The 68,911-nt window shown below is 59.3% G+C and overlaps 2 protein-coding genes across 3 annotated transcripts in view; both read right to left on the bottom strand.

The window, feature by feature from the left end:
- Positions 1–232, bottom strand: part of BDKRB1 (bradykinin receptor B1) — a 1,069-nt gene extending 837 nt beyond the window's left edge. The window contains exon 1 of the mRNA XM_028508280.2: positions 1–232. This exon is cut by the window's left edge and continues 837 nt beyond it. Coding sequence (XP_028364081.1) covers positions 1–228 — 228 coding nt within the window. The 5' untranslated portion in view covers positions 229–232.
- Positions 233–16,382: 16,150 nt separating this feature from the next.
- BDKRB2 (bradykinin receptor B2) lies at positions 16,383–42,152 on the bottom strand. 2 transcript variants are annotated; one of them, XM_028507595.2, is made up of 4 exons: positions 41,744–42,152; positions 25,415–25,500; positions 22,053–22,168; positions 16,383–19,083 (listed from the first exon to the last, which is right to left on the bottom strand). In XM_028507595.2, the coding sequence occupies exons 3-4, from the start codon at positions 22,124–22,126 to the stop codon at positions 17,973–17,975; spliced, it is 1,185 nt and encodes a 394-aa protein (XP_028363396.1). In that variant the 5' UTR covers positions 22,127–22,168; positions 25,415–25,500; positions 41,744–42,152; the 3' UTR covers positions 16,383–17,972. The 2 variants fall into 2 exon arrangements, with proteins under 2 accessions (XP_028363396.1, XP_035869658.1); XM_036013765.1 differs by having other exon boundaries at positions 16,383–19,088; positions 22,058–22,168.
- Positions 42,153–68,911: the final 26,759 nt, after the last annotated feature.

Raw genomic sequence — 68,911 nt, 5'->3', positions numbered from 1 at the left:
GTAGATCTCTGCCGCGCTCAGACGCCGCCGCCGCGGGGGCAGGAGGAAGACGGACAGCACCAAAAGGTTTCCCAGCAGGCCGCAGAGGCAGACGGCCACAATGAACGTCGGCAACGCGCGGTGCAGCAGGTCCCAGGCTTCCCGAGCTCCGTCGCAGGACGTGGCGTTGGGAGGCGCCGGCCGGCTCTGGTTGGAGGGCGGGAAGTCCAGGAGGCTCTGGGGTGCCATCCGCAGGGACCTGCAACGAACGGCATGCAGCGAACTGACTCGGGGGGACCCCAAGCACAAGTGCAGCTCACGGGCTCCACCCCGCTGGCCCGGGGTTTGGAAAATACAGTCTCATGGCCACGGCCATGGCCGCACCCACTCATTGGCATGCTGTCCTCAGCTGTTTGTGTGTCACGGCAACGGGGCTGAGTGGTTGCGACAGGGGACTGTGAGGACTGCGAAACCAAGGACATTTACCGTCTGCTCCCGTAGAGGAAAAGTTTGCCAACTTCTCCTGGAGGGAAAGGACCAGGGCTTTGAAACCGAGACCAAATCCTGGCCCCCTCCCCCCGCCTTGGCGTGGGCCACTTAGACCCACTGGCTTTTATTTTTCTGTTTGAAAATCGAAGCTAATTGGATCCTGCTTGGCATGGTTGCCTGGCACAGAGCAAGCCCTCCACAGAAGGTGGGGATCACCCTTACTAATAACCGTGGTATTGTTACTAACTGTCTAACTAACGCTTAAGGAGCACCTGCTTTGTGCCGGCCCTTTGCTGGGTGCTGGAGGTGTGGGCAGCAGGGCAGGGCAGTCCCCGGCCTAAAGGTGCCCACTGTCCAGACAGGGGTGCAGACTGGAAAGAGGCGGCAACGACAGGCCTCCTGAGCTGCTATGTGAGCAGGGGCGAGGCGAGAGGGGCCCAGACTCTGGATCGAGGCTGAAGGCAGTCAGCACCAGCACGACTTTTTGTTGGGTGTTGGTTGCGAGAGAGAAGATTTTTGGCCAGAGCCCCTGGAGATACCAAGTGCATCAGCAGAAATGGAGATGATACGGGGGTGGGAGGATGCAGAGGTTTCTTTTTTTTTCTTTTTTTGAGTGGGGAGAGATCAGGAGTTCATGTGGACACATCAAGGCCGAGCCATCTGTTGGACACGTAGTGGGCATGTCCAGTGGGCGCCTGGATAAGCCAGACAGGGAAATTTTCAGAGACCAGGTCGAGATAATGGTGCACCGCTGGGAGCTGGAACCTCACGGAGGGTCTGTGAAGCCACGGGACTGGATGAGACCGCCAGCGGGTGGTTTAACGAGAAGGGACCTAAGTCCTGCCCTTGTGTTTCTCGAAGTCACGGATGCACGGGCAACTGGCACAGAACGTTTACTGATGTGTGTGCCACTAGGGGGGCGGCGGCAATCTCCCTGACCACCAGAAACCCCTCACTGACCACCAGCAAAACCCAGGCACGAGCCGCTCCTGCAGATGCTAGTAGTTTTGGGAGAGGGCACCCTAAGGCGGCAACTGTACCCGCAGAGCCACAGAAGAAGCTGTTGTGAGTCGCTCCGTGAAGCATGACCGTTCACCTCGACCACTCGACTGCTCCTTAAGTTAGTTCAGCTTCAACTCAGCGTGTGCACATGAGACCACGGAAACGCTGACCGGGCACACGTGCGCACGTGTGAGAACCACACGCACCCTGAACTGCACCAGGTTCGCACCTGTGTCCTCACAGTCTTCGAATTATGAAAATCAGTCAGTCCCGACCTTGATCCGATTCTCTCATCCGGTGCTTGGAATCAAAGCAAGATTTCCGAAGCTCACTCTGGCGAATGGCGTTCTAAAGTCGGTGAAAATTGTTCCCACTGGACATGAAGTTGCTGTATTTTGTGATGATCATACACAGACGTTTTGGTGGGCACAGTGTTGTGGTAACAACACTGTTCTTACTAAAATTAGAGACAGATAGGCCCTGGCTGGTGTGGCTCAGTGGGTTGAGCACTGGCCTGAGAACCAAAGGGTCACCAATTCGCTTCCCAGTCAGGGCCCCTGCCTGGGTTGCAGGCCGGGTCCTCAGTAGGGGGTGCTCGAGAGGCAACCACACATTGATGTTTCTCTCCCTCTCTTTCTTACTTCTTTCCCCTCTCTAAAAGTAAATAAATAAAATCTTTTTAAAAAGTTTAAAGTCAGAGACGGATGGAACAAACACAAACGGACTTTGAACAGGTTTCCATAATTCGTAGTTGCACATAAATAAGTTTTGATTTCTACCAACTGAAACGCAGGTTGTAGTTGCCAGATTTACAAAATTTTGGAACAGTTACTGAACCACAAAGCTCTTGTGATGAAGCTGATGGCGAGTTTGAAAAAACACAGCTTCAACATCTGTTTTCTTTCTCGGCTGCCCGTCACCAGGTTTTAGGGGACACTAGTGTAAGGGCCCTAAAATGTTGTTAAATTGTTTGTTAAAGCAGACCTCTAAGTAGGTGGGTTTTGATCCAACTCAATTATAAATCTTCAATCAAGTTATTCAATAAATGGAGTACCAAGACATCAGCTTTTAAAGCTTTTAGCAGATTACAGTGATTGAAAACAAAGCTTTTATGTGGAAAATAATGAAGCTTTTTTTTTTTTGCTAAAAGAGCAAGGGACAAAAATGAGCAAATTAAGTGATGAGAGCTCAAATAGCACATAAGATTTAATTTTAAAATTCTGTAATAAAATTCTATGGTGAGCTTTGGAATATCTCAACTTGTAGAAAGAGTTTTTTTCAGGTGGATAAATTCATATTGTATCCAGAAAAAAAGGTGAACTTGAGAAAGTCAGTGGTCTGTAGCATCTACATTGAATAAAGCATTCAAAAATTAGACATAGCTAATGTTTATTTAAAGAGCTTAATCTGATAAATATATTTGCGAAGACAGGAACTCTGAACCAAGGCACAAGGGCAGTGCCAGTGAAAACATCTGGGCTGAAACATTTGCGTAACCCCATATTCAAAGCACTGGACTTGGGAATTTCTTGTCCGAACTTGCTCAGAGCCTATCAGGTGCCTCAGCACTTGCGGAGGGGACAGTTCTTTCTTTTTTTTTTTTTTTAAGATTTTATGTATTTATTTTTAGAGAGGGAAGGGAGGGAGAGAGAGAGGGAGAGAGAAACATCAATGTGTGGTTGCTGGGGCTCATGGCCTGCAACCCAGGCATGTACCCTGACTGGGAATCGAACCTGCGATGCTTTGGTTCGCAGCCCGCGCTCAATCCACTGAGCTACGCCAGCCAGGGCTACATTTCTTAATTAAATATACTCTGGTCCAAGAAAAGAATCAATCAAAGGCATTCATTTAAATTTATCAACTGTAAAATTGGAAGAAAAGGATTTCAGCAATTATACAGAACAATTGAAAATAATAAAATCGCGCCGAAAGAGGAAGACCCTCTTCAGGGAAAGGCCAGTGCCGTACCGGAGTCCGGTGCAAGCCCGAGAAACTAATTATGGTTCCTGGACACGTCCCAGGCACAGTCCCCTCGCTGCTGTCATTTCCAACGTCCAGTTAATTAACAGAGAGAACAGGTTTTATTTTGCTTTAATGTATGTGGGGAGATGTGCATACACACACACACACACACACACACACACATACTTATATATATATATTTGATGTATATATTTTTAAAGACATTTTTTTTGAAACAAGATTTTGATTGAAACTACTTTGTGACTCTATTCAATAATACAGCCAACTCGTTGTGGTAAGGCGCCGGTCTGTGGGACTGGACGGGGCAGCCACAGGGAACACACGTGCCCATGCACACGCACACCTGCCTTCTCAGGTGTGCGAAGCGGGCCGCCGCAGCCCCCTCGTTCTGCACGCGGTTGTACGAGCCGCTTCTTGAGGCTGCCACTGGGCTCCGTGTCACTCCTTCCTGCGCCGCCCTCGGGGCCAAGGGCGGCCCCGGCGACCTCTGTGTCTGCCCCGACCTTCCGCCATGCTGAGGCTGCGGGGCGAGGCCCTGGCGCCCAGATCTGACCCCAGGCCGCACCTGTGACGCGCTGAGGGCCCCGCCCTGTGCTGGGCTTTCCGTAACTGAGCCCGACAGCGTGCCTGGGAGGAAGGGCGAGGCCTTTGCGCCCATTGTGCAGAGGAGCAAACTGAGGCGAAGACAAAGAAACGACTCGGCCGAGTTTGCGTGACAACAGCTCTGTCTCCTGGCCCCGTTCAGGGTCCACTGTCTCTCTCGTACGCCCTGCTGTGACTACAGAGAGAATGGGCCTGGAGGCAGGGGACCCCGGCTTCGGTCCTGGGGGTCACCAAACTGTGCGATGCTGGGCAGGTCCGGGACTTCTCTGAGGCTCGGCCTCCTCAGCGGCGAGGTGGGAATGGTGGCGGCTGTTGCAAAGCGTGGCTGTGAGGCTTGGATGGGCTCATGTGCATACGGCCCCTTGCAGGTTGTAAGCCGTCAAATCCAAGGCTCAGTGACGGTAGCGGCCACCTCATCCATAGTGACCCTGGCTACGGGAGTCGTAACAGTGATGACCAAGTGTCCCGGCCCCTCTGAGCAGGAGCGAGGTCTCCTCCACGTGGACCACCTACGAGGGTGGCAAGTGCCCTGAGCCCCCTCCCCTGCTCTCCCCGACCACGGAACAGGTCAGGGATGCCCTGGGACCCGGCGCATGAGGGCACGGAGGTACCGGATTCCGGAAGGCTGGGCTCCAGAGGGCCTGGTGCCCGGGACTGTCCTTTGTCTCCAGCCTCGGGGCTGTGACCACCAGGAGTTTAAGGAGGAGCCACCTGAAAGGGCGGAGAACTCATGGTGGAGGCTGAGCAAGCCCACGGCTGTGGTCGACCTCGCTTCTCTCCCTCCCCTTCCCCAGGTATCCCTGAACACACGGGGAGGGGACCCACGTCCCCTCTGAAGTATGCCTGCCCGGGCAGGCAAGGATGGCTCTTGGTGGACAGTGGAAGGGGCCTGGCTCTGTGTCCTCCTCCTAAGAGACCCCAGGGTCAGTGAGAGGCAGGAGCTGCCCAGGTACCTCCAGACCAAAGGGCGGGCCTTGGGGCACGGGGCTGAAGGGTTGGCTGGATCACGGTCCCAGAGATGTCTACATCCTGGTCCCTGGGCCAGTAAATATGTTGTTGCTTTACCTGGCAACAGGGTCTTTGCAGGTGCTCGGAAGCTAAGGATCTCGAGACGGGGAGTTGAGTTTATTAAGAAGATGAGCTTACCCTGGCTGGCGTAGCTCAGTGGATTGAACTCGGGCTGCAAACCAAAGTGTCACAGGTTCGATTCCCAGTCAGGGTACATGCCTGGGTTGCAGGCCATGACCCCCAGCAACCGCACATTGATGTTTCTCTCTCTCTATCTCCCTCCCTTCTCTCTCTAAAAATAAATAAATAAAATCTTTAAAAAAAAAGAAGATGAGCTTAAAGTACTCCGAAGTGAAAGTGACTTCATTTATGAGGGAGAGAGGAAGGCGGGAGGGCCAGAGTGGCAGAGAGATCACAGGATACTGCACAGCTGGCTTTGAAGACGGAGGAAGGGGCCGGGAGCTAAGGACCCCGGGCAGCCTGGAGAAGCTGGGAAGAGCAAGGAGCGGCTCTTCCCTGATCCTCAGAAGGAGCGCAGCCCTGCCGACACCTTGCTTTTAGCCCAAAGTGACTGATTTTGAACTTCTGACCTGCAGGGCTGTAATGATAATGACTTTGTGTTGTTTTCAGCCACTAAGTTCCTGCTCAGGGCAAAGCTCGCCCCTGCCTTGGGGACCAGGGACGGCCGCCTGTGCCAGCAGATGCCTGGCTTCAGCCCTAGTGCCATCATCAGTTCAGCAGACGCTGCCCCCTGTGGCCCCCCACCCCTGCCCCCCAGGACCCCACCGAGTCCCTGGCCACTGAGGTCACAGCGTGTCTGCTCCAGCGGTCTCATTTGCAAACACAGTTTCTGCCTATGTTTAGGTAAAGTTAGCCAGAGAGAAGAGATCTTCCTTCGCTGGTTCTTAGTTTTAGCTCTGATATTTGCCTGGCACATAGTAGGTGTTCAGTAAACAGCAGCTATTACTATTATGGGTAATGTTTGATCCTATTTGAAAACCTTAGGGGTGACATTGGGCAAGTCTACTAGGGATGACCCTTCTGGAATCTCCATGAGCTATTTTGTGAGTTCTGCACATTTTAAGCATGGGCACGTGGCCCTTGGAAGGCAGCTGGACTTTCTTCCAGTTGATTCCCAGGTCCACAGTGGGGTGACGGTCAGAGGCCTTTGGGGGACAGTCACAGATGGTGAAGAATGTCCACCCAGCCACACAGTAACACGCCACTTTCAAGCCTCACATGATAACCCCACCAATGACCGATTATCAGCCTTACGAAATCTTGTCAGCGATCCCGGGCAGACCAACCTGATTTTTATTCCCCGCAATTTGTCAGCGGTGACTGCGGCGTCCGGAGGGGCTGAGCTCGGGCCCGGTGGGCTCCGTGTGACCCGGAGAGAGACTGCTGCAGCAGCCCCCACAAACCATTCCCAACCTCCCCGCAGCCCCCCACCCCCAGCCTTCTGGGACGGCAACCAACACCCAGAGTAGGCACAGGGCACACATTTCTTCCACTGACTCAGAATTACGTTAAACACACACACACACACACACTCACAGAAAGCTGTGTTTCTTTAACACTTAGAATTACCTTTAAAAAACCACACACACACACACACAATTCTGACAATATGTAGTTATAAAAGGAAGATTAGTTTCTCTCTTGCCTAGAGGCACGGCCCCCCCCCCCCCCCCTTACAGTTCAGTCCTCGCAGGAGAAGAGAAAGGCGGTCACTTACTTAAAGTCAGGAAGAAAACGAAAGCCAGGCCAGCCACAGACAGCGAGCACTCCCTCCAGGGGTGCTTTCTCCTCTGGGAAGCGTTTGGAAACGGGGTGGCCTTCCCTTATGTAACCTCTGCTCCGATGATGTCATTGGAGGGCCTGCCGAGAAAATGAGTCTTCCAGGCGGGGGAGCGCGATGTGGTGTGGGGAGGAAAGCTGTTTTGTGCTTCGGAGCTGGCAGGGGGTGGCTCCCTCCACACCTCGCTAACAGGCGGGGAGGCCCACGATGAGGTCCCCCCAAGAAGGGCCCATCGGCCAACGTGCCCTTAGAACGCATTTGGCACAGGGACCGCGCATGGTGCCAGGTGGCCACCACACGAATGCGGGGGTGGGGGGGTCACTTGGTAAGACATAAAAGTGTCTGGCCACAGTGCTGTGTGCCTGCAATAGTATATGCCCACTGTAATGGAAACACAAGTGGAAAACTCTTACGGAAGGCCAAACACGAGTCAAAACCCAAACCACACCTGTCTGGGCCTCTCCGAGTCCCCCCGAGCCTTGGGCGTCGGCGGACACTGAGTGGTGATGACTTGGCCCCTTCGCAGCCGGGTCCTCAGCAGCTTTCTTGGGAGCTGACTCCAGCGCCCCCCTCTGAGCTCCGGGCGTGCAGGATGCGCTGCCAAGAACCCATCAGTGCGGACCCTGCGGAACGAGCGGGGAGCCAGGAAAAGCCTGACGCATGCTCTGTGCAGAGCTGAGTAAAATCAGACGCGCTGTTTCCTAACCCCCCTGGCAGCGCCGAGCTCCCTGCCTGAGCTGAGCGTGCACACACCAGCAGGCGCCCCCACTGGGCCTGCTCTCCAGACAGCGGGAAATGTCTGGCTTGCTCTGAGAGGCAGGCCTCAGGTCCTTGCCCGTCTTCGTGTCTTCCTTCCATCTTCGCTTCTAAAGAGTAAGACGCTTCAAGCTGCCTCCCTAGGGGCAGGACAGCGCGTCCCCCAAATCTCAGCCCCTTGGCACCCCGCCCCCACCACCCTGGTCCTGCCTCTCGGCGTCTCCACAAACCCAGTGAACGTGGCCAGAGCAGAAAGTGTCCCCTTTGTCCTCAGAAGCTGGCCTTTTCGAGGTGTTTCCCTTTTGTGACCCCCCTGTGGGGGGGGGGCAAACTGTGCTTTTGAATTTTTCTAGCAGTTTCTTCCTGTGGATGGACACCTTACACGTGTGGAAGCAGGGGGAAAAATAAAAAGAACGCTTTGAGGATCAGTAGCAGCTGTGTGATTTGGAGAGGAAACCGGAATTTACCTGTGCGGAAGGCCCCTGCCAACCGGGAGTGACCCGGGACTTTCTTTTTCTTTTTAAAGATTTTATTTATTTATTTTTAGAGAGGGAAGGGAGGGAGATAGAGAGAAAAAGATGAGAGAGAGAGAGAGAGACATCAATGTGCGGTTGCTGGGGGCCGTGGCCTGCAACTCAGGCATGTGCCCTGACTGGGAATCGAACCTGCGACACTGGTTCGCAGCCCGTGCTCAGTCCACGGAGCTACGCCAGCCAGGGCAACCTGGGACTTTCGTAGAGGTACAGACGTTAGGCCAGTGCCCGCCATCGCTCCAGGGTGGATTTTAACTGGAGAAAGTTTCCAAACCCCAGGATTTCCTAATCAGTACTGCAGACGGGGGGTCTGGCCAGGCAGCCTCCCTGCTCTTGCAGAAAGGGGCTGGCTCTCCCCCTTCGGAGAGGGGTGTTTAGGCTGGACGGTTTCTGGGAAGTGCTGTTCCCCGGGCGGTGTCTTCCTGCCCGAGCACGTGTTCTCCACGGAGACGGCCCAGAGGTCTGGGCTCTGCTGCTCGGGGAGGACTGCCTGTGAGGAGAGGCGGGCTGAGGCAGGGCCATGTGGCCGGGACTGTCTGTCTGTGCCCCACGTGCCACGGAGGAGGGCTGGGTGAGCTGGCCTTGAGGAAATGACTCAGTGGCAGCATGGCCAGGGCCCCCGGGGCCCTGCCCAGGGTGGGGTGGAAGGTAACGGAGATGATTAACGCACAGAGGCTGCCCCTGCTGCTCACCGGGATGGGAAGTGAGAAGCAGACCTTGGTCTGGGGGGAGACAGGGTCTCCCTCTGCCTATGGGCCCCGGGGGCCTGGGAGCCTGCATTCTGGGGACGGAGAGCAAGGTGAAGGAGCCCCAAGTCTGTAAGGGACAATGGGTCCCGGTGGTATAGAGAAGGCGGGCGTGGCTGAGAGTCACCGAAGTCCCCTGGGCCCTGGGACATGGGGGAACGCATGTGAGGAGGACACAGCAGCACAGAGATGGTCCTCAGGCTGGCGGGGCACCCGGGGGCCACCTCACAGAAACACAGGCCGGCCCGGCCAGCTGGGCGGGGCAGGCCCGCCTTCCCTGGGTGGTTCTGCATGCCGGGGCAGGGGGACCCTGGCACCAGCCCCACTTCCCGGGGACGGCTGGCCCCAGACCCTGCTTGATGCATGTTCAGGGGAAGGTGAGCTGGGGTTTGAAGAACTTGGGGACACACGGTCACTGTCCCCACCGTGACATACGGGGTCACTTTTCATTTTGCTAATTGCTACTTCATCTGGGCTCCATTCTGGGCACGTCCAGCAAGTTCTTCAAGGCGGTAGATGCTAGTATCCCTCCAGCACGTCCTGCCAATAGCATCCGTGCGCTGAGCACCTTCAAGTGCGTCACTAGTCCTTACAGCACGTGACGGCCCTGCCGGTGCCACCTCCACCTGTGGGTGGAGGAAAGAAAGGCAAAGCGGGCCGTTTCTCTCCAGGACTGAAGACGAAGTTTGAGTTCAGTCCCGGTTGACGCCCCCCTTCCTCCCCAGTTCATGCCCCCCTTCCTCCCCGAGGTCCTAGACCCGCAGCCACAGGTAAGCCTGCCACAGAGCGCGGCAGCCTGATCTCCTTGCTCCCTGATGTCTTTCCATCAGTCTGTCCTCGTGCTAGATTGGCCTTCCAGAAGCACTGGGATTTGTCACTTCACAGGACAGAGGCCCAACCCCCTTGGAATCACAGACCTGGCTGCGCTGTGACGCTTGGAGCCGTTCTCCACCCTGGGCCCCCGGTTCCGGCGGACAGGGGCGGCTCCCGGGCTGCTAAGACATCCAGACTCACCTTCCTAGGGGCGTTTGCTGGAAACAACCTCCCCGCTCCTCTCTGCCACTTGATACCCACCCATCAGTAAGCCCCGCTGTGGCCCCTGCCCCTCTGTGAGCACAGGTCTGAGCGTCCGTCTCTCTCTTCTGCAGATGCGGGCGGAGCCCCGGCGTGGTGCCAGGTGAGTGCGGGTGCCGGGGGCGGAGAAGAAGGCTCGGAGCCCAGCCCGGAGCTGCTCACACTCTGGTGGCCAGGCAGGTGAGCCACGGACATTTGCAGCAGCCAGGTGTGCCCACGCCACCCTGGAAGACCACACACAAGGGGCCAGGATGGTGGCGGCAAGAGTAAGGCGCCAGGATGTGAGGGGGACAAAAACGAAATCCTAAATGTAGGTTCAGCAAAGCCCCAGCACCTGCACCCCCACAGGGCATGTCCTGGGTGTCGGGCGGCTGCGGGCCTGGCCCTGGCCGGCGACGATGACCATTTAGACCAAGAGAAGGCCCTGGTGCCGGCCACTGGGCAGGAAGAGCTCTGCTGGGCCAGGCGTTTCACAGACCAGGAGGGTCCCTGAAAATCCACCCAAAACTCCGTCTCCACGTTGGCCTCACTTCGGGAGCTGAAGGCTTCCTCGCCCGGGCCTTGGGGCTCACCAGACCCTCCTCTTACGCAAGCCGTGAGCTCACGGGGCACCGGGCCAGGGCAGGCGTGCCCCCAAAGGCCCTCGGTGTGGTGCAGGATGGAGCAACAGTTTCAGCCCAAAGCGAGGCCTTCTCGAGAGTGTGGGTACAGACAGGGGAGCTGGCCCACCTGTGAGGCACCCCGGGAGAGAGCTGGGGGGGGCAGGCAGTCCTGGGGATGCTCCCACCCCCAGTGTTTCCACCTGGGAACGGGCCCCGCCCCCTTCGAGAGCTGTTGTGAAGGTCAGATAAGCGCGCGGAGAGAGATGCTCACAGGAGGGGGTGAGTGTGTGGGTGCTGGTGTAGCTTTCCCCAGCTCTGTGCGCTTCCTCTGTGGCATCTGGCGAAAGGCGCCCCAGAGGAAACACCTCTTCTGTCGTTTTCCAGCCTAGAGGCTGCTGAACTGGCCCGTGTGGACAGCAAAAAACGGGGGCAAGGACTACAGTGATTTTTCCTTAGAAACCGGTAGTTCTCAGTGGAGTCGATGCCGTGAGCATCCTGCTCAGCAAGTTACAGAACAGAGCGGGGCAGGGGGGGGTGGCCTGAATGATATAAAAGACCCCCCTTTTTCTCCAGGGGTTCCTCCCCACCTACTGGGTTTGTTTGGCCCGCCGCCTGAGGAAAGATGTCTCTTAATACCAGAGATCAGTGAAAAGGAAAGGAATTTATTGTTTATTTGAAATAACACAAACTAAAGTTCTCCACAAATGCACACAGTCCTCCCGGCACCCTCCACGTGGCAAAAGGGAGCACTTCCAAAGCCTCGTGGTCCTGACTCTCACCCAAGCCGCATAGTCCCAACCAAGACACCAAAGCCACGTGGCCCTAAACAGACACAGGGTCCCAAGAAGAGAGACACCCAATGGCTGCCTCGCCTCCGTTTAAATCCCAGCACCAATCTTCCTCTGCAGCCCCATTTCTGGCTCCTCCTACAATTGGCCACAGCTGCTCGCATTCCAGGCAGGTGTGGCCCTGTGGTATGGAGCCAACTATCTCCAAGCTCTTCTGGACCCCATCACAACTCCCTATTTGGGACTCCCCCTTGGCTGCACCCTGTTACAAACACATGTCACGTTGGTCCCCAAGAGAGGTTGTCTTCCATGAGCTGCAAAACTCTGGGCACAGGGGATCCGAAGATGCCAAAGGCAACTTTCGCCTTTTGTTAAAGACTCCAAAGCCAGAATCTCGTGCTCTGGTCTGGAAGTCGCGGTGGGCAGGTCTGGGCCACAGGGCCACCTTGCCAGGGGTTCGACCCCAGCTCCCTCATGGGTGAGCTGGGTGAACTTGGGCCATTGTCTGTAGCCCCCCGTGGAGCCTCAGTGTCCTGGCCTTCACAGAGCTGGGGATCACAGGCAGTGACGGGGAGAGGCAGCCGGCCCGGGGTCAGCCACCCGCAGCATCAGCTCTGGTGTAACTGCTGGGCTGTCGCACAGGGCGGTGGGGCGCCAGCACAGGAGGGGCCACACGGCTGTCCTCTGTCCTGGCCAGGACTGGAGAGAGGAAACTGGTGCACGCTGCTGGCCCACTGAGTGTGCTGTGCGGGGTGGCTCAGCCTGGAGGGCAGCGTCCAGAGGGGCTGAGGAGCCCCGTCTCGGGCGTTTCTCCAGGTGGCTGATAAACAACTTTCCCACCCACGTGGGCGCGGCGGCTGGGCTGTCTGCAAGCCAGGAGCTGGGCCCTGTGGTCTCTCTTCTCACCCCCACCTAAGACTCCCCGAATCAGCCTGACTTTGGGGCCTGGGGGTGGGGGGAGAGAGGAACAGGGCAGCCGGTCCCAAGTCACTGGAGACAGGGTGTGCCGACCAGCACCCGCAGGCCTGTGCACACTCTGAGCACCGGGCTGGCCCCCAACACGCTGTGTGACCCTGGGAAAGGCCTACTGTCCTCCTGTTGAGAAATTCCCCAAGGTCTGTAAGGTGGACACTCTATTCCTTCTGGGAAGCCGTCCATCACAGGCTGGCCCTGTGGCCGTCCGGGACCTGAGGAGCTCAGCAACTCACTCTTCCACCCTTGGCGGGAAAGGAGTGCTCGGGCCGTGAGGGGCAGCCTCCAAGGGAGCCTGCCCTTGGGACGAGTGAAACACCGCATCGGCCTCAGAGCGCCGCAGGTGCGGCGGCTTAAAACAAGGGGCATTTATTCTCCCCCGGTTCGGGAGGCAGAAGTCCAAACTCGCCCGCGGTGTCGGCCGGTGGGTCCCTCTCGGCGGCTCTGGGGGACACTCTGCCCACCCATACCTCTCCTCCGGCGTCTGGTGGCTCTGGGCAGTCCCTAGGGTCCCTCGGCCTGTAGAAGTGTCATTCCAGTCTGCCCGCTGTGTCCCTGTGCGCCCTCCCCTTCTCCAATAAGGACCCCGGTCACTGGACGGAGGGTCCACCCTGATCCAGCATGACTGCGTCTTCATTAGGTCCGCAAAGACCTGGTTCCCAAATAAGGACACACCCTGAGGTTCTGTGTGGGTGTGACTGTGGGGGGAGGGGAACAGTATCCCACCCACGAGAACACCTTCATCTCACTTTATCTTCACAACACCTGGGTCCTCATTTCATAGACAAAACACCTGGAGCCGAGAGAAGCCGATGGACCTTGTCCAAATCCCTGCCGCCAGGGAGTGGCAGAGCCGGGATGTAAAACGGGACCCTGGTCTCAGCCTGGGCGGCCCTGGCACCTTGGTATTGCCCTTGAGAGTGAACAAAGCCCCCTCTCCAGAGACACGAGCTCTGGGTGGGATGGGCACCCTTGTGGTGTGCTCTGCCCATTTTACAGAGGAGGAAACTGAGGCCAGAGGCCAGGGACGGGGAGTGGAAATGAGTCGCGTGGTTGGCCAAGGTCGCACAGTGAGGAAGTGGCATGGCAGAGACTCAAGGCCTGGCCTCCACAGTGTCCCCTACTGTTAAATATCGTGTCTCAGTGTGAGCTAGACGACAGAAGCCAGACGCATAGGGTGTGTGATTCCGTCTACGTGAAATGCCCAGCACAGGCGGATCTGGGGACAGAAGAGGCGGTGGGGAGGGAGGGGTGAGAGGGATTGCTGATGGCCAGGGGGTTCTCCATGGGGCGATGCAGGAGTTCTGGGATGGTAGGGGCGGCTGCACGTGAGTATCCCCTGCGTGGGAGGGGCGCTTCGGGCATGATACCTGCATCCCCACAGCACGTCTCAGCGTCAGGTGCCGGCCCCCGGGTCTGGGGCGGCGGCTGGGCAGGGAGCGAGTGCTCCCGAGGCTCAGAGGATGCAAAGGCTGCTTATTGGGATGGAAACCGCTGGGGCCCAGGCCCAGAAGCTCTTCGTGCAGAAAGGCCCCGGAGGGCTTTCTCCACAACGCAATTGGCGTCCCTCCGTTGAGGCGCAAACTCACGGAGAGCAGCCGGCCTCCAGGGCACCCCTCTGCCTCCGCCGCTTCCATCTCTGGGCCTCAGCTGCCGTCTCAGTGCTTGGGAGGGTCCCGTCTAAGTGAGCTCAGCAAAGGGTGAGACGTGGCGATGGGCCCCTTCAACCTCAGCCCAAACCACAAACCATTAACCTTTCAACCGTGGCTCTTGCTACACCATGACCCCCCAGCTCACCCCCGACACCCACATCCTCCCGGGGTTGGCCAGAGGTCACAGCTGTGCGAGCCTCTGCAATAGGCTCAGGGATTGAGCAACAAGGAAACAATGAGGCTCATCGCTGGGGCGGGGAGTGGAGACTTCCCCTCCCGAACCACAGAGATTGCACCCGAGTGGCTTTCTGCATGGACAGTAGCTGTCATCACTGGCCAGCTCCTGTCGGGTCATGTACATTCAGCCTGTGCCTCTGCACCAGACCCTCGCTGGCTCCGGCCAGGGCAGACTTGGGAGCTGGGCCCATTTCTGGGTTCCAAGCCCACCAGTGGCCCACCTGGGCTCCTCCCCATTGCACCAGCTTCCTAGGGCTAAGGAGGGTCAGGGGTTGGGCGGCGGGTCGTGTTGCCTGGCTGCGGTTGGGGTTGATTGCAGGGAGGGTCTCCTACCTGTTTCCACCTGCTGAGAGCCCAGCTCGGATGCCCAGCCAAGACGACTTCCCCAGAACCGCAGGCCCCTTGAGCTATGCTCCTGTCTGTGAACAAAGCCCCTCGGATGAGCGAGCCCCTCGGGGCACGTGTGGGCAGCTTCCTCCAAGCCCGAGGCCGCGGGGGTGGGGGTGCGGGCTGGCGGGAAATGAGGGCACCAGAAGGGGCCTGGACGCTCTGCTGGGCTCTGTGCAGACCCTCGTGTCCCACGGGGCTGGGGGGCGGGGCATGGGCCAGGGGGCAGAGAGAGGGAGAGACACGAGGCAGGGCTTGGTGCGTGACCGCTCCCGCAAGCCAATGCTTAAGGATGTGGAACTTTTTTTAAAAAAAGATTCTATTTATTTATTTTTCCAGAGAAAGGAAGGCAGGGAGACAGAGAGGGAGAGAAGCATCGATGTGAGAGGCACATGGACCAGTTCCCTCCCACACGTGCCCCAGCTGGGAGCCGGACCTGCAACCCAGACCCCTGCCCTGACCGGGAATTGAACCGGCGACCTTTCGCTTTAGGGAACGACACTGACCCACTGAGCCACGCTGGTCAGAGCTGGATTTGGGACTTCATGTTCAGCGGAGTGGGACACTGGAAAGGGGTGTCCTGTTAGAGGGTGCCACGGGCACTCTCACCGTCGTCTTCATCTTCATCACCACCATCCTCACCATCACCATCACTGTCACCACCATCCTCACCATCACCATCGCAACAGCTCACACGTGCTGGGTGCCAGCTGCGTACCAGGCACTGTGCCAAACGCTTCCACACACCAGTTCTGTTGGTAGTTCTTCGAGGTAGGTGCCGTCCCCCCCCCCCATTTTACAGATGTGACTGTGGACCCAGAAAGGATGCATGAGGTCCCTGAGACCAGGGAGCAGTGAGAGGCCGAGCCAGAACCAGGACTGGAATCCATTCCGGTTCCCAGCGTGGTCCACCCGACGCCAGAGCCGTAGCCCCTGACCACCGCACGCTGCACGTCTCTCCGCGACAGCGTGTGCACTCTCTGACGGCGGCGTCGCCTGAAGAGTGGAGACGAAGTACCAGGAGACAGTGTGGCTGACAGCACAGGTGGGGAGACCGGTGAGAGAGGTGGTTAGGCACCACAGAGGAAGAAGATGATTCAGGAAACGGGTGAAATCCAAGAGCTGCCGACCCATTTGGTGGAGGAGGTAAAGGAGCTGGGGCGCTCTTCAGTGGGCCCCAGCTCTCCAGCATGGACAGACGGACAGACGGACAGATGTGTAGATGGGCAGTGCCATTCCCGTAGACACAGAACGCAAGTTTTGTTTAATGAATGAGGGAATGGATGAATATATGGGTAATAAAGGGGACCCCAATTGGATAGTGAGTTCCCCGTCACTGGGAGTATGCAAGTAGTGGTTAGACAACTGTTTTAATCTGGACCTTGGAGAGGACGCTGCTGATGTGGCAGAGAGGTCAGATGAAAAGCACTCCATAAATATATATTATACGTGCCAATGGTGGAATTGCCACCATTCGATGATTCTGGGGTCTCCCGGGGCCTCCTGAGCCCCTGGGGGGAGGTTGGCGCTGAGTTGCCAATGGAGGAGTGTAGGATGGGGGAGGTGTTCAAATCCTATTTCATTTTCTTCAATTCCTACTTGAGTCTCTTTCAGAGTGTGCGTTGTAATACGTGTGAGTAAGTATACGTATGTGGCCCGTGTCGTTAAAATCCTTTTACTCAGAAGGGCACGCAGCCAGCCGCAGAGGCTTGGACACCACTGGGCCTCAGGGCAGAGCCCTGCGGGGGGTTTGGGAAGTCCCACGGCTCCCGACCGCCGCTGGCAGCGTCAGGAGGCGGCTCGGGGCTCTGGGAGCCGGAACAAAAGGAGGAGCTGTGCAGACACCCCTCCATTCACGTTGCTGCTCAGAAAGCAGAAAGCACACGGTTTGCCCTGGCGACCAGTCTCTTGTCGTCTGTGCTGTGCGCCTGCCTTACAAAGCAGCGGTGGCTCTCTGGGGCGCTTGCAGGGCAGGTGTCCTTCACTGAGGCGCCTGCACCACCCCAGGCAGCTCCCCTCCTGCAGAACGACCCCGGCTCCTCAGACCACGTGTGGTCTCAGGGACTGCTGGGAGCCCAGGGCCCTGAGGCGGCCCTGCTCCCAGGAGACCCTCAGACCAACCACACCCACTGAGGAGCGAGGGCCACACAAGTTGCAAAGTGGCCTTTCTGTTCCACTCCCAACATGTGCGTCATTTAGCTTCCTTCTAACACTGTATGGCCCCTCCTTCCTCCTCCCCGTTTTCTTCTTCCAGCTCCAAGGGCATGTGTTTACTGGGCGGAGGGTGTGGCTGGCAGGGGCCAGGGTGGGGCGGGGAGCTGGAATGGGGAGGGAATCATTCCTAACCCTCTTGCTTTAAAATCTGGAGCTGAATTGGTCAGGATTTGTGGGCGCTTTGCCTGACGCCCAGACCCTCCTGGTCCTCCAGGTTCTGTCCCCCAAGACCCTGTTCCGTGTGCATAACAACACCTCACATTCACGTAGCACCATTGGATTTTCAAAGTACGTCTATGCCAGTCCCCTCCTTTAAGCCTCACAGCCTCACTCAAAAGAGGGGGAAACCGAGGCAGCGGTCAGAGGAGCTGGGGCATCAGGCACCTCGCCCCTCTGCCCTGCGTGGCACCCAGGGTTTGCTCGACTGTGCTGCAGGGAAGACTTCCAGGGGCCACTAGAGCTTGCAAGCTCCTTCCAGACAGAGCCTGCCCTTTCTCTTTCCAGCCTCTTGCCCTCCGTGCTCAACGCTGTGTAGGTGCACAGCAGGTGCTGGATTAGTGCCTATTGGGTCCTTCCTGGGCATAGACCCCCTTGTCTGTGGGCAAGGGGAGTGACAGAGTCCTGATCTCCTGGTTCTCACCAGGGATCCTCAGAGATTCACCTTCATTCATCTGTGGCATCAGCCTCTGCAGTCCCGGCCCAGTGGCAGCACTTGGCCAGGCACGGCGTGCACCGAGCCCCGCACCAAGGCTAGGGGCCACTTCTCCTGGAGTCCTGAGCTGTTATGCTGGGGCAGGCAGGGGTGGGGGGGACACCACGTGGGAGGAAAGCTCAGGCACTCCTGTCCCTATCCCCAGGTCCCGTCCACTCCTGGGAAGAAGCAGGCCCGGCCCCGGTGTGGCAGCAAATAAGAATAATGCTGTCACGCTGATGGAGCCCTTGCCTCTTCGTGGGGTCGCCCCATCCACACATCTGTGCTCGCGGCAACCGGGGCCGGGCAGGAACCGTGCTCCTGGGTTTGCCGCAGACGCCGACCTGTTGCCCACGGTCCCACGCGGGATGACTTCCGTTCCTAGCTAGGCACACCCTGCGGAGCGACCTTCCACGAGCCCTCACACACATCCACGGCGGCCCAGGCGCCTCCGCTCACTGGCTGCTGCCCACCCACACCGGCAGTTTGTGGATCTGCCGATCCACCGAGATGGAGGTCCGCATGGTGCCCATGGAGCTCTCGGTCAGGGTGGGTGGCGCCGCGCAGCCCCCCGCCCGGCAGAGGCGCTGGTACACCTCTCGGGTCTTCTTGCGGAAGCGCTTGCCCACGATGGCGTACACCAGTGGGTTGAGGCAGCTGTTGCTGTAGGCCACGTAGGAGGCGATCTGCGTGAAGACGTCGACCACGTGCTCATCCCGGCAGCCCGAGAGGACGCCCAGCCGCAGCAGCGTGTCCAGGAAGGTGCTGATCTGGAAGGGCAGCCAGCACAGCACGAACAGCAGCAGCACGGCCAGGACCAGCACCGTGGCCTTCCTCTCCGTCTGGATCTCCTTGAACTTCTGCATCTCGTTGTTGCGCAGCACCTGCATGATCTGCACCGTGCAGAAGGTGATGACGCTCAGGGGCAGGAGGAAGCCCACGATGTTCAGGAGCATGTTGGTGAACACCACCCAGGTGCGTGACGGGTAGGTGATGATGCAGGCGGTGACGTTGTGGCCCTCGGCTCTGTAGTCCTTCATGGTCCGGAAGGCCAGGACGGGCGAGCTCAGGAGCAGCGTGCACGCCCAGATCACCAGGCTGTAGAGCTTGGCCCAGCGCACACCGCGCAGGCGGCCCGCGGACATGGTCTTCACCAGGGCCAGGTACCGGTCGATGCTCACCAGCATCAGGAAGCAGATGCTGCTGTACAGGTTCATGTAGGTCATGGTGTTCACCACGCGGCACAGGGCCTCCCCAAAGAGCCAGTCGAAGTTGTTGGCGATGGTGATGGCCCAGAAGGGCAGCCCGCAGGCCAAGATCAGGTCGGCCACGGCCAGGTTGCCCAGGTAGATCTCCGCCACGGTGCACCTGCTCTTGTGCAGGCAGAAGACGCTGAGCACAAAGACATTCTCGAGCGCTGCCAGCACGAACAGCACCCAGAGGAAGGGGGCCTGGATGGCGTTGAGCCAGCCCCACCAGTCGGAGTGGACGCAGCCATGGCTGTCCACATGGGTCCCGTTGAGAGCAGACTGAAGGACTCCCGAGGTGAGGTTGAGCATTGCAGCGCTGAAAGTGGAGAAGAGACTGTTATACCTCGAGGCCTCAGAGGGAGGAGAGACGGCTGCTGTGGAAGGAGAGGGGCACCCAGCGTGCAGCTTCCGGGAGGCGAGGCCAGGGGTGGACCTGGGGCCCTTTCTGTGGCTGCCGCGCTCCGAGAGGCAGCTCAGGCTCATCGGACCCCCCGGGGCCGCGGGGAGGCAGCTCTGCCCCTCGGGCTGGCAGGGACAGCCCACGCTCCTCATTTCCCAGCTCCACTGGGGTGTCTCCCTGGCCAGAACCCATCGCCAGCAGTAATGACCGTGAGTTCTGGAAGCTTCCGGGAAGGGGTGATGTGTGGCACACACTCCTTCCTTATTGCGTGGACCCTTTTCCAAAAGGAGCTGGCCGCCTTTTAGCCTCTCCTGGCCTGGCTCTAGGTGATGAGGTGATTAATCTATGAGACTGGAAACGTGATACCAGGCCAGAGAGGAAGATTCCACTTGCCTCAGAGACCACGGCCCATCCCCCCCGGGCCTTCCTCCTGCTGGCAGCGGGCAGCGCCGTAGTGTCGGACCCTCCCTGGGCAAAGCGTTCACAGTGGTCAGAGGTTATGTAACACAGAGGGAGGGCGGGGGTTTTGGAGCCAGACCATCCTCCTGGGTTCAAATCCTGGCTCATGCCTTAGCTGTGTGACCTTGGGTGAGTTAATCAACCCCTCTGAACCTCGATGACCTACCTTGTAACACAGGACTAATAAAACCTACCACTCGGGGTTGCACAGAGGAGCTCAGTTAGTTATCTCGTTCTGAGAAACTATCGAAACAGCCGATGCCAGCGCCACTGTTCGCATCGACATCTGGATCAACGACTTCACCCCGACCGCGGAGGCTCCTGTCCCACTCTTGGGTGAGACTCGGGCCGCAGGGCAGCTCGCTTTCCAGAAGTGCTGCTGTTGAGCCCAATTCACCTCCCCTTTCAGCAAAACAGTCTGGGTTCGCCTAACCCACCGTGCGTTCCAGCCCCAGCTGTGCGGTTCTGGCAAACCGCTCGACCTCTCTGAGCTTCCATTCTGTTCTCTTCGCTTTGCACGGCTGTTGCAAGACTCGAATGAAAGAGTGGGCATGAAGACATCGAAGAGCTGAAAACACAGCCCAGAGGGCCGGCCTAGTAGCCGTTTCCCTGGCGCCCCGTGGGGTGGGGGAGGGGAGGGGCAGGCAGAGGGGCTTTTCCTGGGTGGTGATGGTTGTGCAGGCTCCGCGGGAGGAATTGAGCAACGAATCCTGGGAAGAACTTGCTGGTTGCCCCGGGATTTCTCGGGAAAAGCCCCTGTGGTTCCGGGAGCAGCTGCCCAGCTTCGGGGGGCCAGGCTGGAGACTTGTGGTTAAATGTTCATCGGTGCACGTATCCTTCCAAGGCGTCCTGGTCCGTGCCAAGCCCCGCCCTGGCTGTGGGGACCCAGAGGGGAATACCAGTGTCCCTCCCCCCACCCCGGGGCCCTGCATGTGACGAGTGCCAAGGGGCAGGACGAGGGGCTGGCAGAGGGCAGAAGGTGGGAGGTGACTCCGGAGCCAGGTCTGGAAGGATGAGGAGCCAGGGAGGAGAGAGGACACACCAGGCAGTGGTGCACCTGCCGGGAGGCCACGGGCGTGCTCCAGAGGGTGGACTAGACGTTTGAGGTGGGGAGGGGCCGGAGATGGGGCCGACAATGGGGATGAGACAGCCGTCACGGCGGGGGGTGGGGCTCAGAACTCGAGGTGCTGCCCTGAGGGCTCCAAGAAGCCAGGGTGGGACGGAAGACATGCTCTGGGAAGAGTCTTCTGGCGGCTCCAATATGCTCCACATGTGTGGCTACGCCTCGCTTCCGAGGGTGGAGATTAATTCCTCTTTCCCTGAACTCGGTGACTTGCTTCCCAGCCGTGGTGGCGGAGGCAGGGACAGCGCGTGACATCCGAGATGAGGGCACAGAGTGCAGTGCGGCGTCCTCCTCGGGCTCTTGGGCCGCTGACCCGGGGGCCGCCCGGCACCACGGCGTGAGGACACTCACAGCCCTGTGGGTCCGGCTGAGGCTCGAGGCATCACGGGGCATGGACAAGCCGTGCCCCCGGCCCTCGGTTCCTGAGCCACGCAAACCGGGCAGACTTGGCCAGGCCGCCCCGGACGGTCCCCGTGCCCCCACCCTGGGCCCCGTTTCTGTGGCCCCAGACACCTGTGTCCTCGGTGCTCCAGGCCGGGGCTGGTCCCTCACGGTTGGGCTCTCCAGGGACTGGAGCTTCACGCCAGAGGCCACCTATTAACTTTCCAGCAAGATAGCTCCTTGCCCACAAGGGGCACCTGGCCCGGAGCTGACCCTGAGACGCCACAGGAGGGCCCGAAGGTGGCCCGAGGAGGGTGTGACTGGGGGTCAGCTGCAGGGCCCAAGCTCCGTGGCCCCGGCTGAGATGGCCGCCTGGTGACTTCCTTCGTCTGGGCCCCGCACCTGCCACGGGACCCGGAGGCCAGGCCGGGCCCCTCTCCCCTGTGTCTGGGCAACACCGCCCCCACTTGGGGCCGACCCTCCCTTTCTCTTGCGTCTCCTCGGGATAAGTTCCCCCATTCTCTCTTTTAGAGTGTCCGGCCTTGTTTAAGACGTCAGCCACGTTCTGAGGACATCTTGTCTCTATGGTGACCTGGCACATCTCGGTGACTCCTTGGGCGTTGACCTCAGAGTTGCACTGTCTTCATGTCCAAGTTCATCCAGGATGGTGCGCCTATGACTGCCAGTGATGTGGCCTCTCCCGGCGGCCCCTTCCCCAAAGCCCACAGAACCGCCTCTGCCCCACGGGCCTGCGGGGGTTTGAACACTGGCCTCTCCAGGCCTTAAGAGGTATCGTCTTTGGATTTCACACTGCTGTTGCTGCGACCGCTGTCCAGGAGATGAGGGTCCCCTCTCCCTCTCTTTCTCCGGGTGGGAGGCCCGCCTCCACCCACAAACGTCCGTGCAGGACTCTCCGACTCACCTGGGGGGGACCGTGGTGGGCACCGGCTCTTCATAAACAGACAGGAATGTGGGTCTCTTCCAGACAGACCACATCTGGATGCAGAGCGGATGTGAGTGAGGCCTCACCGGTGCTGGCTGGAAGAGGAAAGACGGTTAGAAGGCAGCCGGGGACCCCGAAACACGTGCTCCCCACCAGGCAAGGCCGGCGGGGCCCTTCGCTCCAGACCTCTGCCCTGTGCCGGGTGCCGGGGTGTGATGCTGAGGACCGGCCCGGCGTGTGCCGCCAGGAGCTCCTGGTTCACTGCGGAAGCCAGGCACGACTCAGATGGTCAGGGAATGACACGGGACAACCGGTATCAGTGAAGTAAGAGGAAAGGTCCCGTGACAGCACGTAGCATGGGGTCCTGGCACGGCCCGGGGCAGGGGACACGTGGGCGTTTATTGCGAGACCCGAGGGTGAGCGGGAGCCGACGGGGCGAAGGACTGCGGTGGAGAGGAGGACGTCTGGGCGGCAGGAGCTGCAGGAGCAAGAGCCCCAAGGTGGGAAGGAGCTGGGGGTACGTGTGTGTCGGGTTCTGGCGTCTGTGGGGCGGGGGGCCGGGATCGTGGTGGGTGGGGAGGTGGACGGGAGCAGAGCGGAAGCAGGGAGGCCTGTTAGCAGGTGCTGAGCATTAGTCTAGGCTCGGGACGATGGAGCCCGAGGGGCGTGCGTCCCGGGGGTGTTCAGAGCCTACAGCTGCGTGCCTGGGCAAGGCTGGAAATGGAGGGGCTGGGGATGAGCGAGAGGGCATGCCCAGGACACCCCACTCCTCTCCCCTCCCCCCCCCCCAAGGGAAGAAGGGGGCGGGCTGACTAGGAGAAGCAGGATCCCATGCTGAGGCTCGAACCTGTGAAGTCTGAGGTGCTTTTAGTGACTGGCAGGTGTGGCTGGGACAGCCGTGGGGCCCAGCGCGGGTGTGCAGCCCGGGGGAGGAGGGGCCGGGGCTAGAGGACAGGCTGGCCAGGAGGTGAGGGAGAGGAGGTAGACTCAGGACCTCTCAGAGCTTACAAGCCAATGAGGGGGATGGGGCAGATGAGCCTTGGCAGCCACCATGGTTGCTGATGCCACGTGCTCTCAGGTCGGAGCCGGGCCCTCACCTGCTGCATCCCAGGTCCAGTGGGGCGTCCAGGGACAAAGCCCATTTCTGCTCGACCTCACCTTTCCCTGCACCCCCACCCAGGGAGGTCGGCGCCAGCTGTACGCTCGCCTCGAAGGGGAAGTGAGACACAGAGGGGTGTGGTGACTCGTCCCAGAGTCGTTGCCAACACACCTGGCGGTGGGGCTCCACCCCCTTCTGCTGCCAGACCTGGAGTCTCTCCAGGACCCCAAGGCCCCTCTCGCTCCTGGCCGGGGTGGCGTGAAAACCCGGGTGCACGCGTGCGTGTGGGCGTGCACACGGGTGGATCCCGGATCTGCCTGCCCCTGCCTCCAGCTACCCCTCGGCTGGAGGAGTCTGCAAACGCAGCACCGGTTTTCTAGGCCTCCTGTGCTCACTCGGCTGTGGGAGGTGGAGCTAAGGCAGTGGACACGGGCTTAGGAGACTTGAACACCTTGGAAAAGGGAAAGCCCGGGTTGCTAAACAGGACACGAAGGGGACTCGAGTTCCACGAATTCTCAGCGGAGGTTTAGGGGAGCCCTCAGTCAGGGCTGAGGCCAAGATTTGCAACTTGCCCAGGACGCCACGAGCTGCAAAGCCCGGCGGATCCTTCAAGGAGGGGGCTCCAGGGGAGGGGAGGAAGCCCTGCCTGTCCCTTGGGAAGAAAACCCAACAGGGGTCACGTGCTCCAACGAGGCGTTTCTCAGCAACAGTTACGGAGTGTTTTTGGGCACTGAGATTCCGTGACAAAGAGAGGAGACAAGCTTTCTCAGCCAGGGACAGCTGTCCAGGTACCTCGGGGCCTCCAAGCCCGGCCACCTGGCCGGGAGCCCAGGTTTCCTGCCTGCGTCTGCCTGGCTGGGTGTCCCCGGATCTGGCCGAATCAGCCCAGCAGGGTCCTGACTGCTTGCCGAAGGCTGTGAACATCGCTCGCGTGTTCAAAACAAAGCCGAGGGCTTTCGGCTCTCCAGATGCCCGGAGACCCGTGGGGGTTGAAGGGTCCCGGAGAAGCGGGAGTCTGAGGTGATTCTAGTCGTTTCTCTGTCTCTTCTCTGGAGACCTGCAGTGTGCTGGGGCAGGACCTTCGCCTCACTCCAGGTCACTCTCCCTGCAGTCCCCCTCCAGGGCCACCACGGGTGGGCTCTCTGCCATCCGGCACCCCATGGGGTTTTGAGCAGGAGGCCGAGGGAGGGAGGGGAGGGGAGGGAGGAGGGGGTTTTGCCTCTCAGCTCCCTCCCCGTGAGCCTCCAGGGCTGGCTGTCCTCTCGCTGGCTCAGGCCACGAGTGGGGAGGGAGGGAAGGAGGGACGGCGGGCGGGACCTTTGCTCTGCCCTGCAAACAGACCCTCCAGCAACCTTCTCTTCACGTTGCCCAGTTTGAACGCACCCCGTTTCCTTCTGGGGCCCTGACGAATATACCCCGGGCTTGTGAAATCAGGTGTCAGAGGATTATTCGAAGGACTTTTTGGGGAGCAGGCCCACTGGCCCAGGGGCGGCGGTAGTGGCCAGGAGTGCGCCTCTGTGTGTGTGTGGTCTTGAGTCTGTCCCTTCACTCCCCTGGGGGCTGGCCCCCTGCCCGCCACAGACTCTGATCCTCGAGCCGGGGTGGGGGCAGGGGAGGTGACGCTGACCCCTCCTTCTCCAAACCGACGATGCTTTGGAAGGAACACCCAGCGTTCTGAGTCACTGGTACACTGTCCCCCTTGGAATTCTGTCCGAGAAGACTTGCTTTCAAAATATTCCCTTTCTTTGACTCATATAAACATTGGGTCTTGGAGCTGTCAGGGGAAAATTCCCCTTTAGCCTGAGAGGGAGTTTGTTTTGGTTTCCCAAGAATCCGTGACTGGGGGGCTCAGAGTCTTCGGCCCCCACGGAGCACCCAGCAGCACCTTCTCCAGGGCCGCGTTTTGCCTTGTCCAGGGCACCCGGCCTCGGAGCCCGTCCAGCCCGGCGCTTGGTGGCTGCTTGGGGGAGGCGGAGCGCTGTGCGCTGGACGGTGAGTAGCCCCCCGTGTGGTAGCTCCTCCAGGCACGCTGCTGAGCTAACTGGGGTGGCCCCTGGGTCCCCAACACCTCTCTGGTATTTGTCATTTCCCAGCAACAAGAGCAGGTCCCCGTCTGGGCGGGACCCCAGGTCCAGCCAGACTCCATCGTGGTGTTTATAGTCAACGCTAAATGTAAGAGCCCCTTGCATTCATTTTTCACAGGTGTTTTTTAAATGACAAACGATGCACATTTTCGACTTACGTTGGGGGTGTGATGTCACAGCTGAGACTTCCGCCGGGACGGGAGAAATCGTCGCGGAGCTGACACGGGGACAGCAGAGACCGCGCCTGTGGAAGAAGGGCAGAGTGTGGGAGACGCGGCCCCCAGGATCCCAGGGGGCTCACAGGTGGGAGGCAGGCCGGGAAGCAAGACCCTCTCCATCCGGCTCCTAGGAAAGCCACCCCGGCCTCCGGGGGCCACTGGGAGGCGCAGTTGGCCGGCCTGTGTCAGAGGCACCAGGTACCCGGTGACCCTGTCCCAGCACATGCGCTGCTCTTCCCGCCCCACCCGGGCCCCCCCGCCTGCTTCAGCCACACCTTGGGCGTGAGGTTCAGGGGGAGTCCCTACCACGTGGCCTGGCCACCCACTCACACACTCAGCTGAGGTTCTCGGGCAGCGTCCCCATGGCTGGGCGGACAGATGAGTGTGTCTGCGAACGCCCGGTCCTATTCTGGGGCCCCGGGGCGGGTGTGCCCCTGGTGCCGTGTGCAGCCCTCTTTCAGGGACGTGTGTGGCTGGGTGAGTGTGTCTGTCTGCCCCCGTCCTATTCAGGCTTCTCAGAGCGGTTTTGGGGGGCCTGCCGCATTCGTCTGCCCACCCTCAGGCGGCGCGGCGCATCCCAGCCTCTCGGACCTCCCAGCCAGCCGGAGTCAAGGCCAGAGCCAGAAAGCACCCAGGTCTCCTGAATCACAGCCCAACCCTTTCCCAGCATCTCCCCAGAGAAAAAGTTTTCCTCTACCACCTGACCAGCATGGGCCTGAGTCAGGACGCTCTTTATAGACGGTCACCAAGGCCGACTGCAGGCCAACACAAACACCGGGGTCGGGGCAGGGACGGGGGTCTCAGGGAGTGCGGCCCTCAGCCCACGGTTCCCAAGGGGCCCTCTTCTCCTCCTCCCGAGAGAAGGACCGAAGCTGTCTGGGGCGAGGAGGGTGTTCTGGGAAGGGGAGCGCGGTTCCAGGAACTCCCAGTGAGGGGTGAGTCAGAGGATCCAGCTCACCCCCAGACGCACGTGCGGGCCCTGCCAGCCTTCGGACACCGGACAAGCCTGGAGTGTTTGGAGACATTTACACGGTGGCGGGGGGGGGGGACCCTCGAGGAGCGGAGCCCCCACCCACCCACTTGCCCCCTCTCCCGCGGAGGTCAGAGAGCAGCTTCCCGCCTCCGCTGGCCCTCAGGTACCCCGGGCTCACGTTCGTCTTTCTCCTGTTCAGCACTTTGTGCTTCTTGTCGGGGCACGGGGTTTCGTAGTTTTAATGAATGAGCGATTTCCTGACACCCTGACACCGCTCCTTCCCCTTACAGAAAAAAAATCTCGCCTTGTGTTTCCAAAGGTAACGTAACCGCAGTGAAGCGCATGGAAACCCTCGCCTCGCCCAGCGCCGGCGCTGCACTCAGCCCCTCTCACTCCGCCCGAGCCAGCCCGTCCGCCCCTGCACCGCTGCGTGGGCTGCGGCTGCGCGCGGAGGCGCCCGTGCTGCTCCGCGGTCGTCACACGGCGCCTGTACGAACCGTGGTGCGTGTGTTCGCTGTTCACGAGGCCACCCTTTACTCCAGTCCCTCCGTGCGGGGCGCCTCTCCACAGTGGGCCCACCACACCGCTCGGTGCCCCTGCCCCCAGGGCAGTGTCCTACGTCCCCCTGCCTACCACCCCCCCCCACCTCTTTCGCTGGGGCTCCGCCCTCTGCCTGGGGGGCCCTTCCCCCTTCCGCCTGCTGAAATCCAGACCCACTCCATGACGAGCCCTTCCACGGGGCCTCCCCTAGGGGGCCTGCCACAGCCACAGAGGGTGGTTTTCACGTGTCGGCTTGGCTGAGCTGCACCCCCCGCTTCCCCCCCAACCCCTTATCTGACATGGAACCAGCTGCTGCTGCGGAGGCATTCTGTAGACGTGACTCAAGTCCACGGTCAGTTACTCTAAATACGGCAGCTGAGCCTCCGTTGCCCAGGTGGGCCTGATGCAACCGGCTCCAGGTTTTAAAGAGCAGAACCCCGGTTTCCCAGAAGAATTGTTTCTGTTCACACCGAAGGGCTCTGGCCTGCCCTTCCCGGATGGCCTTTCTAACGAATTTCGGATTTTGGACTTGCGGGGCCAGTCCTACCACCCGCTTCCTCCTCATACACACACCTCTTAGCACATGTCTCCTGCCAGCCATTTGGCTCTGGTTGAACTGCTTCGGGCAGCGGAGGCCTCCCTCTCCTGTCCCCCTCCTCCTCCTCCTCCTTGACGTTTCTTTAGGGGCATGTCTATTAGAGTTGCTTGTGTTGCCCCTTCCTTTCTCTGTCGAGTGCCTGGTACCTAGTAGGTGCTCAGTCAATGATTGTTGACTGACTGATAGAGGGCAGGGTGAGCCCTATCTCTCTTTTTGTCCCCAGCAGACACAGTTGAGGGGTGGAGGCAAAGGACACACTCTGGGTGGGGCACTGTGACGCCCTCCAGACCCCACAGGGTGGCTGGTGCCTGTTGTTCCCGTGCTGCAGGTCAGGAGGCAGAGGCTTAGCAAATTGAGCTGACATGCTTCAAGCTCACACAGTCAGCCAGAGGCAGGGCCAGGATTCAAACGCACATCTGCCCAGGGCCAAACCCCAGGCCATGTCTTTCTCACCAGGCCACCTTCTACCCGGTGAAGGGCAGCCCCGCAGCGTAGCTAGGGGACTAAGTGGGCTTGCAAGCCTGGCTACCCCAGGAGGGGGTGCTGTGACCTCGTCCCTCTAGGGAAGCAGCTCAGTGCTGGTGAGCGGCTCAGACTAGGGCTCAGCCGGCTGCCTGGGGGAGGCGGGGGAGGAGTGTAGGGCGGGGAAGTGGGCGGCCCCTGGGCCTTAGTCTCTGGGCGCTTTGGTGATGCGGGTTTCCCGGGCTGGAGACCTCAGTGTCCCGACCTCGGCGGCCACCCTCAGTGTGGGGGCTGAGCCGAGTGTGGCAGGCGGCCTGCAGTGGAACACCCACAGTGCGAGAGTGTGAATGCGTGTGTGTTCGTGCGTGAATGTGGGAGCGCAGGGGCTGGCTGCCTGGGGACGTCCCCCAGAGTCAGGGCCACAGGGACCCCAGGGCGCGTGCCTGAGATCCGAACAGGTCAGAGCCCGAGCTCCAGCACCGACTAGCTATGCATAGCACCGGCCAGGAGGGCGAACCCCCCAGGGCCTCAGTCTTTGCACCTGTCACGCACCTCTGCACCCCCAGGGTGGCTGTGAGGGCGCAAGGTAGTGACTGGGACTTGCCCGACCAGCTTCAAATCCTCCCTACAGATTGGCTCTCCTGCCTCTCTGCCCCTTGTTGGGTTCCCACACACGAGTTTATTGGGGGAAAGAGTGCAGCTTTAAAAGAAAATGTTCAAGCCCTGGCTGGCGTAGCTCAGTGGATTGAGTGCGGGCTGCGAACCAAAGTGTCACAGGTTCGATTCCCAGTCAGGGCACATGCCTGGGTTGCAGGCCATGACCCCCAGCAACCACACATTGATGTTTCTCTCTCTCTCTCCCTCCCTTCCCTCTCTAAAAATAAATAAATAAAATCTTTAAGAAAAAAAAGAAAATGTTCAACCCACCCTTATTGTCTCTTTTCCAGAGGGGGAACTGAGGCCCAGAGAGGCGATGAGATGTCTCTGAAGCCCCACAGTGAGTAAATGCCAGTCTGCAAGGAGAGAGAGGCCTTGCCTGTCCCCCGTGGCAGGAGACTTCGAGGGGTCTGGCCCAGGTCCCAGGTGACCAGGCGTGTGGGGACTCTCGTGGGTCTGGGGTTGCTGGGGACAGAGCTTCAGGGCTGTCTTCATTGAAGTGGGGGATTCTTGTATCAGCCGTGTCCCCCTTTCTTCTTCCTTCTACCCCCAAAACCGTTCCTGGGTTAACCTGCTGGGCTCCTGGCGTGGGGGTGTGGGAGAGGCTCTTGGACACGGTTGTATCAGAAGTTACGCCAGTGGGTACAGCGCAGAGGCCCGGGGATGGGGGGCATGCTCCCCCAGTCACGGCTGGTCAGTGGTAGAGCTCACACTGGAGCCCAGGTCCCGGAATCCTGGGGCCCGGCCTCCTATGTTATATCGTCGCACGGCCGTCCCCGTCCCATGCAGAAGACAGAGCTGTCTGTCGGCCCATATTGTCTGACCATAGATGTGGCTGAAACCCAGAGCCTGGGCCCCCACCCGTGCCAGGGGGGTGGGCTCGGCGGGGCATTCGCCAGCCCCTTCAGAGCAGCTGCCCGGACGGGTGAGAGAGAAGTCCTCTCTCCACTCTTCTGGGCATTCCAGGGTCTCGGCCCTGAGTGTGTGAATAATTTACAACGGGAAGAAATAGAAATTCTTGCAAGAGAGCAAAAGCCCAAACCACGGGTCCAGAGGGAGTGTGTTTTCCAGAAAAGAGATGGTTCCGGACCCTCAGGCTTGCGGGGGCCGGGGGGGGGGGCAGCGCCTGCCACAGGCACTCCAGCTCCCTGGAGGTCCTGGTGGCCAGGGGGGAGCCTGGAGGGGGGCCCGGGGGGGCACTGGCCCTGCTGGGGTGGGAGGAGAGGGCAGCTGGCCAGGGGCCTCCGCCAAGCTGGCTGTTGGCCCGGCTCCTTTGCCAGATGCAAGTGTGTGCTGTGACCTTTGTCACCAGCCTGGTTGACAAAACAGAGGGTGGAAGACACAGTAAACAGAGACTCTGAGCCAGCTGCAGGGAAAGAAACAATCCTTGGGCACAAAAATATTTGGGACCTTAAGACTCCTTACAGGATGCTCTAACCTCTGAAGGGACCTCCACCACCTCCCGTTCACCTGTGGGAGTGGTCTTCCTGCCTATCCATCCGTCTGTCTGTCCGTCCAATAAATTTATGTTCCCTGTGGCCATGCTCAGTGTGAGACAGAGCAGGAAAGAGCGCACCCATGATGGGCAGGACCAAAAGAATCAGGACATCAAGCCACACCCTTACGCCATCGTACGAGACACATCTCAAATGTCACCACCTCCAAGAAGCCTTCCCTGACCTCTCAGCCAGCAGAGATCCCTCCCTTGTCTAAGACTCTGCAGCAAAGGGGTGGAAGGAGTATTTTCTAGGCATCAGGGCCCTGGGTTCTGCTCCTGTGTCCATCACTGGGTACCAGGCGTGGCTTTGAATAAAACGCCTTGGCACTTCCGGGCCTTCATTTCCTCCTCGGGGGAAGGAGCAGCTGTCATAGCTGATTCTGCAGACCTTTGCACAGCCACGTCGCTAAAGAGAAAATAAGCTGCCGCGGTAAAGCAGTGAGCTCCCCATCCTGAGAAGCATGCAAGCAGAGGCAATGGGATCGGCCCACTGTGTTTCCAGGGGCTCATCTCCTCTCTCGCTGGCATCCAAAGACGCTGGAGGAGATATGGGCGTGATGACTCAGCCTTGGCTGTGGTTCCCCTTCCCTGGGAGTGGCACGTCCGGGAATCTCCCTGCCTCCCTGCCCCGCTCCCCGGAGGCTCCAAGAATCCCAGGTCCCGGCCCCTCCCTGCCAGGCCTGCCCAAGCCAAAGCCACAGTCAAGTCAAAGCAGCCATGGACCTCTGCCCTTTGCCCAATTCCGCTGCGGGAGGGGGAGCCTGTTGGGATTCGGGGAGCGGAACTTCCAAATTCCAGAGCTCCGGTTCTGCCAAAGCTACACCTTTTCTAGGCAGGAAGCATGTTTCTCAGAGCGGATCTGCAGGGGAACGGGCCCGGCCCCTCCCAGACTGGAGCAGCAGGCGGGGCGGGAAGAGTCAGCCTGGTCCCCGGCCCTGTGTGCGCGCTGTGCCTGGGCTCGGGAGCCCGCAAAGCTGGACCTGTCTTGATTTGTCTAGTTGGGTGATGGGGCCAGCAACTTAGCCTCTTGGTGACAGGGGGATAACCTTCTCTGTGAGGAAAGGGGAGATGGGAGTGGGGCGGGGAAGAGGTGGAGAGATGGGGAGGAGGAGGAGGGTGGGAGAAGATTCCAGAGAGAGTAGAGCGATTGAACTGAGCTGTCTGCAGGGTCAGAAAGAGATGTATCCGAGGTCGCAGCTCACAAATGGGGACCTGTGTGGTCACCCCAAAGCCACCAGACAGACTAAAGAACCAGGGAAGAGCCAGGTTGACTGTGGTCAATCGTCCGAGGCAGACCCTGCTGGAAAGGCCCGGAGTTTGGGGCTGAGGAAGGGCTCAGGCCCCCTCCTCCACCACAGCCGAGGGGCTACCTTCCCAGAGCCCGGGGGGGCTCCTCCTCACCTTCGAGGTCTGCCCCTCCCGGGGGGCTCCCGGAGAGGTGGCCTACTGGCCCAAAGGCGGTCTGAGGCGAGGGCTGCTGGGAGGGCAGGGAGGCGACAGGCGGGCCTGGCTTGACCCCCTGCTCCCGGCTTCTCTCCGAAACCCTGCTTCCCGCCCCGCAAGGTGTGGACAGGTACGGCGTGCCTCCTTGGGGTAGCCGTGAGGATGGGGTGACTTGGTGTTCTCAGGTGCCTGGCCCGTGGGCCAGCCAGCACCTGCGGCTGCTCGCGGCAGCTGCCCTCAGTCTTGCTACTGTCATCGTAGCAGTAGCTACGGTGTCATCGTAGTCACTATTATTACGCTGCCCTGGGCCACGGACGCAGCATGTGCCTTTGAGCAGGTGGCTTTCCCTCTGGGGGCCTCCGTTTCCTTATCTGTAGGGAAGGGAGCGGGGCAGGTGGCCACACAGATGATTTGGGAATGTCCCTCCAGCTCAGACAGCCCGTGACTGGCAGCTCTCTGAACCCACCGGTCTGGTGGCAGGGTGGGCCTCACCGTCACGCACGCGCACGCACGAGCACACACAGACACACGTGTCTACTGCATGTCGGGGGATTTGCAGACCCCATCTCCTCCCTCGATCCCCACGCAGCACTGTAAGAGGTTACCCCGCGTGTGACCCCATGCAGTTTGGGGAGAAAAGCAAAGGTCAGGCCCCTCACCGCCAGGAGCCCAGCCGGCTGTGCAGCGCAGGGGGCTGGGGTCGGTCTCAGTCTGCCCTGAGGGTGCCCACCCCCCAGGCCGCCTTCTCCGTGCGGGGTGCGGGGGGGAGGGGCTGGCGAACAGGAGAGCGCGCCCACCTCAGCCACAGAGCCCTCCCAGGAACCGAGTCTGCGGCCCTGCTGGCACAGGGGCTTTGGCCAGGCCGGGGCCCTGAGGCCTCTGGGGCTGCAGGGCCCCCGGGACCCCCGGGTTGGTGTTTCTGGCGCTAAAGCAGGCGGAACGCTCCCATTTCCTGAGCCGGGATAGAGGAGAATTTCCAACAGGCACGAGGTTGCCTGGTCTCCTCGCATTTCACGGTTTGGGGACCACGGACAAAAGCCTCCGCGGTGCCCCGCTCGGCCCACAGTGACTCAGCACCAGGCAGAGGCCCTCCCAGACGGCTCCCACCCCATGCCCTGGCTCTGCACCCCGGCGCAGGAGACTCGGGCCACGGCGTCTGTGCCCCCTGCCGGGCCCCTTCCCTGCTCTGAGCCTCAGTTTCCTTATCCGTGAGAGGGGAGGGGTGGTCTGCAGGCGCTGGGTCCACATCAGAGGTTGTCACTGTGAGTGACACCTGTGGCTGCGGAGATGCCGGCTCCCGCCTCCAGCCTCCCGCCTCCAGCCACCGGGCCCTGACTCCTGCAGGGACCCACGGGCGAGACGACAGGACAGCAGGACGGCAGTGTGGTTTGCACGCGTGTGTGGGCCAGGCGCAGACTGAGAGGAGACAGGAGGGTGGCAGCCAGACGTCCTCTCGGACAGGGTCGCACGGGGGAGGGCGGAGGGGCTCCCCAACCTGTCTCCGGATAATTCTGTTTTTTTTCTGGATAATTTGATGAAGCAAAGCAAGAAGCTAAAAAATGCCATTTCCTTTTTGCTTGGTGTTTATGAGAATAATTAACAGGATGGGAAAGTGCAGAGAACTCTCTATCGTATTTTAGACAAGGGGAGTAAGAAGAGCAGAATGTTTAGGACTAAGGCACTGTTTAAATGGGTGGAAAAAGAATCTGCCAGGAGAGAGAGAAGACTTCTGCTCTCTTGTCAAGTGGGAAAAAGCCGGGCGCATATGGTACAGAAAATTCTGGAAGGCAATTCTCACTCTTGGTGGCTGCCCGCGAGCCTGGAACCCGGGCTGTTTTCGAGTTTTCTCCGCTGTCTGGAGGAGTCTCCCAGTTTTTGTGTGGGCAACACACGTGACTTTTGTGATGGAAATGTTTCCATAAGCCAAGTGTTTTCCTTGTTTTTGTTTTTTTTTGTAAAATAGGGAATGAATTATGGCTTAGCTTATGCAAGAAAGATCATCAGCCAACTCCTGCTCCAAGGAAGAACTTGCTTACATGAAAGACTGGTAAATAATTGCCCAATCATGTTTTCATCTCAAAGGCAACATTCAAATATTTACAAACTGTTTCTTCGATGATTCTCCCCTCTCCCTGGCCCCACCCTGGTCCTGACCAGGTGGAGGGAGTGCGCTTCTCACCCCCTGGGGGAGAGCAGCCGGCCCGGCGAGCGGCTGCAGAGGGAAACGGTGGGGAGGTGGGCTTCCCTGCGGGGCGGCAGAAGCCCCTCATTGTCAAGGGGCAAACTGACCTGGGGGTCCCAAGGAAACAGAGGAACAGGACAGAAGCAGGTGGTCTGTGAGGGATTTTTCGGGTTGGTTACAGAGAGGGCACCTGGGAACACGGGTTCCCAGGGTTCCCCCTCCGCTCACGAGGGACCCCTCAGCGTCGCACCGGGCTCCCCCCAAGTCTGCAGGGCCCCTCTGTTGGGGTCTGATGTGTTTGCTGGTGCAGAGAACCTGCAGCCGGCCGGTGCTCCTTCCTCTGTGTGCTGCCTCCCCCCACCCTGTCCGGTCGGCTCCGGCACGGCACGGCAGGCAAACCTGCTGTGCGACCCCAGAACGGGGTGACAGAGCACGCTGGCGGCAGGCCTGTGGGCCCCAGCTCTGCCCTTTGTTAGCCACGTGGCTTCAAGTGAGCAGCCCCTCTCAGAGCCTGGGTCCCCCCACCTGTAGGACGAAGAGCAGTGTGTCCCGAGTGCTGGTGGTGGCCGGGACCCGGGGAAGTCACCCCCGGCCCTTGGGTCTCTCTGGTCCTCGCTCCCTTCCCTGCCTCTGGAAGGACGGTTGCCTCCACTGTCCCCAAATCCACGAGTGGTTCTGGGCAGCGACTGCCCCAGGGGCCCCCAGCCCCTCAACCACAGCCACCACAGTCCGAACAGACTGTTGGAGGAAGTTCCCCGGGCTGCGGGCGGGGCCCTTCCCGTGCCTGATGTTTGTCCTCGCAGGAAATCGCGTGCCCGTTGCTGGGGCGTGCAAGGCATCCCTGCTGGGCCGTTAGGGCCGCTACGCCCCTCCGGCCCCAGCCCCCTCCCGCTCCCTCCCCAGCAGCTAGACTGGTCTCTGCACCGGCCTGGGCGCCCCTCCTGAGTTCCTGCTACACCTTCGCCCGTCCAGGTGGGCACAGGGGCCTCGTGGGAAGACCCGGACTGGAGCAGGCCCCGCCCCGGCTCGGCCTCTGACTAGCTGTCTCCTCAGCTCTCAGGCGGGGACACCGCCCTGCCCTGCAGGTTGATCAGAGGCACACTCGTGACAGTTTTGGGTGGCACGGCTGCCCGGGGGTGGGGCTGGGATACACTTCCGAGTGGCCCTTCCTTGCCCCCATTGGACACACCCTCGTTTTCCCTGGGCCCAGGGCCCTCCGCAGAAAGGACTTGACACCTGGCCACAAGGACGACAACTCAGACATGTTCTAGACTCGCCACAAGCTGGTTGTGGGGACACGCAGGCGGCAGAGAGGCTGTGTGTGTTTGTGTAAAGTGTGTGTGTGAGGGAGGGTCAGGGCTCTCCAGAGGGACAGGGCCAGTGGGATTCGCGCATGCGGGCCCTGAGCTGGGGGCTGGGGACGGACGGGCGGGTGAGCCGAGGCCCTGGCCTTCGGGGGCTCACAGGCTGGCAGGGGAGACAGACACACCGATGACCGCGATGCAGCATGCCCGCTCTGTCACTGAGGGGCCACGGCCACGGTGCGGGCACCAAGGAGGGACTGCAGCCCTCTGGACAGGGGCATAAAAGACTTCCTACAAGACTTCATCTCACAGGATGAGTAGGAATGAAGTAGGTGAAGAGGCTGGAGGAGAGTGAGGAAAAGCACTGCAGGCATGGGAACAGCATGAACGAAGGCCCAGAGGCATCAGAGGGCCCGGTGTGCTTAGTGCGCCGGGTCATTCAGTTTGCCCTGCTTCGTGCCAGCTTTTCCTTCCCCTTTTCAGAGCAGCCAGGCCCTCCAGCAAGGTTTCAAGAGCACTGCTGGGTGTTCCCGCTGTAGGTGTGGGAGCTGTTCCATCTTTCAGGCAGTGTAACCACTGGCCCATTTTATCGTTCGACTTCCCTGCCCACGGTGTGGGGAGGGGCCTGCCTTTCCCTCCCCTTGCTCAGGATTTCCTTCCCAGTGAGCATGGCGGGGGGTGGGGGGGGGGAGTGGGCGTGTGCCAGGGACGTGAGCTCCTCCTTCCCATCCCTCGCCCTTACATGTTCACTCGAACAAGTGACTGGCTCCGTTCTGCCTCAGTGGCCCTTCCCCCGCCCACCCCTCTCCAAGTCTGCAGGTGTGAGGCAGGGCCTCAAGTTCGAGCACCCACAGGCCCGGTCCAGGGGGCCGGGCTGGAGGTGAGAGCAGAGGCTGGGGCTCTGTGGGCACCTGGAGGACCACGCCCTCCCCTGAAGGGCTGCGTGCGACCAGGTGGGGCGTTCAAGGTCAGCGGGGCCCGAGCTGCCTGCGTTTCTAGAGAAGCTGGGAGTCTGAATTTCTACCTGAGATATTTTGGTTTTTAAATATTGACTCTTTTAAAAAACACCGGTGGCTAAATATGTAGCACCTCTGTGAGCGTGTTGGCCCGTGGGCTGTGAGTGAGGCCTCTGTGTGCAGGTGGAGGCAGAGACGGTGGAGCCCCAGGCACCGGCGTGACCCGGGTCGGGGCGTTAGCTCCGTGCAACCCCACCTTTATATAGGTGAGGTGTCTGCTGCTCAGGGGCACAGGAACCTGAGGAATGAGGGCCCAGAGGATAGGAGACCTTTCTGGGGCCAAGGAAAGCCCTCAGCCAGGCAGCTCCTCCCCCGACAACGGGCCTGAGAAAAGGCTGGGACTCGGGGACCCAACTGTGGCCGCCCACGGCTCTGTCCAGCATCTCACTGCAGTTCCCTGCGTGGTGGGCCTGGCTTCCTGCTGCTCCCTTCTCCTCCCCTCTCGTCAGACAGCCTGCGTGTGGTTTCTCCTTAGGTGGACTTCCGATTTTAATGTTTTTTCCTCTCTGATGCATTGTTTTGTTTTTGTTATCATGGCTTTTGTTCTTTTGCCTACTGCTTTTGGGCATTGTTTGGCTTGTTAAACTGAACACTTTGTTCATGCGCCGGCCATCTGCCCTGTTGAGTGCTAGGGATGCTAGATGAGCGGCATGAGTTGGCCTGTGCATGCAGCTTTGGCTGCACCCGGGAACGTGGTTAGGAGCGTTTGCATTGCCGGCCACCGCTCAGTTATCTATCATTTCGGTCTCAGTGATCTCTGATGGGAGAGTTGGGAAGAAGAGTGTTTTGTAAAATTGTCCAGTGGTGTGTGATGTTCAGTTTTGATGTTTGATGTTTTCTATAGTAAGGCCAGGTGACGCAGCCTGTAAGAATTCAACATCTTGGATTTACTGAGGTTTTTTTAGGGGCTACAGCATAGCATCTGTAAATATCCCGTGGAAGTGCATTCCTTGTAGAGTACAAAGTAATATAACTTATAATAAATGTAATATGTTTCATATATACATGTATTCTTCTACTCTCCTGGAGGGTATCTTTCCATTTTTAATAAACCTGTTAAAATTTGTATCTACCTGTTAGCATCAATAATAGAAAAATAAGCATTCTTCCGGGTAAGATAAAATCACACTTTTCCTCCCCTGCTCCCTCCTCCGTCCCACTTCCAGATTTAGTTACGATAATGAGGAATTTTCGTTCCAGAGTATTCCTTAATTTTTATGTCTTTTCTATTTTACGTATCCTTTCTAAATAGTTGTAAACCTTCACAATCTCATTACAACCAATTTGTCAGCCCTTCCTTAGAACTGGTTTCAGGGATCCCACTACCTTTTCCCACAGCCCGCCTTTCTCCTTCCGGACTTACTCGGTGGGGCTGGTTTCCCAAGTGGCCGGGAAGCACAGTCCCCGAGGCCCCGGAAGGGCCCCAGGGCCTCCTGTCCGCGGCCACACTCCAGGCGCACGGGGGGCCGCACTCTGGGCTGGGCTCGGCCTCTCCCCTGGTGGGGGGGGGGGCTTCCGGCTGGGTGGGGCAAACAGGACACCATGTGATGCTTCCCAGGCCCCGAGGAGCTGGGCTGGGGGCTCCTGAGGCTCCCCGTTCTCAGGGCGAGTGTGTCTGTCAGTCTGAGAGGTGGGAGGGGGCAGGAATGGGCTTGGGGACCCCGAATCGCTCAGCTATGGGGCCTTAGACAGGGCTCCAGGGGGGTCCACAGAGGGTGGCTTTGAGGTCCAGGGCAGAGACAGGGCCCAGGTTCCTCTCGGGTTTGCTCCCCTCAGAAAGCTCTTTGCTAAGGCGGTGTGCCTCAAAGTGTGGATGGCGGCCCACCTGCTTCGAAATCCCTGGGATTGTTAGCAGGTCTTTGGGCACCCAGACCTCCAGGTCGGAGTCCCAGGGGAGGGCTCAGGCATCTGTGTGGGGGACCAACGTCCAGGTGACTCCAGGTCACAATGGAGTTTGCAAATGACTGGTCTTTCCCCATCAGGCCACTCAGCCGGGAGCGTGGCCACTCAGGGGCCCCGCAGGAAAGAGGAGGGGATGTGGCGTCATGGCTACGCGTCAGCACAATAACAAACACAGAAGCCGCAGGGCTGTGCCAGGGCTCAGCACGCCACAGTTTGCACCGCCCCACGAGCTGTCCGGCCCAGGCTCTCCTGACCCTCAGATGCGGACCCAGAGGAGCAAGTGACTTGCCCGAAGTAGCTCAGCTAGCTCGTGGGTTCCTGGGGGTCTGGGAGCCAGTCCTCTGCGCCTCGCCTCACAGCACTCCCCTGGCCACAGAGCGCAGAGAGGCCCAAGGTGCTGGGGGTGGGGGTGGAAAGTTCAAGTCTATGGGTGGGGGGCAGTATGTCAGGGCCTCGGCTGGCACCGCCCACAGATGCATTGCCTAGGAACATGAGCATGGCGGGGGGGTTCCCAAGCCCGTGACCCCACTGCAGGGCAAAGACAACATCTCTTTGGGGGGCTTGGGGGGCTCCTTTTCCAGGCCCCAGAGGCCATCCATCTGCTAGGTGCATGTGCGGAGTGAGCCTGGCAGCAGCCTGCTCTGTGCCTGTACCATCTGGGCTCACCCTCCCCCGGTCCCAGGAATAGGAAGGGGGAGCCCCCGCCCCAGGCGGGTGAGAAAGCCGAGGCTCAGAGAGCTTCTCTGGCCAACAACTGTCAGATTTTGAACTCAGAGCCCTTGTTCGTCCAGCCTGCTTTGCGCTGGGATAGTTCAGGGGCGGGGGACTCACACTTCCCTAGGCTGCAGGAAGCTCCAGATCCCCCTTGGATGACGGAGCCAGAGAAACAGCTGACTCCTTGGATTTGTTCCGAAAAGCGTGTCTTGGTGAAAGAATTGTGGACATCTAGTTGAGAGGGGACCAATAAAGGCCAGAATTACCAGTCCCACTCCAAGAAATGGAAATCGGACGGACCACTGTTCACTGGGAGAGGAGTTCCGCTTCAGTCTAAAGAAGAGCTCTGTAAAGGTGCCACTCTCCCGAGATGGAGCGAGTTGCCTTGCACAGTAGCGAGCTCTCCATCCCTGGAGGCATGCACACTGAGATGGATACTCAGGGGTCAGGGGATTCCTGGACTGGGTGGGCGCTACACCTGGTGCTCTTCAGCTATCAAGTCTTAGTAAGTTCTCCTCATTCGACTCCTGGCCCTGAGATGCTCCCAGTGCCGTCTGGCTTCTCAAAGCAACACATAGGCCTGCTCTGTGCGCCTTTTTCTGGCTTCTCAAGTCGCATTCACTTTTTGGAGTAGTTTTAGGTTCACAGGAAAACTGAGCGACAAGTACAGAGACTTCCCACATCCCTCCAACCCCTACCCTGCACAGCCGCCCCTGCTACCAACACCCCCAGGGTGGCACCTTGACTACAGTCGGTAAGCCTGCTCCCACAAGCCCGCAGTGCACACTGGGGCTCGCTCTTGGGGTGCACGTGCTGTGGGTTTGGACAGCTGCAGAGTGACACATGTCCGCCATTGCAGCTTTGGGCAAAGTAGTCCCACTGCCCTGAAGATCCCCCGTGCTCACCTACTCATCCCTCCTCCTCCCCAGCTCTGGAAACCCTGACATCTTCCTCGTTTGCACGGTGTTGCCCCTTCCAGAAAGTCGCAGAGTGGGAGGCCTACAGTATGAAGCCTTTTCAGTCTGGCTTCTTGCATGGAGGGAGGACTTGGTGTGCTTTCTGTGCCCACTCTGTGACCAGTGTTCACTTATCTATCCATTCGCCTGTCTGTGCATCCATCCGTCCATCCATCCATCCATCCATCTATCTGCCCACCCATCCAACCATTCACTCATTCAGCAAATCCTGACCAGAGCCTGCTGTGTGGCCGGCACAGATCTCAGTGTGGGGTGGGGATGGGGGTGGGGGCCTCTGTGATTGGACAGACGGGATCTCTGCTTTCATTCAGAAAACCAGAGCCCCCGGTAGGTCTCAGGGCATGTTCCCCTGCCCCACGTGGACCCCCCCCTTTACCGTGAGGTGGCACACAGGTGAGGGGGCCACCCTTGGCGGTGCCCTCAGACGCCCTCTGAACATTCAGGCAGACAGAGTCGGTTAGTGGAGACCACACGGCAGAGCTGTCTCGCCTGCTTGGTCATGTCGGCCAGCACCTCCTGAGTCTGGTCTAATCCCCAGCACGACTCAGTCTCACCGTCTGTGCTCAGTTAATCTCCCGACCCTTCCCTGTTTGCAAATGGCAGAGGCCGAGTCCCGAAGAGATGGAGTCATGTCCCCGGACCCTGAGCAAAGGCTTTGCTGGGCTGCGTTCTCACCCTGAGACTGGATTTGCTCATCTCTTCCGCAGGGGGCTTGGAGCATGTGGCGGCAGGGGCTTTGTGAGTTCAGGGCAGAGCTGGGCTGAGACCCTGGGATCCCGCCCGTGGCAGGGATCACCCTGGGAGCCTTCTCCTGGCCGTCCCCCACCCTGCCCGACTCCTGCCCCAAGGAGGGGGAAGACAGCAAACTCCTCCCTCAAGCTTGGGGGCTCCAGGTTACAGAAGGTTCCCGTCACCTCCACGGTGGCCAGGGCCCAGAAGGGCACAGAGGGGGTCCCTCCAGAGAAGGAGGACAGCGGTGCCCCCTGCAGTCGCTCAGAGAAGAAACGAGAGGCAGGTTTGGCCCCAGGGCCCCCGCTGCCCCACACCTGGGCCGGAGCTCCTGCTCCGCGTGGGCTGCCAGAGCCACAGGCAGCCAGTGACTCAGGGAGGCGCGTTCCAGCCTGCCCGGGGGACGGCGCCCACTGTCCTCCCCACCCGGGCCCACGAAATCACCTGCCCTCAGCAGTTTTAACAACGTCTACCGTTTACCGAGCACCAGCTGCATGTGTATGTGGCACTTTGCAGGCATGAGCCCATCTCTGTCTTTGCAACTGCCCTGCCAGGACAGCTTTGTGGCTCAAGACGCGAGGGAAAACGTGGTAAAAAATGTCACTCAGGGGCGGGAACAGAGCTGGGGCTTCAACCTGGGGCTGAATGCAAGCCCACACTCTTTGCCCCTCTGTCGTGCACCAGGGCAGTGGGTAGGGTCCAGGGACAAGAAGTCCTGTCTGAGTTAAAGTCACCACCTCCGTGCGCATGGCCAACATTTACAAAGCTCCTTCCCCCTCAGCCAGATGTAACCCGTGCCACTGCAAGGGGCCGGCCAGCAGGGTCTTTGCACACAGAAGAACTGAGGCTCAGAGAGGTCAAGTAATGTGTGCGAGGTCACACAGGGCCCGTAGGCAGCGGCAGAGCGGCGAGTGAATAGCCAGGTTCTGGAGTCTAAACCCCACCCCTGTCCCAGGCACACCCCACCTGGACTGAAGCCCTCCGTCCGCCCCAGGCGCCCACCCAGAGCACAGACATCAGATCGGGTCTGCCCTGCATGGCTCCCACGAGTGCACACACGCCTGTCCGTCACCCCGCGGCCACGAGAAGGCAACCTAAAGCAAACGAGAGAGTGCCTCTCGCTGGGAGCCTTTCTTGTCCCTTGTCAGCACTAGGGAAAGGAGCGAACTTTTACCAAACTCCCCAGGACCTGAGGGCAACTTGCGTCCCAGCCTGGCAATCAGCCCCTGCAGCCCCCACCTGCCCGCCGTCCCTCTGCGCTGGGGGACACCCACCTTGTCCGGAGGGAGCTGCGCGGGCACCTTGGTCGCTTTCTCGTGCGGAGTCCAGCAGGGCTGTCTGATGTCCCCTCCCCTCTGAGGAGGGAGTGAGCTGGAGCGGCTGGCAGGAACAGCTCATCTTTCAAGGGCTGGGCTGTGATGTCATCACCCTCCTGGGTACTTCCTCCCTCCACCTCCTGCCGGGCCCTGAGCACCCGCCCCCCTCTCTGAGCCTGGCGGACTGCAGGTTCCAAAGCCAAGACCACAGGGGCCAGCCAGGACGGCTGTGGCTGCCCAGGGCTCCGTCCTCCATTCGAGCTCCGAGCTCCGAGAGCTCGGTGAGTCCCTCGGAGGGCTTCCAGGTCGGCCCGAGGAGCGTTCTCGCGTGTGGACTGTGGCTGCCCTGCCCAGTCCTGGAGGAGCAAGCGTGCTCTGGGCTCCCAGTCAGCCAGTCCTGCAGGTCAGCCCGGGTGAGGGACTCGCCCTCCCTGAGCTGTGAAAGCAGCTGACTGGTACGAATCTCAGGGGGAGAGGGTGTGTTGAGGATTAATAACAGTTGAGAAATAGGAGAAATCAAAGCAACCGCTGCAGTCAAGCTGCTCAATGACTCCAGTCAGGCAGGCTGAGGCACAAGGAATCGTTCAGTTCTTGTTCTAACTAGGCTGGCAACTTAAATGTCCGAACTTTCCAGTCCCGTGTCAATGCCTGGATATGTCTGGCAAAACTCCAGGCGACCCTCTGATGGTCCCTAAGCACTAAGGAAAAAAATGTTCAATTATCTGGACCACCTGACACCCAGTATCCAGCCCACCTGCCATCCAGGTATCCAGACTGCCTGACACCCAGTATCCAGCCCACCTGCCACCCAGGTAGCCAGCCCACCTGCCACCCAGGTAGCCAGGCAACCTGACACCAGGTGTCCGGACCACTGGACACCTAGAGAATGACCACCTGGGACCAACCCAGACAGACGCTGACATCACAGCCCTGATTCTTCTCAAGAACATACTTTTCACTCTAAGGACTCTTAGCTTTTCTCTTCTTGGAGCACTCTGGGTGTGGCCTGTTTTCAGCTGGCGAACTCCAGGACTCTTGAACAACACCTGTAGTATTTATTTGTAGCGGAAGCCTCCATACTCTGTCTGCAGAGCATCAGGACACGGTGCTGATACGTGTGTGACTTTGCTCCGAGCCGGGCCCCTTTCCGGGGCGCACGGGCGCACACACTCAGCGAGCCCCCGTGGGGCCTGGCCGCCTGGCTCCGGCCCGAGTTCTCGCCCTCTCTGCTCGCCCCCTTTTCAGTAAAGTGAAACACACAGAGGGAGGTGTGGGCTGCGTGGCAGGGGACCCCTAAATCCCAGTGCTCCTCCCTCTGGCACTCCGAGAGTGAGTCAATGTGTCTCCTATAATGCTTCTTGCTCGTCATCACTGTTTGCCCTCTGCGGCTGTTCCGTGCCGGGGCGGAGGTGCACGCCGTGGGCACTGGTTTACACGGACGGTGTGCGCAGAAATGGGCCTTCTGGCCATTTCGCGTGCCCTGTGTGCCTCCCAAGGGGCAATGGCAGCAGAAACTCTGAAACCGTTTCAGAGACTGAGCCCCTCTCCCTGTCCTGTCTTCCGGAGACACGTGAGGGTCTCTGCCCCTAAGAAGCAGCCATGCATGCCGTCGGGGAGGCCGGGCTGTGGCTCTCCCTCACTTCCACACTGCCTGGCTTTCTCGGCTTCTCTCTGGGGACGGGCTGACCGTCCACAGCACTTAACGCTCCTGGAAGCAGAGGAGCTGCCAAGGCAGGGGCTTTCAAACAGGGTGTTTTGTTTTTGTTTTTTACTCTTAAGGGCTTTCCTTCAAAAGAGAGCTAACAAAGGGGGCCTGGAAGAGCTGAAGAATGGACGGCAGGGTCAGAACCCCGCCTGCTGTCTCCCCTTCCCCTGTAACTTCTCCGCAGATGGGTCCCCTGGAGTCCGTGGTCCCCAGACATGGCACACAGAACTGTGTGTGTGCGCCTCACCCGTGAAGAAGATCCAGAGCCTTCATCATATCACTGAAGGGGTCTTCCTCAAGCCCCATCAGGACGGATGGAGACCCTGTGGAGTCCTTTTTGCACGTGCAACAGTCTGAGCCCAGGGCGGATGCTTCTGTGACGGTATTGACCGAGGGAGCTCCAGAAGGCATGCGCCCATCTGCACCCTTCTGTATCCGCCACTGTAATATCATTTTTTAAAAAATCTTGACCCAGTTTTGAAGGCCTGGCTGCTGGGGGTTGGTCAGTTCACACTCCAGTCATTTCCCTTCCTGGGCTCTCAGACTTTGCACCATACCGTCCTGGCTCTAATTGTTGTGAGGGCCAGGCACCAAACCACTGTGGTTAGCACCTATCCCTTGGACCTCGCAAAGTTATTAAAATTAGCTAGTCCACGGGGAGCCTGGGAAGCCTGGCTGACCCCGCCTGACCGAAGGATGAGGCTGCTCCCTGCAGCCCTAGCTGGCTGTTAGCCCGCTCCTGGGCACAACCCCCACGCAGCTCTGCCCAGAAGCCTGCTCTGGTCTGGGACTAAAGTAACAAAAAGCTCTGCCTTCCTTCCATCCAAGTGCCATTGTGTTGTGTCCTGACATAAAAAGAATCTTTATTTCTTACAAAACAATTGCTCATTCTTTCATTCATTCACATTTGTAGCTACCTATTCATCCAACTATCCATTCATCCATCCATCTATCCATCAGTCCATCCATCCATTTCTCCACCCACTTACCCATCTACCCATTTATCTACTCGTGTACCCACTCACCCAGCCACTCACCCACTCTTTTATCAGACATCTGCATAGAGGGCTGTTCATTGTCAGGGTGATGTGAATGAATCAGGTGCCCCTGTGCTGCGGGGGAGCCCCAAACCAAGGCCCGTTCCCTGTCTGGGACATACCCGGGGTGGGCAACCATTTCAAAAGGAGCTCCTCATGGATGCAATTACAGCTCCCACTGATTTATATCTGGACTAGCATGTGTTTTGTACTTCATTTTCGCCATGAGAAAATGTGGCTACACCCTTCCTGCAAAATCTCTGCAGCCATTCACTCATTAAACCTCTCGCCATCCAGCTGGCTTGGCTGGGGCCCGCGGGGGCTCAGCCCCACGAGATGTCAGGCTCCAGCTGGCCCAGCTGCACTCAGAGAGAAAGAATAACTCAGAGAATTATTCCTGGGAACCCTGACAGCCTTCCCAGGAAGCCGAGAACCTGCCCTCCTGCCCTCTGGCCTCTCTGGCTTCACATCCAGCCCCTGAGCTTTAGCCCCACGAACCATGTAAGGCTCTGAACTTGGCAGGACAGCACTGGACTCTGGCATCCCCCTGTGCCGTCATCTCTGCCCAGACTGCCCTTCCTTTGCTTCACTTGGTGGCTTCTGCCCTGCTCTTAGGAGGCCGTCAGGGCCCTTTCCCGCTGCACCTGCTCAAGGTCTGTGTCCCGTCTGCACTCCGCAGCCCGGGGTTTTCCTCCGTGCACCCACACACGTGTGCGCCACGAGGCGGGGACTCCTGTCTCACTGCTGTCTAAGCATCGTGCCGCACTGAGCCAGCATGCCACGAACAGCTGCTGAGGGAGTGGAGACACAACCTTGTTGCTGGGGAACCCCCCCCCCAGTCCAGCCGTGCCGGGGTGAAGAGGAGACCACACAGGACACAAAAGCAGGCTATAGACATGCCTGCGTGCGTATTTGTTTACAAGTGTCTGCCTCTCCACTTCAGTGTTCCAGAACATTCTCTCCAAACATCTGTGTGTGTGAGGCCGAGGTCCTCAAACCCCCGTCCCAGAAAGGCCATTTTCCACTGGCCTCCTGAAGTGGGCTGCACTTTCGTCCAGGACGGCACGCTCTCGGCCAGAAAGCCGAGCCATTTTCTGCTCCTCGGCAGCTGCAGGGGATAGGGCTGACTGGGGACCCGCCCCAGGCAGACCAGCCCCGGGGCGGGACCCTGGAGGGCGGGGTGGGCAGGTCAGTGCCGCGGCTGAGGCACAGCGACACACGCGCCAGGCCTGTAGTGTTGACCGGTTGGCACTAACATTCACAACCAGGACCCGACAGAGTGCGTCCCAGGGGCTGTGCGGCCCTCTGTCCGACCCCCGCCCTGCCCCCAGAGGTGCCTCCAGCCCTGCAGCCCCCTCCCAGGGCTCAGACTCAGCCCTCATTCCCCGGGGGCCGCCCGAGGCCCAGGGAGAAGCTACTGCCCGTTGAATGCCCCAATCTCAAATTATCAGCACGTGCTTGACCATTTGTCTCTGTTGCTCGATGCGTTTTCAGGGCCAATATCGCTGCTTTAACTCACGGGTGAGATGACGGAACTGACACGGTTCGTGCTTTACAGCTTGTGCGAGCAGCGGAAGCAGCGTTGAAAACACGTTCCCCCGTTTTCATTGAACTCGTTGAAATGGGTTGTTTTCCTCGCACGGGGACATCTCCATCCCACGTGGCTCGTGGCTCTCACGGCCCTCCTCAGAGTCAGAGAGTGAGCCAGGTGCTTGCTGTTCCCGGCGCAGGGGCGAGGGGGCGGAGGCACGTGGGGGACGGGGGTGGGGAGGGGGCACCGGAGGTCAGCCCCCCCTCGCGTCCCTCTGTCCTCTGCCTGGTGCCCTGCGAGGTGGGTGGCCAGCAGCCCCGGTCCTGTGGGGGCTGCCAGACTGGCGGCTGCTCAGGTCGGGTGGGAAGGAGCCCTGGTCCAGGGTCAGCCAGTCGGCTTGGTCACACTTCCTAACTGCGCCCTTGGCCCTGGGGCTGTCGCCCAGTGAGTGGGTCTTGAGAGGTGATGACTCACTTCCTGCTGCTGGGGGCTTGGGAGGCTGGGACAGCCTCAGGGCGACTCTGGATGCTGGTTCCTGGCCTCCCCAGTCCCTCACCTTCTGGGACTGACCGTGGAATCCCCCGGGAGCCGCTCTGCCCGCAGGTCCTGGTGCCTCCCACTGAACTGGGGGCCCTGCCATCACGGTACCAGCCTCCGCATCAGCCCGAACAAATGGCTTGGGGCCCACCGTCCCCAGGTCTCTGCCGTCCCCTCCCTGCTCTCCTGTCCGCATCCTCCTGCCCCCCACCCCGCCCCTTCTTCTCCAGGAGACTGACCTCAGAGGGGCGTCACTCTGGTAAGCGATGGAATTGGGCTTCGATAGGTTTCTCCTCGAAGGACTCCAGAGGACCGGGAAGGACGTCGAATGGCCCTCCCCACCCCACCTATCCTCCCAAACCCCCACTCTGGGTTCTGTCCGGAGGGGGCACTGTGGGCCCCGTGCTCCGGGGAGACACCCTGAGACACCGGCCTGCGGCCCTCCGCCATCTGGCTGCGTCTGTCTCTCTCCCGTGTTTTCCGATCAGCCGCTTCCCGGCCCAGGTCTCAGCCCTCCGGCCACCCCCCTCCCCCCACCGCCCTGAGCTCACGCTGTGCTCTGCATACCACGTTCCCCACCTGGGCCTCTCCCCCCCACTCTGCACACCAGTCCCTTAGCTCTCCAGCCCGGCGAGGGGCACCTGCGCAGGAAGCCCCCATTCTCTCCGAGCTTGGTCCCTCTAGACCCCTCACTTTCTGTCTGGGCTCCCCAAGCGCCGCCCCGTGACTGGGTCCCTCGGGGCTAGTCCCCTGTCCCCCGTTGCTGGGGTGGCTCCATACACGTGACTCTCATTTCTTTGTTCATCCATCAGTTTCCTTAGGTGGCATGCGGGCTGCCACCCCAGCCTCACAGGTTGTGAAAGTCAGGTAAGGTGGTTGATCCGTGGCGACGAGCAGAGCCACGGGCACAAGGTAGGGGTCGGTGATGGAGGCTCTGTCCTTGACTTTGTGCCCAGAACTTCTGCCCGTAGCTGCAAGAGCCCCGCGCCCCTTGTGGTAAAATAAGGATATTTGTGCACCCCCTGGAGGGTACCGGGAGGGTAGTGGGGGGAATGAGTGTAACAGTCAGTCCTCACCAGACTGTCCTCTCTCCTCAGTAGAGTGGATGGGAAGAACCCTCCCTTCACCCCCTTTTTAAAAACTTAAGAGGTGAAGTTCACATGACGTACAGTAATGCTTTCAAAGCCTGCAGCTCCTCGTTATTGCGTGCATCTGCAATGTTGTCCGGCGGTCACGGTCACCTCTTTCTAGTCCCCAGACAGTTTCAGCACCTCCAGGGGGACCCCACACCCAGGGAGCAGTCACCGCCCATCACTCCGGCCCCTGGCAGCCACCAGTCTGCTGTGTCTAGGGGTGTCCGTATTCGGGGTATCATCGCGGGACCTTTGGGCTCTGGCTCCTTACACTCAGGGTGGTGTTTGTGAGGCTCATCCGTGTCAGAGCGTGTGTCGGGCCCTTGGTCCTGCGTATGGCCGAGTGATGTTGCATGCTACGGAGAGACCACGTCCGCTTGTCCACTCACACGCTGGTGGGCATCTGGGCTACTTCTACCTTTTGACTACTGTGAACACGACCGTCCATGTAAAAGTATTTGACTCTCTGTTCTCAGTTCTTCTGAAATGCAGTTCCGGAAGGGAAATGGCTGGGGCAGGTGCTGAACTCTCTGTTTAGCTTTTCCAGGAAGCCCCAGACTGTCTTCCACAGTGACGCCGCCCTTCTCCTCCCTCGGTCCCCACTCACGGGCTCAAACACAGCCCCCTCCCCCCGCCCCCCCCCATGGGGCTGGGGAGGGCGAGGACTCTGGGACCCGGCGGGTCCATCCTTCATCCCCGTCAGCGTCAGCTTCCTGTCTGCCACCAACGTTGGCGCCGCTCATCCGCATCTCATCACCCAGCAGAGAGGCCAAGGTCACGGGCCCAAGGTCACCCGGCCGGCATGGCTGACCCACAGCAGGACCCAGGCCTCCTGGCCCCAGCCGGAGTCTCCACCTCCCAGTGCACGCAGCTGCGTCCGGGCTCTCCCGGGTTATTCCCAGAGCGCACCGCCCCCCCCCTCTGCCCCCCCGGCCCCCCCGCTGGGCCCAGGCTGGCCCTTCAGCAAGGTCCCCATTAAAAGCCCCAACTCAAGTGTTCCAGCCTCCCCGGGAGGGAGGAACACTCTTAGGTACACAACCTTCTGGGCCACATTCCTCGGCTCCGTGACGTCACCTGAGCCACAGGCCGGGGGCCCCCAGCCGGATGCCCTTCACCGTTGAGTGGGTCACCTTTGCTCTGTTTTCTGGACGCAGCCCCAGCGGCTCCCCGGCCGGACCCGAGGCTCCCTGAGGTCAGTCACCGCCACCCTCTGGCCCCTGGGTGCTGAGCACCTTGCTCTAGCCAGGCCCCGCCAGGCGGGTTACAGAGGTCATGGTCATGGTCAGCTCCCAGCGGGAAGCACTGTCCCATGTCCCCGGGGAGGGAACGGAGACTCCAGAGGCCAACCGGCTGAGCTCCTGTTTGCGTCCCTACAGCCGGTCACCACCTGCCCGGACCCAACCTCACCCCCACGGGCACAGCTGTGGCCCCGGCCCCGGCCGGTCCCCCGAGTCCCCTCCTGCCCCTCTCCCCACTTCTCTGAGCAGCTGCCCGAGGGGTCTTTTTTCATTGAATGACTTTAAAAAATGTGTACGAGGGAAAGTTCACTCTTCAAAAAAAATTTTTTAATCCTCACCTGAGAAAATATCTATTAATTTTTTTTGAGAGAGGAAGAAACATTGGTGTGAGAGAGAAACATGGATCGGCTGCCTCCTGTACGTGTCCCGACTGGAACTGAACCGGAAACCTTTCGGAGTACGGGTGACGTCCAAGCAGCTGCGCCGCCCGGCCAGGGCGGGAAGCTCGCTCCTCGTGGTGGCGGGTTCTGTGGGTTCCGGCAGATGCCGAATCGTGTGTGTATGCGACGCCCCGTGGCCACAAGAACGGTTTGACCACCGGACACGATGCCTGTGCGGCCCTTAGTGGTCAAGCCTCCCCCAGCTCCCCCCGTGCCTGGGAGTGAATCACTGATGTGTTCTGGGCCCAGAGGGACCTTCAGGACGGTAAACCGCCTCCCCACACCCAACATCAGACTCAGCTCCAGGCCCGCCCCCCACCCAGCCAGTGCTCTCTGCCCCGGGCATCGGCCCTGCGGGCTCCTCGGCCCCTCCCTGGGAACGTTCCTCCCTCAGCGCCCAAGGTCAAGGCCTCTTCTCTGCGAGCAGCAGCCCCAGTGGGTCCTCCTCGGGGAGCCTCCTCGGCCGGGCCTGCTCTTCTGTGTCCCCTGGGGGCTAGCCTGGGGGGCGCGCAGCACATACGTGGAGGCGTGTGTGTGTGTGTGTGTGTGTGTGTTCGCTTGTATGTCACCGGAGTCCCCCGTGAACTCGTAGCTCCGCGCGGGCGGGGGTCACGTCTGCCCTGCCTGTCAGTCAGTCCACGGGCAGGCACACACCAGGTGCCCAATAAGCGCCCACTGAACAGGTAAGAGGGGGCTGCCGACGGCGTGGGCCCGTTTCTCTGACTCGCAGTCTGCACCTTGTCCGTCACACCTTGTGGCCTCCTCAGGATCCTCACTCGTCTGTCCATCTGCCCATCGTCACACCGAGGATGTCTGTCCATCAAACACCCACCGAGGCCAGCTCTGTCCCTGTGTGCCAGCTGGGTGAGGCTGGCCCCCTGTTCCTCGTGGTCAGGATGGACAGCCCCCGGCCCCACCCTGAGCCAGCAGAGCTGGGAGAGGCCTGTCCACCCGTCTCCACACGTGGCCTCCTTCTCACAGCGTGTGACGTGAGTGACACTGGAATGGTCAGCACAAGGGGGTGACCCGCCCAGGGAGAGGGGGGCTGCAGAAGGCCTAGAACGCCCCGGTCCCCGGAGGGGCCGCTTGGGGGAGGCAGGAGTTGGGACAGGGGATGGTCTCTCCCCTTGAGTCCTAAGCTGGGCACAGCAGGAGCCTGGAGTGGGGGAGGGGCGCCTCTGAGACGGAGGCCCCCTCTGTGCCCAGTGGGACACCAAGGCATCTCAGGATATGGGGAGGGGTCCTCCAGGGCTATCAGTAGACCCAGGCCCCACATTAGGGTGACAGTGAGCAAGCATGTCCGCTGTGCCTGTCCCATGAATAGACACCACCATACTAAATGTCACCCTGTCACAACCCTGGGGGTGTCGAGGTGGGAGCCGGATCCAGAGGTCCCCTGTTGCCAGAAATAGGCCACAGCCCGCCGTGGGCGGGCGGGACTGTGTGGCTGGCTGCCCTTCCGGTGTCTCTTCCCAGACGCAGTGATTCAGAAAGTGAGGAGGTGACCTCTTCCTTCCCCGAGGGTCACTTTTTGCTTCCAAAGTTTACGGGGGCTTATTTTTAGCAACCTCAGGTCAGCCAAAGTGAGTGACGTCAGATGGCACCGGGAAGTGTGGAGGGGACGGTTGCCGACCGAGCGAGCTCCTCCGCCTCTCCCGGGCCCTGTGCTCACAGAGCACTTACAAGCAAACAGGAGAAACTAGGCAGCCGGGGCCCCAAGGCCACGGGCATGCCGCTCACATCCCCGGGGGCCGGGTGGCGTGTGCTGGACTGGTGGCCTGGTGCCCGAAAGCCCCCTGCAGCTGCCCCTGTGCAGACCCTGCCGCCACTCCTGCTGGTGCCATGCTGCCCCCGGTGCATGGGGGGGCTGGGTGCCACTGCCGCCACCTTCCTGGGAGGGGTCCCTAGGTGCTCACTGGCTTCTGGACTCAAAGGCCTGAGTGAGAACAGCAGATTGGGAATCCCGGTCACCTCCCTGAACCCCAGTACACAAGAGAGGCTGGGAAAACATCTGCCATTCTCCCAGGCTCAGGGGGCGGGAACCCCCCCCAACTCAGCAAGGGGGTTCAGAGATGCAGGGGATCCCAACAGGAGCCGGCACACACTGGGAGTATGCTGCTCCCTGCCCCGGCAGGGCATGTCACCCTGCATGTCCCTCTGTCCTGTGCGTTACCATACCTCATGTGTACACACACACACACACACATTCCTCCTGCTTTCCCTCCCCCATCCACTCTCTACGAGTATGTAAAACGCTGGTTATATCAGCCACCGGTTTCCCCGCTACCCAGCCTGTGGGACAGGGAATGTGATGCGGCTGTGGTGCTCCCCGGGCGGCGAGCCCTGCACCGCGATTGGGTTGCTCGGTCTCCTAGCGCTGCTGTCACCAGCTGCCACAACCTTAGTGGCTTAAAACAACAGAAACATACTCCTTCCCAGGCCTGGAGGCCGGAAGCCCGAACTCAGGGACCCGGCAGGGCCCTGCTCTCTCCACCAGCTTCTGGGGGCTGCCGGCACCCCCTGACTCACGGCCGCATCGCTGCCCACTCTGCCACTCCCACGGCCGTGTCCTCCGAGTCCGCCCTCCGCCTGGGCCCACTGGAGCGGTCCAGAATAATCCTGTCGTCCTAATCACATCTGCAAAGGTCCTCTTTCTAAGGAAGGTTGTAGTTTCTTGACGCGTTCCTTCCGTTGGTTTGCCTCTGTTTCCTTTTTCTGGAACTTCTGTGTTTTAGATCCTCCGCCATGTGGTTCTCTCGGAATTTTTTAAATCTCTATTATTATCATTGCTGTTTTTCTTCTTCTGGGGGGGACTTTCCTTGATGGTATCATCCAACCCTTCTTTTGAACGTTTACATTTTAGTTCCCATGTTTTTAAACAGCTTTACAGGAGTACAACCGACCTCATAAACCAAACCTGTTTAAAGTGCACGACTTCATACATTTTTACATATGAATACACTTTGAGATCATCACCACAATCAAAATAACAAACTCGTCTATCTCCCCAGGGGGTCCCTTAGCAGTCCCTCCCTCACAGCCCTCCCCCTCCACTCGCTTCACTGTTGGCCCCATAGATTAGTTTATAGCATTTCCAGTTTAATAAAAATAAAATCATACAGTATGTTCTCTTTTCTGCTCTGGCTTCTCTTATGCAAGACATTATTTCAACCTCCGCCCCGTGCTGGCGTGCGTACCAGTCATGCTGTAGCTTTTGTGTTAAGGAGGAGGCTGTGCTACAGTGTGCGAATCCGTCCGTCCATCAGTGAACATCTGGGTGGCGTCTGGTTTTGAGCTGTTACGGAGAAGCAGCTGTGAACAGCCACGGACACGTCTCTGTCTGAACACATACATTTCCTTTTCTCTTGAGCCAATGTCTAGGAGCCGAGGGGTGGGATCCTGGGGCAAGTGACTGTGTCACGTTTTAAGAAGCTGCCCCGCCGGTTTCCAAACTGCGTCTGTCCTGGTGCATTCCCACCAGCGACCCACGGCAGCTCCGGTTCGCTCGCAGCCCGCCAGCACTCGGTAACTTGGGGCTGTTCTGGCAGGCGGAGAGCGGCATCTTCTCGTGGTTTTAATGTGCATTTCGCTGACGATGAACAGTGTGGAGCATCGCTCCATCTTCTTATTCACTCTCGTCTGTCTTTTTTGGCTACAACTGAGTCAGGAATGTAAGAGGCCAGGAACATGTCTGGGCAAGTGGAATGGGGAAACTGAGGTAAGGACATTGGACAAGGCCAAACGGTTTGAGCAACTTACAGCCAGCTGGTGAACTGTGAGACCTTATCTCCCCTAACAAGAAGCACTTGGGAGCAAATGATTTGGACGCCTCCTTCCTAACCAGAGAACGCATAGCTTTGCTGGCCATAAACCACCGGTGTCCGGGAAACACAGGAATGCTAATGCAACTGCAATGCAACCGGAGAGAGAGCGCAGAGCAAAGGGAACAGCTTGGGAGGAAGCAGCGAGACCCCGAGACCCCCGGTTCACCCCCTGCCCTCACTCCCAAGAGAATCGGCACATCTGCGCTCCCTCTAGGAATGGCCCCCTCCCGAATCCCCACATTTCCCCCCCACCCCTCACCGTGTCAACTTGCTTCCAAAGCCCAGAGGGAGGTGGGTGTTAGGGTTTTTACCAGCCACCTTCCCAGACTGCTGGTCTCTGCTATGAATGGAGCACATTTAGAATCTGACCCCTGTTTCTGCTTTTCGGTGCCAGTCGGCACACGCCCCTGACTCAGTTGCCCTCTGGTTTCAGACTGTCTATTCACACCTTTGCTCCACTCTTTTAATTGGGTCGTTGGCGTCCTTATTGTTGAGTTTGGGGAGCTCTTTGTATATTCTGGATACCAGTCCTTTGTCGGATAGATGTATATTTTCCTGAGATTTTTCTTTCAGTCTCAGTTATGACATGTTTAACACGCAAGATCTCTGCTGATTCTCACTTGTTTTTATAGCACCCTGTTCTTGTCTAATGGATGCGGTATTTATCCTCCTGAAGACGTTAATTGTAACTTTTAAAGTTTCTTCTGTTTTCTGCATTGCTTATCCTTGGCCTCTGCCATCAGGTTAGCAGGCTTCCTCAAAGGCCAGTGCCTGGCTGGCCCGAGGTTCTGTGTGCCTGAGCTGGCCTCGGTGACAGGGGAGCCCCATGGAGGAACAAGCCACCTACAAGCAGGAGTGCTGTGGGGGGACCATCCAAGGTCAATGTTGCAGTGTTTCCTTTGGGGCCACTCAGTTTCCCGGAGAAGAACCCAAGGGTCCCCTGCCTGGGAGGCCAGAGCCCAGCCGTGGCCTTCTGGGGACGGGACAGGGGCAGGCCTGGGCACCAGAGCGCGACAGGCAGATTTCCACTGAGCCCCGTGCTGGGCAGCTTCCGGCCTCACTCTCCTCTCTCCACCCCGCTTTTCCCAGAGAGAAAACCCTGTGCTCGGGGCCAGAGGTGGTGTGGGGAAGAAGGGAGCTCATGCTCACGTCGGACGGCTCTGGGGCCCCAACCGTCTTGCAGAGAAACTTACATCCAACCTCCCCCCTTTTCAGTACCGAATCCAAAACCCTCCGTACATGGTATCTGGTGACGCAAGTTACTGAGTCCCGGGGGTTCCGGGCTCCGGTGGCTTGTCTCCAGGGTGCCCCCTCTTCGCGCCCGTAGGTGGAAACCGCCTCCACCTGCCAGACCCTCCTTCTGCCTCTGGTCCCCCAAAACTGGGGCCTCTCCTGTTTTCATGTTCTTGTAGAGGAATACCTATTTTTGGTAACATCTCTATTTCAAAGGCGTTTGGGAGAGGGAGGGTACCCATGGATGGGGATCATGCCACTTTTAACCAAAACTGGCATTTCGCTTTCCTCTGTGCATGGAAGTATTTGCCTGTTCCCGCTGCTGGTTCGCCACCCTCACCGGGCCGTTGTCCTTCTCTGGTCCTCTTGTCCCTCCCTGTTCCCATGACCCTCCCTGTTCCCTGTCCCTCAGTGCCCTCCAGCCCCTGTCCACTGAGCTGTCAGGCCTCACCCAGCCCAGTGTCCCAATACCCCTGTCAACTCAGAATTGCCGGCCTGGCGGGGCCCCCAGCCCTGCCCATGGCCTCCCTTGGACGCCCACCCGCCGACCCTCCCCCCTCCCCCCTTGCTCTCTTTCCGGCCCAGGAAGACCGTGGACTGGGCGTTTTTGTGTTTGCTTTTCTCCAGGGGTGACAAAATATGTCCCAATGACACAATGCTGTGACAGCGTCCCAGAGGCCCCCTGCTCTACCAGGGATTGGCCCTTGAATGCTTGGACCACGGGAGGGTGTTGGCTCCCTGGGGCCGCTGTAATGGAGTGTCATAACCCGGGGACTTAAACAGCAGAAGCGTGCCGTCTCCCAGCTCTGGGGGCTGGACCGCCGAGTCACAGCGTCAGCAGGGCCTGCTCCCTCGGCAGGCTCCAGGGACGGCCGTGTTCGTCCCAGGCCTGCGTCCCAGCTTCTTGACGGTGACAGCGTAACTCCGGTCTTCACATGGCCTCCTGCTGCTGTGCGCGTCTGCGTCCGAATCCCCGCTTTCTGTGAGTTCACTGGTTCCAGCGGATAATGGCCTTGTCATGACCTGTTTACCCGCAAAGACCCTAATTCCAGCTAAGGTCACATTCACAGGCGCTGGAGTTAGGACTTCAGTTCCTTTTTGGGGGACACCATTCAATCCACAGAGGGAGGCTGGAGGGCTCCAGGAACGGGGGCTGGGGTGATCGGAGGGTTGGGGGACGGCACAGGGAAAATGGCAGTGTATTAACTCGGACAGGAGTGTGTCAGCATTCTAATCCCCGGTCCTGCTGCATGAGTGTGCACCCTGCCAGTCCTGGACACCCCCCATCACCTACCCTTCCCTTCTTCCAGTGACACCCCTTCACCCTCTGGGCCCCGCTAAGCCGTCTGTGCCCCAGGAGGCCGTCCCTGAGGGCCCAGACTGCAGGAGAAACACTCCAAGCATCTTCCAGAAATGCTGGTGTCTGCTGCAGCTCTGGGCAGGTGTGCTGTCAGACACTGTCTGAGCGGCAGGCTCAGAAAACGTGTACAGCGTGGGGGCTCGGGCACGGTACCCATGGATGCTGGTGGGGTGTCCCGAGCTGGGCGGGGGCTTGCTGGGGCGGGGAGCCACAAGCTCTGCTGGGTCACCCCAAACCCTGGAAGGAGGTGGTCAGCACCCCCACGGAAGTGGGGGGAGGTGACAGCTGCCACAACAGGGACAGGAGGCGGACCTGCCACCTGAGAACCAGAAGTCCCTCTGCTCTCGGCCTCGCCATCCTAAGGCACGTCACTTCCCTTCTCTGATCCCTTTGCCCGTTCACGCGGCTGTAGCCTCAGGCCGTGAAGATCCCATAGGCTGCACTGTGAAAGCAACCTGTCGCCTTCACAGGCTCCAGGGGTGGCCAGTCTCCGAGCCCGGCTCCTCCATCGGAACGAGAGGCCCGTCGGACTGCTGAGGAAGGCCCCGCTGACGTCTCTTGCCGGTGACTCACACACAACACCCCCCGTGGGGCGGGGCTGCTGGAAAACTACCAGCGCCGTAGGCTAGCGTGCGACGGCCAGATGGTTCCCGTCGCGGTGATGATGGGACTGGGGACGGGTGGAAGGCCGAGGCTTTGCCGTGGTGAAATGTGGTCCCTGGCAGCAGCCTCCCGGTTCTCCTTATCGCTCTGCTTTTAAATCTCGGAGCTGCCTTTCAAGTTCCCTTCTCATCTGGTGTTTCCCCGTCTGTGCTTCTCCCCGTCTCCCTCTTCTCCTTTGCTTTCCACCTGCCCCTCGTAGTTCTTAGAAGTTAGTCACAGGTATTCCCCGCAGCAGAACCAAGGCCCTTCCTTAGCCCTCAACAAGCGGTATTTCAGGCCCGGAGATCTGACTCCCCCTCCTGCCCCCAGGTCTCGCCAGTTCTGTGAACCATCCCCCCAGGTCCCCTGCCGTTGGCTACGGAAACAATAGATAGAGAAATGTGTCACTCCGCTCAGGCCTCCTGCACACTTCACAGGTGTGTCTCCTGGGTGACACTGGCTTCGCCTAAAGGCCAAGGCCCTACCACGCATGGCAAGTGAGTTGGGTCGAGACTGGTTGACCAGTCAGCTTTTCCCGGTGCGGCCTGGTGCCCTTAAAGGGTGTTTCTCTTCTGGGTCCTGGGGTAGCATGTCCTCTCTGGCCGGTAGGTGTCTTAGAGGGGGAACTGAGCTTCTGCAGCAAAGAGCTGCCTTCATCCCCCGAAGAGTGGCTAAGTGCATCGCGGTTCATCTCCCATGCTCTCGCGTGAGTGACAACCCGGGGTGTCGGGGTGGCTGGGCTGCACACAGCATCGGGGGCCCGAGCTCCAGCATCTGTCGCCCGTTATTCTCCGTTATTCCCGAGGTACTTTCTGTTATCTGCGTAGCTGGAGCTGGGTCGCCGCCCTGTCTGGGCTCCATCTCAGGATAAAAGGAAAGAGAATGTGGTGGAAGCGCTCCCTGTGTCTCAATTCCAGCCCCTGCCCCAGCAGCTGGCACTGTGTCCCTGACAGCCAGGGGAGCTCAGTCTCTCCCCGTGCCCAGCCACACGCGTGTTGCCAGAATGAAGGACACATCCGGGTGGACAGTGAGTGGTCTCGGCCGCACCGGACACTGGGAGACGTCATGGCTTTGACTCTGGCCCCGTCCCTGCCTTCCATATTGAGATGGGGTGCTCAGGCCGGCCAGTCCGCAGTGGCCACTTCGTGGGAAGGGCTCGGGAGCTTCCGGAGAAATAGCTCAGCTCACAGGGAGAGTCTGCCCTCACGGTGCCAGCTGCGTCTCCAGCGACTTTACTTCGAGACAACCACTGCGCCACTGGGGCCGTTTGGGGTGGCCTGCCCCAAGCCATGCCAGCACGCCGTGCTTCACGGAGACTTTCAACCAAGCGGTGGACGTGTGATGGAGCCCAGCACGGCTCTCTTCCAGGAACTTGACCTTTGAGTGGGTGGACATGAGGTTGGACCATGGTCAAGGACCACATGCCTTGAACTTGCAATGGTTTGATGTACATATATGGTGAGTGGATATAGGATCTTTTGTATGAAGAATATAATTTGGTAACAAAAATGAGGACGTGGCGGTGGACTGATCTGTCCTGCCTATGGAGCTCCGAAGGGACCCCGAGCCGGTCCCCGGTCCCGAGTGTCTGCCCCGGCCGCCCAGCTGCTGCATCCCGGGCACGTTCCAGCACCTTCGCCTCATCCTCACCTCACATGCCAGCATCGGTTTCTCTCGTGTATAACCAGAAACCCAGCTGACATAAAGGAAATGTGGTGTGAGCGTGTGTGAGTGTGCTTGTGTGGGCTGGTGTGTGAGTGCAGTGTGTGTGTGTATCTGTGGGTATATATGTGAGTGTGCAGCTGTGTAGGACCCACTGAGGAGAGCTGCTGGCTCAGCTTCTATAATTAATTGCCGGTAAGGAGATCAGGAGAAAGATTCTGTTTTCTATTTGTGGACCGAGTTTTACCTCCAGGCTGGTGTGGCTGGCATGGCTGCCGTGGATGGCATGGCACAGTCTGGTGGCTTAAGAGTTACGTGGGGTGGAAAGGTGGGGGGCGGATTTTGCTCCCAGGCAAGAGAGGTGTCTCAGCAGAGGGGAATAGAGAGCCGTGGATGGCAGGGTCTGGCCGAGGGTCCCTGGTAATCCGCTGATCCAGCTTCTCAGTTTCCAGGGGAGGCTCCTGGCCAGAGAGGGGGAGCGACTTGCCCCAGTTACACCGGGAAGCAGCCGCTGAGCTGGACCTTGAGCCAGCATGTACCACCAGGCCGTCCCGTTAGGAAGGAAAGAATCTGAGATGAGCCCTGAGTGCAGGGATGTGCCACTGCGTGACTTGGGTGGGAAAGGGGGGGCGGGCTGGGAGAGGCCACCTCAGAAACAGACAAGTGGGTGAAAGGTCTGGGGGTGCCGTTGCTGTGATAATTAATCAAGTATATGAGCACGGATTGTGCAATGATGGGGAAATTTGGAGTGTGAGGCTATGTCATCCAAACAAACAATCTGTGATCGGGGATGAGAGGAAACAACCGTTGCACCCAACGCAAACCCAGAGCTGGGGCATAACAGGTGTTCACATAGTCAGCCTCTCAAAGAGCACGCAGGCCTACAACGTGCCGGGCACAAGCCTTGAGGACTCCGTGAGGACGAAGCAGGCTCTGTCACTTCCTTGCCGGCGGGCCTAGACTCTGGGGGAAGACAGACACTAAACATGCGGCTTTGCAAGTGACCGTTTAGCCGCTTGTGTGCTAAGCGAACAGGGGGCCAGTCCCCATGGAAGTCACATTTAAGAAGAAGGAAAGGTTAACCAGGAGGGCGGGCAGGACAGGGCTCCTGGGGCATGGGGGTGGGGGTGGGGTGCAGCATGTGCAAAGACCCTGAGGCTTGGGGAGCTGACTGAACGGAAAGAAGGGACCTTTTGTGAGGAACAGAGCAGCTGAGTGTGACCGAGCCTGGGGGATGGGTGGGGGGTGGCAGGTGACAGAGCGGAGCCTGGGGGCGGAAACAAGGGAGAAGTGGGCAAAGGCCTTGTGAGCCAGAGAGGGGTTTGATCTTGGTCCTGGTGGTCAAGATGAACCACCAGGGGATTCAGGGTGTGTGTGCACGTGCGTGCGTGTGTGTGTGTGTGTGTGTGTGTGCGTGGGTTCTCCAGAGAAACAATCAACCACATGTGTAAAGGTAGAGAAAAGAAATGGATGTTAAGGAGCTGGTTCAGGGGATTGCAGAGGCCGGCAAGGCCGAAGTCTGCAGGGTGCGGGGCGGGGCAGGCTGGAGACCGGGGTCTGGGGTGGGCGGCAGATGTTGGATCTCCAGCCTCGGTGATTCGTGAGCCGATTCCTAAACTAACTCTCACTCTCTCCGTGTGCCCTACTGGTTCAGCTTCTCTAACCAGCCCTGACGAACCCAGATTTCTCCTCCTTCCTCTCGGGACCACCTTCTCCTCCCCTAAGGTCAGTTTACAGCCCCTGCCACACCCCTCACCCCGTTCCATCCCGAAGGTCCCTGAGAGGCTGGCTGCGGGGAGACCATCAGCAAGCTGTGAGCAGCAAATCGGTCAAGTGCACAGACGGCCAGGCCCGAGCCCACGTTCTGCACCCTACACGGGCACGCTCTCAAACTGCTTGTGCCTTGGTTTCCGCACCTGTAAGGAAGGGCTGATTCTGTGAGGGGTCATCTCATGGATTGGGGAGAAGGCTGGAAGGCATCGGCTCCCCATTTTACTGGTGGAAAGCTGGGGGTTGCGCCTGGCTTGTCACAATCTACAGGCAGCACCGGTGAGGCCTTCCCGCACTCACGAGGCCTCTGTTTGCTCATCTACCAAGTGGGCAGGACCAGGCTAGCTCAGTGGGAGGCCCTGAGCAGGGTCACTTGCCCCGAGCTGTTTGTCTCCCTGAGCCAAGGCAAGGCTGGCTCTCTCTGGAGAAAGTGCCAGAAGACCAGTCTCTCCGGGTCTTGGGGAGGCTGGGCAAGGATTGTCTGTAGGTCCCTCAAGGGGCTGCCCTGGGCTTTCCCCTTGCACTCCCCAGCCTCCCACGGTGAGGGGCGAGTAACTGGCTCTTTCCAGCAAAATGGAAAAATACTTCTGACTTGTTCCAGACCCGTGCGCCAAACTCAGCACCAGCCAGCGGCCAGGGGGCCTGCAGACCAAGGGCTACAACCCTCTCTTTGCTCTGCGGACACTACTGAAATACCTGAGACCTCCTTTGGTTGGCTAGCTAGAGAAACCAACCTTGAACCCTAGACCAGGCTCACCCTTCTCAGGCAGACGGATGGAAAAATCCTCTGCTCTGAGACGTGGGGTGACTGAGCCAGTCCTGTGGCGTGGCTGAAAGGGTGTGAGTGAGCCCGGGGTCATGGGGCCCAGGCTTGCTCGCACACTCATTCATTACTCATTCATTCAACAAACACGGGGTGAGGCAGGAGGCGATGTGCAGTTGTTCAGAGGGAAAACAATACAGTAATTAATAAATGATAACGATACAAGAATACACGCTGTATTTACTATTGTAAACCCACCCTTGTCCCACCCTACACTTGTAAAGCCCCTCCAAAGTCCCAGGCGCTGGGATGGGAGTGAACAACGCAGGTGAGTCCTGGCCTCAGGAAGTTTATATTTTAGAGGGAAGAGATGAAAGCGAAAGAAGCAAAATGATAGCTAGACAGGGTCATTCCAGATAAATGCTAGGGGTTGTATGACCAGTGGGAGCTCCTTTTGGGCAGAAAGGTCAGGGACCATCTCTCTGAGAATGGGGTCACGGGAAGGGACCAGCCGTGCGGCTGGGGGAGAGCCTGGCCGGCTGTGGGGAGCGGCTGTAAAGGCCCGAGGCGGGAGCGGGTTGGCTCGGGATGGGAGACACCGGGGGGCCAGTGCGGTCGGCGTGCTGTGTGGGAAGGTGGGCGCCACAGCAGGTGATATGCAGCCTGCAGAAGGTGAGGGAGGCCAGGGTGGCATTAGCCAGGGTGGGGTCGTGCTGGCTGCAGGAACAAGTAAGTCCCAGAACTCAGAGGTCCGATGTGATCCAAGTCTGTTTCTAGCTGCCCCGTGTGGGTGTAGGGGACACTCTCAGTCTTTGAAGCACGCGGACGCTTAAGGTCACGTGACCCTGCCCTCCTCTGGGGCCTAGTGCCCGGAGCCCTCCATTGGATCCTTGTTTCCAAGAGAAGAAAGGGATCGTGGGGAACTGGGCGGTAGGTTTAGGGACGGGTTGGGAGGGCTGCATGTGACCCTGCCCACATTTCAGTGGCCAGAACCCAGATCCTGGTCTCTCCTAGAAGCGAGGGCGGGGCTGGAAGTGTCCGGGAGCACCGAGGAGGTGCAGGGGCAGTTCTCCAGGCCCTTCCTCCGGGCCGGATGCGGTCCGCCACAGCCCGGCTTTCGGTTCCATTCCAGGTGGGGCGGGAGGCAGTGGGAGTCTGACCGCAGGTCCCAAAGAAAGGGCGGTTGCCCAGTTTACACCCGTGCTCTGCCCTTGATGCAGACGGTGGGGACATGGGTCCCAGCACAAGCCGTGTGGCTGCCGGGGCCTTCAGAGCAAGGGGCTTCCGGGTATTCTGCATGCCCCTCTTCTGCACCCCCTTCCTGAGCGGGGTCCTCCTGCAGCTCTGACTCCACGGCTCCTTGGGGACCTCAGCAAGCAAGGCCACCTCTGCTACCGCTGAGAGGTGGGGCCCCTGCCAGGACAGTCCTGGGGGGCCAGAGTGGAACGTGAACAGGGTGGGAAAGAGTCCCCCCACAGAAGGCCTTTACAGGGACAACGGGTGGTCAACAAACACGCGGTGGATGAGTGAATCTCCCCTTCCCGTTACCCTCCAGGACACCCCCCCCCCCCCCCCACTGCAGGTCCCACTCGGCACCCTCTGACCCCACTCCTGCAGGTGGCAATTTCTCTCTTACCCAAACTCCTGCCAACCTTCGGGTGCATCTTACCCAATTTAGCAGGGGGTGCGTTGATTTATTTACTTTATGTTTTAAAGGCAGTAATGTTAATATTTTATTTAAAGGCATGACATACCATTTGAGGTGAGTAGCTGTCCGGTTAGACTGGGCTACAGAAACAGATAAATCTGGATGCCTCCGTGGCTCAGGCAACAAAGATTTATTTCTTGTTCGCATCAAAAGACAGTGACTTGGGACTCAGGTGTGCTCCAGCCTGTGGCTCTCTGTCTTGTCGATTCACCATCACCCTGGTTCATCCAGTCAGCCTGGAGCCTGGGGCCTGGAGGCTAAGGAGCAAGAGAAGACGGAAGGTAGCTTGTGGGAAATCTTCTGGGCCAGGCATGCGAGTGGGCTCACCACTTCCTCCTGCGTCCCATCAGCCAGAGTGTGGTCAGGTGGCCTCATCTAGCTGCAAAGGAGGCTGGGAAACAGAGTTTGACCATATGTCCGCAAAGAGGTAAAAATTGACATTGGTGAACTGGCAGCACCTTCCCCGCTAAGACGGTCATTATTTTAGGGAATAAAAAACAGAGGTGCAGGGGAGGTGAAGTGAGTCACCCGCAGTCACCAGGCCAGGAGGTGAGTGAGGGGCTGGAACCTGAGCACAGAGGTCGAAACACAGCAGGTGTTCAGGGCGAAATGTCAACTGAAAACGGCAGGGTAATAGACAGTGTGCGGGTTCGATCCTCCTTCCGTTACTATGTACACACTCACGCACGTCTACACAGGAAACAGAGCGGAAGAAAACCTACTCTAGTGTCATTGGGTTGCAGCTGGGTTGTATCTGGTTTCTTGGACTAAATACGTTTAATCTTTTCTTTGTATCGTCAATATTTTCTACAATGAGAAAACACTTGCTATTACTTCAAAAAATGAGTTGATTGATTTTTTTTAAGTTATTTATTTCCATAAAAGCACATCCTAAGAACAGAAACACGGCCCAATGGCGCTTGGCAGGAGCGTTCTTGCTGGTAGCACCCATTTCTTACCTCTGCAATTCCAGTTCTTTAACTTTATATACAGGGGCGGGTTCGCAGTCCCCACCCCTGCATATGTCACTGGTCATTTCACTTACTCTGTTAGCTCTGGTTTCACCCACGGCCCAGCAGGTCTGGACGAGAGCCTGGCTGGCACAGAAGAGACATGGACCTCGGGGGCATGAGGTCGGCATTTGTGCCTCCGTGAACTCAGGGACCAAGCCATAAATGGACCTAGTGAGTGCCTGCTGGCTGGGCCGCAGAGTGGATCAGGCCCTGCCATGGGGGTTGGCCGGTTTCCTGTTGTCCCCGGAGCACCAGAGCAGGGGCCTGGGGCCGTCAGCCTTGGTTTCAGATGCTCCCCGCTGGCTGGAGCCGGGGGCGCACAGGGGAGGGGCTCTGGCAGGCCTCGGGGGAGGCTGAGGAAGCCAGGGGCACGCCAGGAGTCTGTAGACCGAGGTCTGACTTGAGAACAGAACTATGCCCAACCCAGCGCTCTTTCTAGAACCTCATTGCTTAGCCTCCAGACAACTTGGTGGCTGAGATACCCCCGCTGTCCCGTGTCCTCAGGCACTCAGCAGGGCTCTGCCCGCCCCGCTGGGCCCGGAGCCCTGGGCGTGTCTTCAGCCTTCGGAGCAGGCGAATCCACTGTTTGGGTCCGTCGTGTGTGCGTCCCAGAAGGGAGGTAGACAAGGCCACGCTCGTCTTCCGTGGTCGCCCCTGAGGGGTGAGCCAGGGTGTTCTGTGCCAGACCTGTCCACTGGACCCTTTGTGAGTGGATGTAGTACGCACACACCCACACATCAAACACTCCCCCAACACCCCCCAAACACACATATGCACGGCACACATACACACATACCACCCATACACACAGAGACACGCACGCATGTGTGCCCACACAGGCACACCCCCCCCCCACACACACACTCTGCCTTCACAGTAGAACCGAATCCCTGCCCCAAACGCACCTTCGCCACCCTCTGCTCTGCACTCCGATGCCGGGAGACCCTCACATTTTGCTGAAACCAATTCAGAAGCAAGAAGAAAACGAAATACGGAACGAATAGCTGCAGTTTCAAACTTTTTTTTTTAATTTTCTAAGCAAAGGGAACTGTTTTAAAGCACCATCTTACACTGATAAAAGCAAAGTTGCTCGGGTGGAAGCCAGGTGGGGCCCCGGCCCGGTCACTGGGCAGCCCCCTCCGCCCGCCCCCAGTGTCGTCTGGGAAATCCTGGAACAGCAGAGGCAGGGCGCTGAGACCTGCTCGGGGCCCGGGGACCCAGGGCGGCCCTCCTCCCGGGGAAGGAGCGCCCCGGACTCACAGACCTGCCCAGGCTGCGGGCCCTGCCCCGGCCCTCGCAGGCCTCAGGCTCCCCCTGTCAAAGCAGGATGCTTGCGGGCACAGGGGGGAACAGAGGACCCCCGCCCGCTTCCCCTCCCACCTGTCCCGTAGTGAAGGCTGGTGGTCTCCGAGTTGCTTTCTTCTTTTCTTTCTTTCTTTTTTTAAAAAAAGATTTTATTTACTTATTTTTAGAGAGGGAAGGGAGGGAGATAGAGAGAGACATCAACGTGCAGTTGCTGGGGGTTATGGCCTGCAACCCAAGCATGTACCCTGGCTGGGAATCGAACCTGCGACACTTTGGTTCCCAGCCCGCGCTCAATCCACTGAGCTACACCAGCCAGGGTTCTTTTCTTTTTTTATGTAGCATTAAAAAAATTGATTTTTAGAGAGAGAGAGAGGAAAGTGGGGGCAGGGGGGAAGAGAAACATGGATTTGTTATTTCACTTATTTATGCATTCACTGGTTGTCGTACTGGATATGTGTCCTGACTGGGGATCGAACCTGCAACCTGGGTGTTTTGGGGCAACGTTCTAACCAACTGAGCTACTGGCATGGGCTCCGGGTTGATTTCTAGAGCGCTGGCCCCATGGAGGAAGCCCACATGGATAAACTAGCATACCTGCAAAATTAAACACTGTTTTGAGATCATTCAGAGCCCTGCCAGGAGACCTGCTGTGGCTGCTCTTCCTCACCCTCCTCTCCCTCCTCGCCCCTGCCTTCATGTCACACTGAAGCCGTCAGGTGCTTCTTATCTTCAAAGCTACTTTGGACACTTGAGACGGATCCTGGGAAGAAGGGGATTTTGGATTTACTCGCACCTGTGTTAACTCTCTCACGTCCGTGGCTGCCAACTCCAGAGATTTGGCAGGTATATAGCTGGAAGGGAATTCTCACTTTACAGATGGGGAAACTGAGGCTGGGGGGAGGCTAGTAGCAGGCCGGTGGGGGACCAGGGCAGGTGGTGTAAGAGCAAGTTCTTCACAGTGAAAAACAGCCTTTCCGTGGAACCCCAGCTGAGCTGAACAAACATGGTGGGCGAGTTACTCCAAACCAGTTTGGTGGGTCCGGAGAAGAGCCCTAAGCCTGTCCAGCCTCTGGATCCCACCCGTGAAAAGGGATTTTAAGGCCTAATGTGGTGAGAAGACCGGAAATAGCAGGTCCATCATGTAAAGCGTCTGATACATGCTTCGGCTTCCCGATAGAGGGTGGATTTGTGTTTGGAGTGTGGGGGAAGAGGGTGCCAGCCTTGCAGGGCGGTGACAGGAGCCAGCATAAGGTCATTGAGCACTGTGGCCCACGTGTCCCTGCCCACAGGCCCCTCAGCCTCCGGTACAATGAGGATGCCCCTGCCCAGTGACAGGGCCAGCCAGGCCGGGGGCGAGCGGCCATGGGGCGGGGGGGGGGGGCTCCTGCTGTGCACCCCCCTGCCCTTCCCCGCACAAGCCTGCTGCCCGTGGAGTGACGCACTGACTAGACACGGAGATGACTAGATGTGGGTGGTCAGATGCCTGCAGGCTCACCCCTGATACCGCATTCCGTGCAGTAACATAAACTCCGAGGAGCAAACAAACAGAGCTGACCGGTAATGTGTTTATAATGGTTATGAGGAAGGGAGGTGACTTTTACAGGCATTCCAGGGGGTGACTCAGCCTGCACTTACCCCTCCACTCACGGACTGTGTGCCGGACCCTGGGAGGCTGTGGGCAGCACAACTCGGGGCAGGGCCTGGGGAGGCAGGGGGGTCCAGGGCCAGAGGGCATGGAAGCCATCGAGACCACCAGCCGTCGGAGCTCTAGGGCCTCCCCGTTTTCTGCCAAGTTGTTGCTCTGCCTCTGAGATGGGGGCCTGGGGTGCCCCCCATCAGTACCTCCAGAGATGGGGACCTGGGCCCCCCATCAGCACCACCTTTCATTGAGACCCAGGGAGCAGGTTGCAGGGCTTACTTGACTCCGGCCCTCAGAGCCTGGCACGGCATCAGGCTCCAGAAATGTCGATCCTGTCTGACCCCATGCCAGGCTCTGAGGCTTAGTTCTGGGGTGACAAGAAAACCCAGTCCCTGGCCCAGAGGGCCCCAGAGTCTGGAGAGGAGGGGAGGAAGTGCAGGTGATGACACACGGGGTGGTGGGTATCATGAGGGGCCGTGCAGGTGCAGTAGCTGGGTGGGCGCTGCTGGGGAGGGCGGGCACGGGGGAAGTGAATGATTTCTCTGACCCCGACCATCCAGGAAGGGTGGGCTGGAGCCCCCCACTCCTCACCTTGGGGAAATCCAAAGTTGTCTCCTATATTTCTTGGGGATTTAAGTTCCCATGGCAACCTCTAGCCCCGAACCCCTGATTCCACTAAATTCCACGGAACTCAAGTCATGGCTTATCTCCCTGCCCCACATCCCACTTGTGTGTGTTGAACCTGACGTGGATCCCGGATTTCCCTCTGTTTCTGCAAGTGCAAGTCAAGCGGAAGGCCTCCCTGCAGGCCTGGGGGAGGGGGCGGGGCATACACGGCGCAACTGCCCACAGCCACAGCTGAGGGCTCTCCCGTAAGCCCTTTGGCCGCAGTCCCCAGGGCAGCTCTCCTGGGGAGACCCCCCACAGTTCCCATTTGAGCACGTGTGTATGACTCCTGGCTTGGCTCTTCCGCTCTTCCTCCTCGCCTCCCTCACCCCGCCTCTCTGCTGGTCGCCAGACTCCACGTTCCGCCACGAGCTCCCTTGCAGCCTGTGTTTACCTGTCCAGACCCACCCGTGCTCAGCAGGACACTTTGCCCGTCAGGAGAGAGACATTCGCACACAGCAGGCTCCCCACTCTGGGACTCCTGCGTTCCCCTGTGCGGCTGGAACCGGCCCCCCCAGGTCCTTGATCTGTCCCCCGGCTGTATCAACCAGTGTGTCCCCTCCTTTCCTGGGCACAGCGCGGGGTCGGCATCGCACCCCTGCTCCGTGCCGGCCTCCAAAGGAAGAGCCGGGCCGGCGTTTCTTTGTGTCACTCCCCACTCATCCCTGATCCCCGAGGCAGCTGTTCCAAGTTCATGCTCACTGTGGCCCCTGGCAGGCCGTCAGGGCACAGAGGGATTTGTCTGAGCGGCGCCTGTGGTCAGGGGCCCCGAGCAGCTCTCTGGTGGCCAGACGTGGTGGTAGTGGAGCTGTGTGGCCCGGGGCACTGCCCGAGCAGGCCTGTGGTTCGGGCTCCACTCCTTCCGGCTTCCTCCAGACGGCAGGCTCACCGGGGGTCAGGGGGAGCTTGGGAAATCCTCGGGCTCCTGTCGCCCTGGGAGTCTGCCCTCCAGCCCTCACAAGTGGTGAAGTGAGTTGAGCTTCCCCCAGTCTCGTCACTCACGGCACAGCCCTGCCTGTCCCCAACTGTCCTGGCATCTGGGTGGGGGCTGGGGGCAGGCGAAGGCTCCGGTAGGGACAGGAAAGGATGCAAATGGCTGGCATGCTCTCCCTCCCTTTCCTCTGCCCTTCCCAGCCTTGAGGATGCATGCCAGTCCAGGGGCGCATCCGCTTTTCCCCCAGGACGGGGTGGGGCTGGGAGAGCTGAAGTCAGCAGCATGGCCGCTGGTCCTCCTTCCTTCCTTGTTCCCCAATGGTCAGAAGAACCCAGAACCGAGGGAGGCAGTCAGGGGAGGGGGGGCTCCCACCGGGCTGTGTGGCCAGCTCCCCTTTCTGGCCTGAAACTGAGGACACTGGCTCAGAGACCCTCCCGCAAGGGCCTCGACTGAGTTCCGAGACGGTGCGCAGCCCATTCCTCCCTTCCTCAGTCCCGTCTCAGCGTGGGCCCTCCTGCACAAGCCCGTGGGCTCGTCAGGGCCAAAGACTTTTCCCGAGCTCAATTCTGAGTTCGTGCTTCGTGGGCCAGCCCCCAGCGCTTCCTCCAAAGGCCGGGGCGTTAGAGAGTAGGCTGCCGTCCGGGGGGCCCCTGCATGACCCTGGCACGCGAGAGGAACTTCTCGGAGCAACAGGGTGAGAATGTCCACCCCGAAGGGTGGATGGATTAAGAACTGGGATCACTGAGTGCATTGGTTTTCTCTCGCTGCGTAATTACGCCAGGTCTAGTGGCTTAAAACGAACATTGTTTGTTTTTCTCACAGCCCCGCAGGTCGGAGGTCAGGCAGGCCAGCTGGGCTCACAGCTTCCGTCCAGGAGTTATTGGCCAGGCTGGGTTCTGTGTGGAGGCTGTGGGGAAGAACCTGCCTCCATACTCGTTCTCGTTGTTGGCTGAACCCCATCGTTCCCAGCGGCCACAGGACCTAGA

This window comes from Phyllostomus discolor, chromosome 1 (genome assembly GCF_004126475.2).
Source record: "Phyllostomus discolor isolate MPI-MPIP mPhyDis1 chromosome 1, mPhyDis1.pri.v3, whole genome shotgun sequence".
Lineage (NCBI taxonomy): Eukaryota > Metazoa > Chordata > Mammalia > Chiroptera > Phyllostomidae > Phyllostomus > Phyllostomus discolor.
Note: the sequence above shows the minus strand (reverse complement) of the source record. Positions and strands in the feature narration are given on the sequence as shown.

Bases quoted from the DNA above. Each gene is read 5' to 3' on its own strand.
- BDKRB2 (XM_028507595.2), bottom strand. From the start codon at position 22,126: ATGTGGTCTGTCTGGAAGAGACCCACATTCCTGTCTGTTTATGAAGAG. The intron at 19,084-22,052 runs GTGAGTCGGAGA...CTCCACTTTCAG, and splicing joins CCCACCACGGTCCCCCCCAG to CGCTGCAATGCTCAACCTCA.